The sequence below is a fragment of the Mytilus galloprovincialis genome, chromosome 2, assembly GCF_965363235.1.
Source record: "Mytilus galloprovincialis chromosome 2, xbMytGall1.hap1.1, whole genome shotgun sequence".
Taxonomy (NCBI): domain Eukaryota; kingdom Metazoa; phylum Mollusca; class Bivalvia; order Mytilida; family Mytilidae; genus Mytilus; species Mytilus galloprovincialis.
Window position 1 is genome coordinate 34,541,538 of NC_134839.1, and position 72,089 is coordinate 34,613,626.

Here is a 72,089-nt window from a genome sequence, read left to right on the forward strand (position 1 = left end):
AAGGAATGAGACACATGGAAGACTTTTAATTTCCATAAGAAATACATGGACATTTGGGTAGTGATATATATAGATTAAGGGCATACGATACAGTAACAGGGGAGGTAATGACGTTGCTAACGTAAAATGTTATTTTCGCGACGTCAAACTGTGACATATACATAAAGTAACCCTCCTCTCCTCCCCTTATGAGCCCGCTGAGAGTTGAGAAGCTCTATGAACAAAAGCCAACTCTCGTAAAACGTACGTCTTATACTACTGTTAGGGTGCATCGCATTTTGTTTCTTAAGAACGGTTAATTCGTTGGATGCATATACCAGAACGGGGTTAACTTATTTTTAAGTTCAATAATTTAAAATCGGAAATTTAAAAACCTAATAAACCTGTTTTAATGTATAATGCGGAAGTTTAAATTTACACTCTTGTGACTATGTAAGTGTGTTTTTAATGTTTGTAAACTCAATGCAGGTAAGGATTTAATTTATTCTATTTACGATAAATCAATCTATAAACTATAGCCTTTTGTACGTTGATTGGTTTTCAAATTCAGAATGAGAATCTTTATATACACGTGAAGGTATAGGAATTTTTTTTACACGTGAAGGAATGGATAAATGTGGGTTTATGTCGATTAAACACCAACCAACCTTACAACATAAAATACATAACTACTTCAAGAGGTCAATATAGGCACACTGTATTATCATCTACATTGATAAATATATTTATTTCAAAGTAATCATATTAACTGACGTATACAATACAAATAATTTTGATTGATTGATTCAAGTAAATATATTCTAACGAATCAAGCCGGTATCTTATTAATATCAGACATGCATTGTCTCTTTTTATGGCCAAATAAAAGAAGACAGAATATACAAGGATATCTAGTTTCATTGGTTCATGACTGTGTAACGTCAAGTAGGAGATGTTACATATACAAATGAACATACAATTTCGGAAGGAGATATTTAGATACATTTTTTTTTTACCTTATTGTTAGAGTTAGGTCAGTGTATATAGTCTTTATAAATACATTATAAATGACAGGGAAAGGAAACTTAGAGAAGGTCCAATTCAACATGGCTGTTCCATTTACATAAATTGTACAAGATTTCCCTTCAGCACATGTTTGTGCTTGATAAGAATAAAAGAAGTCCAATTTTGAAATCGAACTTGGATCTCTCATTTTCCGTTTTTTACCTCATCATTATGTCCAGGCAAAGTTTACTACAGAAAATCAATCAATTAATGTACAAAGGATAAGTAAAATCACAAAAATACTGAACTCCAAGGAAAATTCAAAAAGGAAAGTCCCCACTCAAATGGCAAAATCAAAAGTTCAAACACATCAAACGAACGGATAACAACTGTCATATTCCTGACTTGGTATAGGCATTTTCTAATGTAGAAAATGGTGGATTGAACCTGGTTTTAAAGCAAGCTAAACCTCTCACTTCTATGACAGTCGCATCGAATTGGGTATGATATTGCTAATCAATATTAGACATTTAAGGGACCATCATCATTACTGAATGCACATTGCCACGTTCAGTTCCAATCAAACTACTGTTCTGGAGAGATATTCTGTTGAACAATAATTGTCGAGAAAAGCTAACATTTTCCCTTTGGTCCAGTTTTGACCAACAACAAATTAAATGTACAAATATTGTTTTAATTATGAAGTTTACACCCGGCACTTGAAGCTTCAGGTGTTAAAATCTGGGACTACTAGTATTATAGTCAATATATATTGTCTAGTTTAAGTCCAAAACCATTGTCTCTTACTTTTCAAAAAATTGACATAGTTTAAGGGCAGACCTCGAAAAGTTTCTCAAAATGAACTGTTATGTCGACAAATTATCATTCGATATTTATTTTGGTTATTCATTTTTAACAAAAAATTTACTATGGGACTAATGGGAATGGAAGATAAGCAAGGATACACAAAATTCATTGCGATCTGATCCCATCTCGTGTAAAAATTCCCATTCTGCATTAGTTCTCTCGCTGATACCTGGTTATTTTGATTAAATTCGTATGAATGTATACTTGACAACTTTTCTATTCGGTGTCAATTAGTACCCTTCTTATAAACTTAAAAAACAGTTTTGTATTTTTTTATTTCATTTATTTCATATCATTTAAGATTGATGGTTCCACTGTAAATTGACCTATGTTTTTCTTACAGATTGGGTTTTCAAATATAGGACATGTCCTTTGTGGCTCAGGACGGTGTTGACCTATTTGTACTCATTTTACTCATGTAAGTGTGAAGTTTGGTGTGAATAACGTAGGTAAGTTAATATGCTTTATGATTTATTATTAAATAATATATCATAAAAAGGATATTTAAACTGTAAGAATCATGTTCGTTTTTCAATTTTTGACCCCCTCGATGTACATGCCTACTATTAACCAGCAGTTAATTTCAAATAGAAAATGGAAACTCTAAAATAGTATTTTTGATGAAAAATATACATGAAATACTTTGAAAGGAATTTGTTTACAGATCATTCATGAATTAGTGACATGTTTATAACAGAGGACATTGGCGAACCTGGCAGCGAGGATGATGGAAAACTACCTTTTATTGGAAGATTCCGGGAACGCGAGGAAATAAAGACATGCTTCAGGAAAAGAAAAAACCGTATTGTACAGATATCCGGTGCTCCATGTATTGGTAAACAGAGACTTATCCAACAGGTGCGTCATACTTAATTGGAAGTCTCCACTCACTATGACGTCATACTTAATTGGAAGTATCCACTCACTATGACATCATTATGACCTATTGTAATGTTATGTTTTCTAATGTCGTGTTTCCAGATAATTTAAAAGTTAGTAACGTGACTGGTGTCAGTGGTAAATTATTGTACGTCATACTTAAGTTGAAGTCTTGTTCTCCACTCAATATAACATCAGTATGACCTATTGCAATGTTATGTTATTTAATGTCGTGTTTTCAGATAATTTGAAAGTACGTAACGTGACTGGTGTCACTAGTGGAGATCAGCCCAAGTTATCGGTAGGATTCGTGTTAATCATTGTCTAATTGTGACTGGTGTCACTGGTGGAGATCAGCCCAAGTTATCGGTAGGATTCGTGTTACTCATGATCTAATTGTGACTGATGTCATTGGTGGAGATCGTCCCAAGTCATCGGTAGGTTTCTTGTTACTCATTATCTAATTGTGACTGGTGTCACTGGTGGAGATCAGCCCAAGTTGTCGGTAGGATTCGTGTTACTCATTATCTAATTATCGAGAAGTAAATTGTGGAGTGTACTTTTGTTTTCTGCCATTTGTCCATCATGTTGTCTGTCATACCGTGATCTAAAGGGTTTCCTTTTGCCCAATTTGTGTTTCATTATTTTCTAAATATCTGGTATTCGAAATGATACCAATTATAATCATGAATAGTGTCCTGCAAGTGTGTTATTTATCTATGACAAACACATTAAGTACTATAAATATAGGAATCACAAAAGTACTGAATTCCGTGGACCAATTTAAAAACGGAAAATCCCCAATCAAATGACAAAACCAAGCTCAAACACATCAGACGAATGGATAACAACTGTCATCTTCTTTACTAGGCAGAAAATTTTTCGTGATCAATTAAACATGGTTTCATAGCTAGCTAAAACTCTCGCGTGTAAGACAGTCGCATAAAATTCCATCAAATTGACAACGATGTGTGAACAAAACAAACAGACATATTGGTAAAAATGTTAAAAATAAAGATACAGCAGATCCATATTGTATCCCGTTAATGAATGATAAAAAGTTGAAAGCAGCAGATATATAAAATGCAGAGAAACAAATTATTGAAAAAAGAATCACAGGAAACAAATAAAATTGAGAATGGAAATGGGGAATGTGTCAAAGAGACAACAACCCGACCGTAGAGCAGACAACAAATATGTCGATGAGAAATTGAGACAGATAACACTAGCACCAAACGAAAAGAAAACACAAACAAAAGAAACAACATTTAGACAACAGTCCTAAAAACGCAACACAAATAGAATAAAAAAAATAATAACACGACACACACCCAACCAAAACATTTGTTATCCCTTCCTAGTGCATGTTCTTTGCAAAGACAGGATATCTTATTTGTTTATAAAATTGAGAATGGAAATGGGGAATGTGTCAAAGAGACAACAACCAGACCAAATAAAAAACAACAGCAGAGGGTCACCAACAGGTCTTCAATGTAGCGAGAAATTCCCGCACCCGGAGGTGTCATGTTTATTTAGCAGTACAAGTAGACCTACAAATGTGCACTTATCTTTTCTAGTCTTTTCATTTCACATAACGGATCTTCATATCAAATTCCGATCGTAATGTGTGAAGATTTAATTTAAAAAATAGCTTATTTTTAGTATTATGGCACTATACAGATAGAAATCTGAAACTAATAGCATGATGATTGAGTAGAGTAGAAAATGTTTGCATCTCAATATATTATCGAAAAAGAAAATTTCCAGGACTCTCATCTAAGAGTATTAATATCCCTGCTTTCGAGAGCATGCAGTATAGTGAATTTGGAGTGTCCGCTTTTTCGTCCATTCTGTTTTATTTTTATATCTTTTACACAATCCTACTCACATGATTTATTTTCCATCTCTTATTCATTGAAATAATTTTTGGGGGTAACCCTTGTGCAACAAGGATACGGAATTCAACATATTTGCATACTATAGTAAAAATTATATCTACATCCTTTTAATTCAATTTTAATTTTCTCAGAATCTTAACTTAACATGTTATTCTTATTTACTAATAGTTTTTCGTCCAAAAATGTTTCGGATTTACCCTAATAAAATAATGAACTTTTCAATTTCTTTACTGAGGCGTAGCTGGGTCCTTTTGAAGTGCACGCCAACCAGGGGGGGCCCCCCCCCAAGTTTTTTTTGGCTAGACGCAAAATGGTGCGTTCTGAGGGCCTAAAATTGGTTTGAATAGCAAATTATTAAGACTGTTTTTAATAATTTTTTATTGAGAAACATCAAAAATCTGCCCTTCGTTTTTTAGCTGCAACAAAAACGTTCATGGCCTTGTCTAAGTTTACCTGAAAATCACGGTGGATGTGCATTAAACCCAAAGCTGACAATCTGTCATTTCTCATTGTGGAACGGATGTACGTTTTCAAACCTTTCAGTACGCTAGACGACCTTTCAGCTGTAGCACTAGCAACGGACATTGTTAGAACACACAGTATTAATTGTATCAATAGACGGATACAATGCGGGATTAACGATATCAAGCGTTTGACACAGTGTTGTCGGCACTTTATCACTAGTTAGGATTCGACAGCGAGCTCGCCAGCGTTCAACCTCTCTCTTGAAGTCTTGAATGTGTTGACGCCTTATTTCGACAGGAAGGTGTCAAAACAGAACAATATGAAGTAGCCTTTCAAAATATCACAATAATTTAAAGAGGGAATTCAGATTACCATGATTACCGTTATCGTAATTTACGTATAAAAGAGGGGCGAAAGATACCAAAGGGACAGTCAAACTTGTATAAAGGTTACTGTAATTCATTAAATTGTTCAGGGTCGGATCCAAAGTTGCCAGATAAAAATGGAACAAAAGTCAATTGGTTATGTTTTGCCAAAATTATGTACGAAATTTACAACCCTTATATCCAAACAAAGACGTGGGTTTACAACCCCTGCAGCCCTGTTAGTTCCACGAAGCGCATTATATATATTTTTTTATTGAAATAGAGTTAATATACCTTGTCGGAAATTTGAAGGTGTGGACATCTTTCCATTTGTCGGTCAAAAGTTGTAATTTTACATCTTTTCCTAAGGATGTCGAATCTTTCAACAAAGAAATATCTGGATAAGATGGTCCCAGATTTTTTTGTACTGTCTTTGATATTGACACTGATGTGGCGCTAAAGCTAAGTTCTGACATCGTCAATTTGTGACGTTTCAGAGTCTATATTGTCCTGATTTGTTGCTGGTTGTGTTTCTGCATGACTATCACTATTGGTACTGTTAGTAGGATTTTTAGTGAAAAAATCGTCTAAAGTTTGCCATTTAGGCTTGTCACGCTTTGACCTGCTCATGTTTATGTTGCTTTTTATGCTTTTTACGTTGAGTACCAGAAAATTCACGCAAATAAATTAAAAACGATTTCAGTCAGAGTTGATTTTACATATTGAAATATAATTGTGACGTTATTAAAATAGTTATACTGTATCGTTTTCTTATTTGCTTGGTTAAGTTAAATTTTATATTTCGTTATTACTCGTTTGTATTTTTATTTTATTTTCCGGCGTAAATAATTTTTTTAGACCCCACGATGTGCACGCCATGGCGTGACAGCGTATATGGAGCTACGCCCCAGCTTTATTTAAGGGTATATATTTCATATCTCAACCGTACCCATATAATACTCATGTACACCTCTTTATTTTTTTTTTATCATAATTTACATAGGCATGGATTTTACACCATTTAATGCAATTGTACACCTTTCATTGTGATTTTGAATTCTTATTAGGTTAGGGTTTCCATTCAACACAGCGTGGATTCTTCACCATATAAAGCTATTGTACACCTCTTGTTTTGATTTAGACCAGAATTAGTTTAAGGTTTCTCTTGATCTGCCCACGAACTCGTCAACAAATAAATCACCATCTATTTTGTCTTCGCGTTTATTTAAGAATTGAATGTTTCTTTTTGTTACTTCATTGGGGTGTAAAAGCGTTGACCGAAGTACATTTTGTATGAAGCGCGGAAGCTCTTCATTCTGAAAATGTGCACACGGTCAACGCTTTTACAACCCTATGAAGTTACAAAAAGAAGCATTCAATACATATAATTACATTTTAGCTAGGATAATGAAAACACGATTTTTATCAAGTATTTATTTAATTTACATGTACACTTTATTGTGGGACCTCGTGTCATCACAAATAATAAATTTTATTGTGTAATGAAGTTGATTAAGGAATAAAGCGAGATTGCAGTGTAACCAATTAGAATAACGTATTATAACGAAACATACATCTAATGTAATTATTTCGGGTTTTCCCCTTTCCTAACCAAAGACTTCGGTACGGATGTATCATCTTGTTTGCTCTTCTCCAAGTCCTTATAATTAGTAACATATTTGGACTAATCTTTATCTGGTAAAGTCTTTGTCATTCATATAACAGATCGTGTATCTTAAATTCCGATATGTGTGGAAATTTAAGTCGAGAAAAGCTGTAATATAGTATAATGGCACATTATAAAGAGAAATCTGAATCTAAATGCATGCACATTGAGCAGATAAATATTTATCATGCTATATGACCGGATTAAGTTCGTTCAAGCACAAGCATGAACTAGGCATTCACTTTACTAATGACATATAATAAAATATCTGAATACTAAAGCAATTCAAAAAGGGGCAGTCCTTAAATTCTGACAGTATCAAACGCTATCAATCAACGGAACAATTTTAAAAACAATTGCGATATTCCTTACTTTGTACGGACATTTTTCACAGAAAAGTGCTTATGATATTTGTGGATACGAATTTGATACACATAGGGATCCCACAACTAATACTCGAACCAAAGCATGCCTATCCTGTCATACAAATGATCCTTGTTGTGGGAAAACCGATGATGACTATCTTTCCCGGCTTTTCTTTCATATATCACTTTCACAGATTAAAATATTTCTAAAGACTAAAACAAATATAAAAAAAGACGAGACATAATTTTCAGTTTTCCCTTTCACCTAATGTTAACCCCAGTTTCTGGTTAGGTTCGTATTGCTTAGTCTTTCGTTTACTTGGTTGTTGTATTGTGTACTATTGTTTGTCTCTTGGTTTTTTCTCTTCTTTGGCAATGTCGTTGTCAGTTTATATTATACTTATGAGTTACAGTGTCCCTCTTGTTTCTTTCGACTCACTTTCAGAATGAGAATTCTAACAAAGAAATGAATCCTTTGTATTTAGACTAACATTTTTATCACTTCACATCCAATAGATTCAATGTTAATACTTCATTAACAGTCAGAGAAAAGCATGACCTTGTGCACTGTCAACATGTATGTATGTAAAGGATATTATACAATTATTGTCTTTTGAAGAGGTAAATATGTAGTTTTATTGACTTTTGAAAAACTGATACTGTGGATGCATTTTTATTCGTGGAATACCAATTTTCGTGGGTTTCGTGGGTCACAGCGAACCACAAATTTAAGAATTCAACGAAAAATAATCCGAAGAAATGTGTATGGAGTCGGATGTTTATTTCCGGTTACGTTATGCAGTTCTAGATATAGGAAGATGAGGTGTGAGTGCCAATGAGACAACTCTCCATCCAAATAACAATTTTAAAAAGGTAAACCATTATAGGTCAATGTACGGCCTTCAACACGGAGCGTTGGCTCACACCCAATAACAAGCTATAAAGGGCCCCAAAATTACTAGTGAAAAACCATTCAAACGGGAAAACCAACGGCCTAATCTATATTAAATTTAAAAAAAAGAGAAACGAGAAACACATATAAATTACATAAACAAACTACTGTACATCAGATTCCTGACTTAGGACAGGTGCAAACATTTGCAGCGGGATTAAACGTTTTAATGGATCGAAACCTTTCTCATTTTTTTCTGAATCAATAGCATAACATCACAACATAGAAAAACACACGGTAAAATATCAATTGGCAGGCTTAACTCAATCAAAAAACGTACATTAATACACTTTAAACGAATAAATTTGATCTGCGAAATGCACAGTTAATAAAATATTAGGGACAAACATTCAAGGCCAAAAAGCAAACAAACAAATCCAAACAAAGCCATGTCAAGACACCACTGCGAAATATTTAACCCTTCGAAAATATTCACTTTAGAAAAAAAACGGTTTTAAAAAAATACAGCTAAATCTTGAAGTTTATACAAATGTAGTAAGAAAAAGTGATATTCCAAATAATAAAAGCTGGTATATAGACAAGATCCATATAAATATGAAATAACAAAAAAAGCATTATAAACATTATCAACAGGTCGAATTAACAAGAAATTACGATTTGAGAGTACTCGCAGTTACTGACAGCTAGTTAAAAGCAAAAAACAATTAATAATAAAAAAAAATAATTTAAGTTCTAGTATAGTGTTGACTAGCGATAAACATTGTAACATAACGCGTGTTTTTATTGAAAAAAGATACAAGTATTTTGATTTAATCTATAATAAATACATCGAATATCAGTGATAATTTACTTTTTAAAATTGATTAAAACTGTTCATGGAAAATAACTGCAAGTTGTTAATTACCGTGTCATAGTTTGGTTTACCAGTGATTAAAAATAAATATGATTAAGTACGGGGATATTGCCCGTAGGTAATATTGTTTATGACAGGAACATTTATTTTCACACCTTATACTTGTAGCATACTTATATGTTTATTATATCGTGATTTTGGAAATGAGCTTTCAATCATAAAGTTTTGAATGCCTTATAGGATTCAGACAAGAATTTATAAATTGTAAAACAAACAAATAATTAGTTGTCTCTGTCTATTATTGTAATCGAAGTTATCAATGAACACTTTAACCAAGAATGACCAAGCGAGGATTTGAAAATTCAAAACTTTTTTTAGTGAATTCCTTCTTTTTTGTTTTGTTTTATTATTGATCAAACCAAGGAGGTTATATGATCTCATAAATCAAAAAAAAAAAAAAAAAAAATCCACGAATTACGTATCTAATTTTTTGTTGTTGTAATCAGCGATCCACGAATTTACGTATACCACGAAACGTCTTTTTTCTCTATCCACGAAAATTGATACCCACGAAAATAAATGAGTCCATAGTATTCAATGAGGCCAAAGTTAATTAAACCACATATTTACCGAAACAAAAGACAGTAATTGTTTTATTCCATATTTCGAAAGAAATGTATGTAATGGCATTTATTTACCAAAACCAAATGTACATCAAACGTTTTTTTTACCAAAACTATGCACGTTACAGCACGCGACGTGATTTGCGGTGAATATACTTTATCCGCAGGTGAATATGCTTATTTATTCAAAATCCCATTCATATAGAAAAACCAACTTAAATTTTATCAATATGGAATATTAGTATTTATTGATTGTTTTATCATTAAATATATCTTTATTTTTTTTAGATTTGTGAAGAACTAGACGACGAAAATGAAAATGAAAAAAATAGTAATCTTCATATTGGACAAGTATCATGTAAAAACATACGGACATGGGATAACCTTTTAGAACATGTAATGGATTCACTGCCAGAATATGTTTTTCCTGAATCCGCAAAACTCAGTGAAAACCAAATCATCCGAGTTATCAAATCTCACACAAAATCGAATAATTATGTGCTATTGACGTTTACAAAGCTTGATAACTTTATATTTAATAAAGATATTAACGCAGCATTGGGAAAGTTTTCGGATTTGTGTTCAAAAATTTTACGGTGCTCTTCGAATATCTTTTTGTTGTTAAGTAGTGGAATACGTTTGAATATGAATGTGGGTTATAGAATACGGTATGTATCCCTTCTAAGATTATCAGAATCGGAGGCTATATCGTTATTGCGTAAATCAGCTCCAGATACCGATTTCGAAGATACAGAAAGAGAAATAGTGAATGGGTGTCACTGTACTCCTGGTTTGGTATTAGAAGTAGCCAGTATTTTAATGCACCCAGACGGCATTATCAAGCCTAAATACTTAACTAACTTACTCTGCGACCCAAAAAGCGTATTAGATTTGTTCTCATCTAATTTAGTAACTCAGAACGAACACTTGAGAGTGAAAATACAAAAGCTTCTGGAAAGACTTCCAACCAGTCTGCAATTATCAGTTAATGATTTAATATTACTCCAGGGGTCTTTTTCAACAGAGGCATTACAAGCTGTCTTTGGTCATAAACAGTCACATGAAACAACTCTTCAGATTATACCTCTGAGAGACTCATCCGTCTTAGAGTTTGATAAAGAAACTAATTTGTTTTCGCTGAATCCCTTACTTAGAGCTTGTATTGATGAAAGTCCGAATTTCTCAACGTCTGATCTTGTGAGATTGAGATTTGTAAAGTTTTTTGTTGATCTCATGGTAACTGTAGACAATAAATTGTACAAAGATTCTCATAAAAGTGTGGTAGAGTATTTCCACCATGATTATGCTAATATGAAGCAGCTATTACAGCAAGCTATACACTGTACCGAGGATATCTTTACAGTCCTGATGAAAGTAAGTAATTATCTGCAGTGAATTATGATACCATCACCATTTCCCCTCGCAATGTAAGTATTGATAATATTCAGTCTAGTATATTATAATTAATTCACGCATGCTATCATTAAGCTATAAAATCTAATTTTTTAACATAGTGTTCGAACGTGTTACCAACAATAGCTTTATGCTAAAATTGTCGAATGACTTATCAGTTTTCTGTACCTTAAATGTACATTCGAAAAATCATATCATATCTAATTATAGAAATAACAGTTTTAAGGTTTCACAATACAAAGATTGTTTTACTTCCAATCACTAACCTTTCAAATGCTGTTACTTTCCTATGAATGCATACAAAATAATAAAAGAAGTATATATCTTACGGTGTTTATATATCTCAACTTGTACGATTCGCTCGTGTATGTAACAATGTTTTAGATTTTAACGAGAGAAATTTATGTATTACTGAAAAATTATTACACCAGGGTTTTCGATATCACAAACTAGTCAAAACATTTACTAAATTTTATCATCGGTATAAAGACATCATTCGTAAATATAACTCAACATGCAGACTTCTAATACGTTCAGGTATTTCACATCCAATTTTTTATGGAAATATTCTTTATAAAGCACAAAGTTGTCAGTATTCACCTCAGAAACTTACAAAACCTTTGAATAGACTTATTAAGAAAGGATATAATTACGATACTGTTGTCAAGTCATTAAAGATTGCATATTTTGGCGTTAATATTGAGTCACTGATAAGGTCTTTGCATCGGAACTAAACACATTTATTCTAAAAACAGTTATTGGCATGACACGGGTTATGTTCTTCTCATATATGTTATGATGGTATGCTACTAAACCCCTAACGGGAAGGATTGTGCCTGATGTTCATATGATGAAATCATAATCTTTCAGTCAGTTTAATTGAAGTCTGGAGCTGGCATGTCAGTTAACTACTAGTAGTCTGTTGTTATTTATGTATTATTGTCATTTTGTTTATTTTCTTTGGTTACATCTTCTGACATCAGACTCGGACTTCTCTTGAACTGAATTTTAATGTGCGTATTGTTATGCGTTTACTTTTCTACATTGGTTAGAGGTATAGGGGGAGGGTTGAGATCTCACAAACATGTTTAACCCCGCCGCATTTTTGCGCCTGTCCCAAGTCAGGAGCCTCTGGCCTTTGTTAGTCTTGTATTATTTTAATTTTAGTTTCTTGTGTACAATTTGGAAATTAGTATGGCGTTCATTATCACTGGACTAGTATATAATTGTTTAGGGGCCAGCTGAGGGACGCCTCCGGGTGCGGGAATTTCTCGCTAAATTGAAGACCTGTTGGTGACCCTCTGCTGTTGTTTTTTATTTGGTCGGGTTGTTGTCTCTTTGACACATTCCCCATTTCCATTCTCAATTTTATAGATAGATAAAAGATTAATCTTTTATATGAATGCAATATTTTTAGTATGCAATCATTATGTAATCAGTTATTATGTAATTAGTGGCAAAATCCCTGTCAGTTCGCTTGAATGAATTTAGCTCTATCATCTCTTTAACTATACAGAAAATTTTAACGAAATCTTAATCAACACATCATGGGCTTCAAAAGAGTGTCTCATATTGTCCCTATCGGATTCCATTCTCTCATAAATCTGTAATTAGTGTTAACATCCTAACCATATAAAAGAAGATGATATTTAATAAGTTGTAAATATTGTTCTATATATTCTATCTGTGATCTGAGACACCCTTTTATTAATTTTGGTCCTCAATGCTCTTCATAGTCGTACTTTATTTGTCCATGTATTTTTTTTTGGATTCGAGCGTCACTGATGAGTCTTTTGTAGACGAAACGCGCGTCTGGCGTTTATACTAATTTTAGTCCTGGTATCTTTGATGAGTTTATTTGTAGATAATGGCAATAAAAACAATATATAATAAAATCGACCATCTAGAAATACCTATGAAGAAGCTAATTTCATTTGAAAGTTGAAATTTGGTGAAAAATATTTTAGACACAGTTAACATTATAATTGGTAACATAATTGTTACAAAATACTAACATTGCATTTGCTTGAAAGAGTAATCTGTTAGCTATTCAAAACTACCACTTTTATAAATTTTCAAGCGTTATAAAGAAAGTTACAGCATTTAAAAACATGAGAGTTGGAGTTATGAAATCTTTTTATTGTGCTACCTTAAAGACTTATTCCACGGAGTAGTGATGTATATTTATAAAAATAAAGGAAAACATATTTATGTTTTTTTCATTAGGCAGTCAGTGAAGCTGAAGAGCTTTTCATAAAATGTTTTCCTGTAGAGCAAGTCAAAGATTTTTACAATCATCTTTTAAATGCAGCAAAACAATATGGGAAACCTGAGGAAATTGCCGTACTCAAAATGTTTCTGGCCCAAGCAATGACACAGATGAAAGGTTAATATAATGTGTTGTATGTTATGGTCTACCGGGTTATTACATATTTCGACACATGAACGCAATTATTTTACTCTGCACATCATATTATCGTTCAAAAGACGTAGACATTGGTATTGCACATTTCAATGATACTGCTGTAGAGTAAAACGATACAAAAGGGATATTACAAAATCATTATTCAAAAACAAACTGACAATGCCATGGAATAAATCAATCAAAACGATCACACAACAGACAAACACAATATACAAAAAACGACATACAAAACTTAAGTCTGGGCAACACTTACCACACCAAAATAAGTTGAATTAAGTACATTTGCTTAATTACTATTTCTTATGCAGCATACAGCTTTGTCATATTGTTTACACGGTTTAATACATTTTTTGTACGTTACTATGAAAGAAGGTTTTCAAAATGTGCGTCTCACTAAAATGTCAATTCGACATTCAGTAGCATGTTTGTCAGCAAGTCAGAATCACGTGATCATAGTTAAAGGAAATGTGAATGACACAATCTTAAAAGAGCTTTAAATTCGGTAAAAGCATTTTATTTTTAACAATTTATTACCTAGAACGTTTCAGTTCATCGGTGTCATTATTTCTTGACTAATGTCGGAAATAAAGTTTTATGTCAAATCCAATAATCTTTTAAAAATGCATTTATTGTTGTAGTCCGTCCGTTGTAAAAACGCTCTCCTCTCCTTTGTATAACAGAGGGGCGAATGATACCAGAGGGACATCGAATCTTCACTTTTTGTATACATTCATATTTTGCTATAAAACAAACATTAAACTTTAGAAAATATTATAATTGTATACAAATCTTATGAATATAATATATATAAGTGAACACAACATTTCGAAACAATGAACATGTTCCTTATAAAATTAAGCGAACTTTTTTCGATAGGACGATAGATTTACAATAAACAATATGTACCAATAAAGAAAAATGGATCAACAAAAATACCAAACTGTGATGAAAATTCAAAACGGAAAGTCCCGAATATCAAAATGCCAAACACATCAAACAAATGGATACCAACTGTAATTATGAAGTTAGAATCGGTTTTCATACGATTATTTCTGTTTTTGTCACATATCTTATCAAATGAAGGACTATTGTAAAAATGCATTGATAAAGCTGAAATAGTTTTCTAGCCAAAAAATTGCAAAGGGATAGTAAAAGTGTGTGTACTGAAAGTATGGCTATAAGTATCCCCTCTCTAATGACTGTCCTTCCCAGTCGTACGACCGAGCATTTTGTTAACAAGATATACGCTTATTTTCTTTAACAGTGGATACAAATAGACAGGTAATAACCCAGTTATTTCAGGAAGCATTCAGATCTTTGTCATGGGACCATCCAGGGTATCATCACATGACCTTACTTGGATTTCTGGGAAGATTTATAATACGACAGGGAAAATATCAAAAAGGACTAAGGTAAATTATTCTGCAGAATCAACTATATAAAAACAGACAGAAATAAATTATAATGATATAACAGGCAAACATTTAATGATATTATTGCTTATACTAATATGACCAAAAAACATATAAGGAACGACATTTATAGACCCAAGAGTTTTACCTTCAAATAGTCAAACGCAAAGCAAGGTTCTTCAGGATGACACAATTTGTAAATGACATTGCGTTGAAAGCATGGGTGAATGTGTCAATGAGTATTGTGAATAATTATTGTCCATTCGTTTGATGTGTTTGAAATTGTGATTTCGCCTTTTGATTGGGGAATTGTTGTTGTTAATTTTCCTCGAAGTCCAGTATTTTTACTTTCTTCATAGTAACACAAATACTAAACAAGCTTGTTGTTCGGTGTGAGCCAAGGCACCGTGTCGAAGGCCGTACATGACCTATAATGGTTTACTTTAATAAATTGTTGTTCGGTGTGAGCCAAGGCGCCGTGTCGAAGGCCGCACATGACCTATTATGGTTTACTTTTATCAATTGTTATTTGAATGGAGAGTTGTCTCATTGGCACTCATACCACATCTTCCTATATCTTTATAGAATGCCCTTTTATAATCTTAGGAGCATATTGGTACAGTAGAGAATGTTAGGTACCTCACAGACTAATATCTGTGATTAAATTAAATGCTAACGAGAGTAAAACTTTGGGAAATTTATAAAATCAATTACTTCCCCTAAACGCAATATATGTTTATTAAACATTATTACATTAAGTCATAATTATTATTTAGACACGATGCAGGAAATAAATACTAATAAAAATCACATGTTAAATAATTTAATACATTTTTTTTTCATTTTAATCGACAAACAATTAGTACACTATTTACAAGCCAATTATATAGACACGCGACGCGAAATCTGTAAAATCACATGAGTAAAATGATTGACGCAATACTTTCAAACTTTTACAATTGAATCACTATCAAATAGAGTTAAAAAATAAATGAAATGTAAAATCTAATTTCCCCTGAATGGTTTTGCCAACATATAATGATACTATATCTTCCTTCTGTATTATGTTGAAACTTTTATTATGAGTATTGAATATTAGAAGCGTGTGTATATTTGTTATGCTAAGGATTATTAATTTTTTTGTCGTACTTGTAAGATTTAGCAATATGAATTAAGTAAAATTTGTTTAACGTCAAATGCATTTAACTTTTGTCATATTCATGTACATATTATGTCATATATAATAGGTCGTTAGCCCGCCGGCTTATCTTAGCTATTCCATAGTATCATGGTGAATGCAAAATGATATATTTAATAATCTGGAAGGAATAGCAAAATTTTTTTCTTATTTCAGGTTAAAGTAAGATATACAATCAACGTCTTTTCAGTTAAATTTACCATCATCATAGTAAAATTGTATATACTATAGTATATTTATATTTATGTATATACAATCCAATATACAAGTAGTTTGTTGATTACATTTTTTTTTAGCTGAACTGGACAATTAAGTTGTATAAGCCTTATTAAAAGTATTTACACTTCAATTAAAACGGTTTATATAATCACTTTTAAACATTTAGTTATAATTCATCTTATTATTTTAGATTTATACAGTCCGCTATAAAGATGAAGGTAGATGGGAATACGAGAGTACACAGAAGGCTTATTGAATTCCTTGTTCAGAAAGCTTTAGCAGAAGTATTTAGAGGTATGCATGTTACCCCTAAGCTAGCATTTTAATAGTTAATCACATAAATTTTGAATTAATCTCCTATTGTGACTTGCAAAAAGCAACAATGTCTGATAATGCCATATAGAAAGAATATAGTTTGCAGACCATTTGGAAAAACGATTAAGTTTTTGTTGTTTATATTGTCTCAAAATTATCAGAGAAGCTGCAGATTCAACCACCGAATTTTGAGTTACAAGACATTTCTCCCCACTCCTCAAAACGTTCGTTCCTTATAATATAACTTTTCAATTTGTTAATCAGAAAATTACGATGCTGCAGAAGAAGCATTAAATGAAGCACTGGATCTAGCTCAGAAAGAGGCTCCGTATCATTCAGCAATAGCTATCATATTTAATACATTTGGACTCATTATGGACAGATGTAAGATATTCTTATAGTAATTAAGATTATAACACAATGTTGACTGCTGTACCCCTATTTTTTTTATATTTTTACCTATTATGTCTGTTTGTTTTATTCACACATCTTTGTCAATAATATGGCATTTGATGCGACTGTCGTACACGTGAGAGGTTTAGTTAGCTTTAAAACCAGGTTTAATCAACCATTTTCTACATAAGAAAATGCCTCTTCCAAGTCAGGATTATGACAGTTGTTATCCATTTCTTTGGTGAGTTTTCAGCTTTTGATTTTGACATTTGATCAGATTAGGGACCTTCCTTTTTTAATTTTCTTCTGAGTTCAGTATTTTTGTAATTTTTCTTTTAAACACTGTTTAAATTTCATAAACTGATTCAGACGTCAAATCAAACAAAAATTGAGGGAATCGCACGTACCCCAAAAAGTAGCAAGAGAGGGGATGGGGTGAGACGGCGGTTTCTCGACAGGATAAGCACCTGTTGCTATGCAAAATCTCATAGGAATCTACACTCAGTCAAAGACAATAGCAATCAAAACCAAGGAGTAAACAAAGACTCACAAAAACAAAGGACATATACAACAACAGTTAAAAATCATCATTAAAAAACAACACGAACTCCACTAAAAACCGGGAGTGAAATCAGGTGATCCGGAAGTGTAAGCATTTCCTGCACCGTATATGGCACCCGTCGTGTTATTTCTTAGTTCAGTTCGGTAATGACGGAAGGTTATTATGACTGAGGAAGAATATCAGATATGATTTCTGACACACTTTTATCATAATGGCTAATCAGATGACACAATTTGGAAGGGAATACAATTACTAAAATAACAGATGATATAAATATTCGGTTAAATAAAGACCAAATATTTCGCAAACATATTGGTAGTGAGTTGAGACAAATAGATATTGTTTTGGTCAACATATCCTGGATGGTCAAACTTATGAATTGTTGTTTTTCTGTTGATCGTTCTTATAAAAAAAAATGACAACAGTAGTATACCTGTGTTCAAAAGTCACGAATATTGAGAGAAAACAAATCCGGGTTACAAACTAAAACTGAGAGAAACATATCAATTAGGAAATAAAGGAACAACAGAAACACTGAATTGCAACAAAAACAAACAACATACACAAAAAACGAACTATTTAATAACAGTTGCCGTATTCCTAAGTTGGTACAGGATATTTTAAGAAAAACATGGTTGCTTGAATCTGGTTTAATGGTTATATGACAATGTTAAAAAACACCATGAAATGACAACTACGTGACAGAAATACAGCACACATACACACATAAAAATCATCACAGATAAACGCACAAAAAAAATAATGTAATACATGTAGTCGAAATACGACATGCAAAAATTAACCGCAGAACAACTATGCACATATTCCATCATCGACAAACACAACAGAATATATCATAACTCTGTTAGTGCAGTTTTGTATTAAGACCACGCTATTCGACGGAGAAGAAGATATCTTACTGCTGAGAAATAGGAAGTTGACAAGCAAAAAGTTGAAATCATCCCGTTTGTCATATGTTCCAGTTTGAAGTCGTAAATATGTGTCACTATCAAGAAAAAGGTCTAGAACAGATGTAGCAGACCTTATAATCTTGGTAGTATCCCTAATCTCAAGCTCATTAGGATATATAAGATTATTATTATTGCAAAAAAGGACATCATCCATATATTTTATGGAAATATTCTTTATAAAGCACAAAGGTGTCAGTATTCACCTCAAAAACTAACAAAACCTTTGAATATACTTATTAAGAAGGGATATAGTTACGATACTGTTGTCAGGTCATTAAAGATTGCATATTTTGGCGTTAATATTGATTCACTTATAGGGTCTTTGCATCGGAACTAAACACATTTATTCAAAAACCAGTTGTTGGCATGACACGGGTTATGTTCTTCTCATATATGTTATGATGGAATCATAATCTTTCAGTCAGTTTAATTGAAGTCTGGAGCTGGCATGTCAGTTAACTGCTAGTAGTCTGTTGTTATTTATGTATTATTGTCATTTTGTTTATTTTCTTTGGTTACATCTTCTGACATCAGACTCGGATTTCTCTTGAACTGAATTTTAATGTGCGTATTGTTATGCGTTTACTTTTCTACATTGGCTAGAGGTATAAGGAGAGGGTTGAGATCTCACAAACATGTTTAACCCCGCCGCATTTTTGCGCCTGTCCCAAGTCAGGAGCCTCTGGCCTTTGTTAGTCTTGTATTATTTTAATTTTAGTTTCTTGTGTACAATTTGGAAATTAGTATGGCGTTCATTATCACTGAACTAGTATATATTTGTTTAGGGGCCAGTTGAAGGACGCCTCCGGGTGCAGAAATTTCTCGCTACATTGAAGACCTGTTGGTGACCTTCTGCTGTTTTTCTATGGTCGGGTTGTTGTCTCTTTGGCACATTCCCCATTTCCATTCTCAATTTTATCTTAAATTATAGAATTGAACAATATGTTTTTGCTTTCTTCTTGACTTGGAAAGATGTTGTTTTCATTTAAGTATGAAAAATAAGATTTCCAGTAGGGATGCACGATTAATAACAGTTAAATATCGACCGTCTGCTGAAATAGTAAACTCAACAAATATGTTGTTTATAAAAAAAAGGGTTTTGATAATAATATCATTCTTGTAATTGCTTTTTAAATCTGTGCGAAACTTTACAAAATTAGATAACTTATGACATAGATTAATGATAGTGCATACTACTCATTTAAAGTGCTCTGATGATTGACTGTTATGGACCACAAGTCTTATAAACTTATCACATCACACACATGTTTCGTCTTCGTACGACTTATTATTAGCCCCCGAATCAAATTAGTATGATGGCTAACTCAAAGTATAAGAATACCATAGAAAAACAAGAGTGATTGTTTTGTAGCTGGGCGAGATGAAGACAAGGCTCTACAGTGGTACAAATCATCTCTCGAGGAAAGACGGAAGTTTGCTGATATATCACCAGAAATACTTGTCGCACCACTTAACAATATAGCCAATCAGAGTGTCAAAAGAGGGAACAATGGTAAGTATTGTGTAAAAAATCATTTACATATAGATTATTTAATCTCATGAGTAATTGAGATCACAACATGCTGACACCAATTTTTCTGTATTCAATGAAGTACAATCAAATTAAAGCCTCATCAGAAATAACTGGTGTGGGATACACTTTGCTAAACGTTGAAAAACAAATTAAACAAAAACAACGATCAATGTGAAAAAAATCAAAAACAGGGAGTCTTCATAACTGACAAATCAAAATTAAAAATCAATGTAAATATAACGAAATTTGACGAGACTGTCATCAAAGTGAAAGGGTTAGCGCTATAAAACCAGGTTTAATCCACCATTTTCTACATTTGAAAATGCCTGTACCAAGTCAGAAATATGACAGTTCTTGTCCATTCGTTTTTGATGCGTTTTGTTATTTGATTTTGCCATGTGATTATGGACTTTCCGAATTGATTTTCCTCTAAGTTCAGTATTTTTGTAATCTTACTTTTTAAAAAAAGAGTAGAACATAATATGAAATAAAGGCAAAAGTAGTATACCGCTGTTCAAAACTCATAAATCTATGGACAAAAAACAAAATCGGGGTAACAAACTAAAACTGAGGGAAACGCATTAAATATTAGAGGAGAACAACGACACAACATTAAAATGTAACACACACAGCAACGGACTAAACATTAGACAACATCCGATGAGAATAACCAATATAACATCAAAACCAAATACATGAATTTGGGATAGAAAAGTACCGTGACACGTCTTATAGTAATGTTAATTCACACTCAAAAATAGGAGAAAACAAACGACACAACGGAGGCACAACGTAAAAATGTTACACACACAGAAACGAACTATGATATAACAATGGCCATTTTCCTGACTTGGTACAGGACATTTTTAAAGAAAAAAAGGGTGGATTGAGCCTGGTTTTGTGGCATGCCAAACCTCGCACTTTGATGGCATTGTTAAATATAACATTAAAATGACAACATAATAATACAGGACTGCAATACAAATAAATAGCAGAAGGTATATTGTGGCATACACTAAACCCCTGGTTTCCCCTTGCCATTGAACATGTCATCGTCAAAAGCAATGACTGCCTGTAACAAACGCCAATATGATTATCCGAAAGGTCAACCAAGTATGACACTTAAAATGCTTTGCTATAGAACCCAACTCTACACATTACTAATTTTAAATGTGACTTGACTTCTTATAAACTTTTTGAATCAATGTGTCATTTTTATCTCATAAATTGTTATCACCAATCAAAATTTGAGGTATATACAGTCTGACTTTAAAAACACAACACTCATTTTGTAGATTTGTTTTCACCAAATCATGTTTAATCCTCATACAAATACTATTCATGCTTATCATAATTCTTTCTCTTTCATAAAAATCAACATCTGACATACTCTGGTTATTAAACATGCCGAATTATGGGGATCGCACGAATTTCAAAAACCGAAATTTCGACCCAATTAAAAGTTTTTTCATTTTTTTCTTTGTAAAACAGTTCTTTCAATTCTTGGTCACACTTACATCAGTTTAAAATTGTTACATCTCAATACTCCGAAGACTAAGGAATAAAAAACTGAATCAATCCATTAGAATACTGCAAACAGGAAAACGTGAACCTGCTGCAACCAGACAATTTAACGTCAGAAACTCATCGTACTGTCCTTTCGACAATGATACCGGTAGAAGGGATTTAATGAAGACCATATCAACATATAGTGACAATGCAACGTCAATAGAATTTGATTACACAAGTCATTTGCGAGACAGACATACGGCCACAACGTCAACTGCTAATCAAATTGATGAATGCCATTTAGCACAGATTTATGCCATGAATGTTCCCAATTAAATGAACTGCCAAAGAATCGACTTCAGAAAACATTGAAAGCCTAAAAAGTTTCAACCGCATAATTGCCAACACCCATTTTAATGGGTGGAACAACAGGAAAATCAGAAGGTGAAAAACAGAACCTAAACGTGCCGAACAGAATTGGTTGACCTTTCGGATAATCATATTGGCGTTTGTTACAGGCAGTCATTGCTTTTGACGATGACATGTTCAATGGTAAGGGGAAACCAGGGGTTCAGTGTATGCCACAATATTTGAACGTTGAAAATGACGTAATCAATTCAACTTTCGAACTGGCACTTTTTTTCAAACTTAAAGTAATGAAAGAAGTTTCTGTTCCTAAGTTGGTTCACAAAAAAATTTAATATGTGAAAATGGGAATTACAAAGAATCATCTACTGTTGCGTATATATATTTCTTGTTAACCGAGAAACTGTTTTTAAAATACACAGACATAATTGAAAACTCTCACCGAAAACTGCCATAAATTCTGTTGATCATTCGATAAAATGTGTAAATCGTTAAGTAATAAAATAAAAAGTTTTTTTTGGTCTATCTGGTCATTGGCACTACATTTAAAGTATCACAAAATAGATTCGTACAAACCAACTATTGTATAACGGTAAACCAAATTTTATGGGGGTCGGTGAAACGTTCGATGCACATGTTTATAATTTTGCCACTTAGTACGTTTGGTTCAATAGTATCGTTTTAAACAAAAACATTAATATTTAAAGTAGACAGTTTTCGTTTTAAACAATATGATTTATTCCTCCTTAAACACATAATTATTAGTTGGCCATGTTATTTAATTGAACAACTTTAGACAAATTCTTTTAACCTGTCTTTAAGTTTAGAATGGGTGAGTCGTCGGGTAGCGAGGAGGGTACATACTCTAATGTGTCTATGGAATTTTAAGTTAAGTACAGTATTTTCATTCTAGACAATCCAAATCAGATTATACATTGTGATAATATTTTCTTCTGTGCATGTTATCAGTGTCAGATTATCATATATATTGTGCAATTAAACTATAATGCAGGTTTGTATAAATCTTTTCACAGCTTATTGAAATTTGAAATACAAGATGTTCATCATGAAATAAAAACAATTATAAGGTTGAGATCAAAATAGGAATACAGCTTATAGAATTCTAATGTAGCACCTGGCACAGTGAAACTCAAAACAACAAAGTAAAAAATCTAAATTTATAAACGAATTGGAAGATCATTTAAGTTTAAATACATCTTTACTATCAGTCCTTCAATATAATGAATAATTCTAACTCTGGGATATATTTGTGAGAATTTAAAAGAATTTTTAATGCACACAGTTATTTTTCTAAAATTGTAAGATTCATAACGCTTGTGAACTCATTCGGAACAAGTACACTATTTAAATGTATAATAAAATGACGATCTATTTGGAGTATTTTAACGGGTCTCGTTGAACAGCCTTGTCTACTAATCATGTTAACAAATCATGCAATTGTCTTTATCCAAACTTTGTTGACTTCGTGTTGTTTAATCATAAGTTTTCTGTTAAAATAGATTGTGGACTGTTCCTAGTTGTTTTGTTATATTTTGCTGTGGTCATGTTATTGTCAAGTTTTCTTGTACTTCTCTTTGGACATGTTTTTGTCCAATTTTATAGTTTTTCTCTAAAGTAATGTTGTTATCCAGTTTTTATTGTATTTTCCTGATAACCATATTACTGTCTAGTTGCCTTGTATTTTTCTGTGGCCATGGTATTGTCCTGTTTTCTTGAATTAGTCATTTTGTGGTGCAGTTGATATCTTTTCTTTTTTTATGTGATACTTTGCATCCACTTACATTGTTCACTTTACTGTAACGAATCACAGTAAATACTTGTTTAAATAAGTATACCTCGCTAAACTGACCGACCTCTGTTCGTTCCTCTGTAACATTTTCTGTTTTCTAAGCCAGTACAAATAAGATCATCTTAATGTTTCGAACCAAGCTGTATACTGAATATATAGTGTATGTTATACTTCATTATTTTTTAAAATTATACATGTTTGTTAACAATAGTGATCAACACCAGTTTATAAAAACGATTTTTTTTTTCAATTGAGAATTTTACAATTTGTGATTATTTAAGATAAATTGTTGATTTCAGGTTATGCACTTAAACTTACAGAAGAAGCGTTAAACATCAGAAGAAAATGTGGATGGAATGATTATTACACAGGTCTAACCTTACGACAGAAAGCAGAAATATTTCTAGTACAGTACGTTTATTTAACTTGTTCTTTGAAAAAAAAGAGGAAACAAAATATCAGAGATGAACATTACCTCATTTACACGCTAAGTTTTATCTCGAATGTAATACAATCATAACTAAAAAAAAACCCAAACTTATCTATAAACAGATATTGTTATGAGCTGTGAGCAACGTCCACTTTTAAAGAAAGCATACATTAAAATGGTCATTCGGAAAAGTGAATAACGTTAACGGTAAAAATAGTTACTGCACAAGATCGGCGTTCGACAATAAATTATTGTTTAATGATGCACAAACCAAACATTAATTTTTAGCAACCAAATTTGATACAAAAGTCGGGAAGCTGATTACACCAAAACAAAAGCCAATCAAAACGAGGATTCGGGGCCTTGCATGAGGAAGTTTCCTTGATTTTAAAGGAATTACACAATTTTATAAATTTCAATAAAGTAATATCTGTATTTTAAAAAACTTTCATTTTTTCTTATAAACAAAGAGTTTCTTATCCCAGGCATAGATTACCTCAGTCGTATTTGACACAACATTTTGGAAATTTAGGTCCTCAGTGCTCTTTAACTTTGTACTTGTTTGGCTTTATATCTAATTTGATCTGAGCGTCACTGATGAGTCTTATGTAGACAAAACGCACGTCCGGCGTACTAAATTATAATACAAGTACCTTTGAATAATTTTGTTTAGTCTAAATCCTCTTTCAATGCAAAACGAGAAATTAAAGATTCTAATCCACCTACTCATAATATTTTCAACAAACTTATCCTTTTACAATGCCATCATGTTATACAATACATATTTTGTTTTAGTGATTAAGGAACTTTAAAGTGAGTACCAAAACATTGCTTGCTTTGATTCAAAATATTTAAAAGTATACAATGTGAAATACATAATCAGGTTCTAAATATTTACGAGATATAAATCTATTGAAAGTTAAGTCAGAAAAGGACAGCTTTTATCCATTTGTTTGATGTTTTTGTGCTCTCGATTTTGCCATTTGATTAGGGACTTTCCGTTTGTAATGTTCATCGGAGCTCAGTATTTTTGTTACTTTAGTTTCTTTCGCGTAGTAGATATTATAATTATTCCCCAATCGGCAAGCAGTTTCGGGATTGTATAATCCTTGCGCAAATGTTAATGTTAAGCAACACGACGGGTGTCATATGTGGAGAGTATCTGCTTACCCTTCCGGAGCACCTCAGTTTTTTGTTGGGTTCGTGTTGCTTAGTCTTTAGATTTCTATGTTGTGTCTTCTTTAATATCATTTGTCGATTTGTCTTTTTAATTTTTAGCCATGGCGATGCCGGTTTATTTTCAATCTATGAATTTGACTATTACTATGGTATCTTTCATTCCTCTTTTAATACATTATGGAGATGTGATTTAATGTTTCCAATGAGAGCACTATCTAACATGGTCCATATAACAATGAGTTAAGCTATTATAGGTCACCATTCAACTTTCTTCAATAAACAAAACCCACAGTATTTAGTTTCTTTTCTAAAGGTGTCGACACGAACAAATTGTGCAAGTCAAACAAAATAACAAACAACCACTGCAGATCTATGACAAAACAATAAACTAAAACATGTTCAAAAATGCAGTCATTAGTCAGGTCTATCTGATCTGTGTTGTCAAAGGAAAGAGTTTTATATGGCCTAATATTATACTAAAATTTGAAATGTAGATTTAAGATTTCAAATCATGTCAGGGTTTGAGTTAAGAAAATGTCAACTAAAATTGAGTAGTTCTTTACCCATTGAGTCAAAATAAATTCAATTGAGACATTTTGCAATATACCCATCTAGTTGTTTTCATTTTATTTTACCCACATGTTCAAGTACCCTTGAAATAATGAAGATTTTTTTATAGAATGAAACTTTATGCGACTGTTATTCAAGTGAGAGGTTTAGAATATATAAAAAAAAAGAAGACGTGGTATGATTGCCAATGAGACAACTATCCACAAAAGACCAAAATGACAGACATTAACAACTATAGGTCACCGTACGGTCTTCAACAATGAGCAAAGCCCATACCGCATAGTCAACTATAAAAAGCCCCGATAAGACGATGTAAAACAATTCAAACGAGTAGGTAAAGTAAGTAAGTAAATTATTTATTATAGTGCCCTGTGTAAATATGTATAGATTATAAACATAAATTATATGATAAATATTAATACAACCGGCCCAATGGACCTATAAGTCACCTCAAATGAAATTAAGTAGTTATAAAACAATATATCACTTTTCTGGAAATAACAAATTATTCATGAAATTATCTTTTGATGACGAAAGTTAATTTTAAAATAAAAATACATAGATATTAAGCTATTTGTAAACAGACTTGCGTCTTTTGGAATTTGCCTGTACAATGTATTTGGCTAGTTTTCGAGTCTGGCTAATATTTAAAAAAATAAGTTTTTGATTATTGTCAATAGATATAAAGAAAGTAGTTAATAATTACAAGTATAATATGAAATTTTCATTCATTTGTTTGACGTGAAGTGTTTGAACTTTTGGTTTAGGATTTTCCTCGGTTTTCGTTATTTTTGTCATTTTACTTTTTACCACATGTTTTAAATCGTCATTCATTGCCGTTAATAATCATACTTTTTAAAAGATTTTACATTTTAAACTCTGCACATTCGAATTAGTTTTATTTAAAATCATCTAGTTTTTGAAGTATTAATTTGTGTAGGCAGTAGGCAAACAATACTTCAGCGGACTTCCCCATTACCTTTATGTACATACAAATAATCTGAGAAACACGTGTATCTTATCATGCATTTGCATTGTAAAATAAGTTGTTTGTCAAAATTAGATAATAATAGCTAGTGGGTAGTGATCATTACAAAATGAAACGACGGTGACAAATGTGATACTATATGTAAATTGATGCAAAAGTTTCGTCTATGTAGACGAAACGCGCGTCTGGCGTACTAAATTATAATCCTGGTACCTTTGATAACTATAATCATATTCAAAAACGGATTTCGTTACTAATTAATAAACAACAATATTCGATAATCCTCTCATTATTGGTAATCATCATACACAAGAAGTTCAGAAAACATTTATCAGGTGAAACATGTGATAGTTGTAAGAACACGATTCCACTTGTACATTTACCAAAACTATTGGAAATCTAAGAGCAGAAATAATCGACATTGAACGACAGAAAAGAATTCCTATTGGACTTGCATGAGATAATCGTTGATACGATCCATGCGTGTAAAGCATTTCTCGTGATTGATCTTCAATAGGAACACTCAAACCCAAACAATAGAAAGCCAAGTATTTAAGTTATGAGCTTTATTACCAAAACACAAAAGCTATAATTAAACTGGATCAAAGGTTGACTTTGCAACTTTAATTATTTTATCGAGCTACAATTAAATATTCTAGTACCAGGTAGAAAAAAAACCAGATGTTACATTTACGTTGAATTTAGAAATAATGAATTGCACTGTAATATGTATTAATGTTAATTTAAATCTGAAATATATAGTCGTCTAAATACGCGTTGTGTAAAACATATCAAATAGTTTAAATAATTTATCACTTAAATGCACACGATGAGAATCGAAGGCAGGTTTGTTTGATCGGCAGTTTCAAATTTACTGTTATATTAAAAAATAAAAGTTTAAAGCAAAACGTGTGTTTGATGACGCATTTGTATTATTGAATTAGGTAATATGAACTGGTGGGTAAAAACTTTAAACTGACTTTTTTGTACTTATGGAATTATCGAGGCAGAATCTATCGAATGACCAATTATAATTTATCTATGATAAGCCCTCCTGTTAGCAACTAATTATCAAGATCTATCCTGAAAATGCATGTTAAACGAAGATGACTCAAGTTAAACTTGTATTTTATAAGGTATGACCTTGTTATGACCTTGGAAATGAATTGTAGGTCGAAATATTTTCTTCTATGAGACTTCAGTATGTTTTTCGTTTCAAAATAAGGTTTGAATAACTTACGAAACAATGCTATACGATCGTTGATTATTGAATACACTGTACAAATGGTACTTATATAAGTCATATGCAAGGATTTTCTCGTAATTGTAATTTTTCGAAATTATTCTACTGATGCACGCTTATATACTAAGTTAATAAAATTATACACGTTGTTGTATGTCTATATTTTATATTTATTTACGAATGTATGACAGGAATCGACAAAAAATGTGTCCTTCAGTGATTGTCGATCTTATATATAAGCTTTTGCGTTCATGCGGACGTTTACCGGCTCGTGGCATTGATAAATCCAAACCGAGTAAGTGAGGCACATGTAAAAATAGTGAATAGATATACCCATGATATTTTTGTCAATTTACCATGTGTTGCCATTTGTTATTTTTGGTTTGCCTAAAAAGACATTCAATGAATTGTTGTATACAATTTGTTCTTTGAAAATTAGTTATTATCATTTACCTTCAAGGGCATGGGTGTTTATATTTCTTTCATTACGGGTCCTCCCCCCTCAAATTTGCCGAATGGTTATAGAATGACCTAGTAGTTAAGGTTACTGCATACGGGGAAATATAGGCTAATTACTGAACGAAAAGATCATCATATAATCGTAGTACATTAATGAACATCGTCACATTATAAAGAATTGTCTTTTACAAGAAAGTTCACGTACACTTAAATACACTTGTTTGATAGTAAAACTAAGTAATTGAAGTATTTAAAATCTGAAGTTGAATACGACTTTAGGTATATATCAAATGGAAACCATGGCGTACTTCAGTCCAAAAAGGTTATTTGTTTCATGAAAATCCATTATGAGAGCTAGAATAGAAATACGATGCGTCATAGCAGAAATATTAGAAAACACACGTTTTATGATTTTGACGTAAATCTTCTAATGATTCCACAACTAAGTTACTGTCCTTCAATAATGATCTTTCTAATCAAGTATGTTATCTGATAAGTCAAATATTGAATTTATTGATTAAACTTAGTATACCAGACTTACTAAATTTTAAACTCTTGGTTTTCACATCAGTTCCGTAGTCAGTGCTTATGTTATGTAATGATTCGTGATAAATTATTTCTAAATTGCTTGAATATACAATATTAATCGCCTCTACATAACGTTTATGAATATAGAAATTATTAAACAATTTCTTCAAGAAAAATTGAATTTAGCTGTTTGTATGTATCATCTTTGACGTTCAAATGTTCATTTTTTGGGTTAATGATGATAATAAATAAAGATAAACGTTTTAATTACATTACATTTGATTAATATTTTTTCTTATCTATGTGTTTATCTATCTAATACTACCCGATATCAGTATTCAACCCTCTATAACGAAACATACGTGGTTTGATATATATATATATATATATATATATATATATATATATATATATATATATATATATATATATAAAAGTCTATAAAAACGACCAACCAGCAAATTTACTATGTACCGGATCGTCTAGAATAGGCGATACTATGCAGATAAGGAAAAAATTATATCAGTCTAAAGATTTGCACAACGGTACTGATATAAGATGTTATAATACGAAAATGTTGTTATTAAATCGTGCTGACAAATATTTCGGCTCAACAAATGGCCTTCTTCAAGTGTCACAAGTTTTAACAAATTTTAAAAATTTGTTAAAACTTGTGACACTTGAAGAAGGCCATTTGTTGAGCCGAAATATTTGTCAGCACGATTTAATAACAACATTTTCGTATTATAACATCTTATATCAGTACCGTTGTGCAAATCTTTAGACTGATATATATATATATATATATATATATATACCGTGTTTGGAAATTTTAAAATTGTACCAGCGTTTGTGGTGTCCGCTTAAATTGTACAAACGTTCAAGATTTTGATAGTGTCTAAATTTGAATGTATTGATATGATTCATTTCACATCGTGCTATTACCGAAGAAGGATATCTGTTATCCGAAATATCTAATATTTGTTCCATTTATAGTTATTTAATGGTGATGTTGTACCCTTTTTGACTTGTTATATATATATATACATATATGTAAATACACTTATGTAATCAACAGTTCGTAAATAAACTAAAAAAAAATCAAGAATACAATTAAAAAAGGATAAACAATATAAAATAATAAATCATGATTGATAACAATGACATCCGGTTTCTTTTGTTTTAAATAAAATTCACAACACTAAATAACTTGTTAATGAAAAAGAAAGTAATTTGTAAATATGAACACAAATTAAAGATAAAATTAGAAAGTTAATAAACATCTTAAATATTTAAATCAATTGAGTTAATATTTTTTGTAATAAAACACATAACAAATGCATAGCAGATAGGGCTGTCCAAAACTGTTTTAGAGATGGATCTGTCAGACCTTGTTCTAGGTTAGAACTGTCCGAATCAATTGTGAAGTAGAAGTGTCCGAAACTGTTGTGGAGTACAACTGTCAGTTGTGTTCTAATTAAGAACTATCCAAAAAATGTTTAAATTTGAACTAATCAAACTGTTCTATGGTAAAAAAAACCCTGTAGTTAACAATGGTTAAGTTGTCTTGAGAACTGGTCTCGTTTTTGCTTTTGTTGATTTCTTTAATTCATTCATATATATTCCTAAATATAATCAGTATAATGTTACACCTATCATTTCAGAGGAAAGCAGACATCAGCCATTCAATTATGTGACGAAGCCTTTAAGATATGTGTTGAATGTACACCGAGACATTTCTTTTTAAATGAGATTATATTTCTCCGATTCCATTGTCATTTACCTTCTAAAGACTTGAAAGCCGCTACAGACGATTTCAAGAGAATGATGATAGATAGGAAACGTTATAGTCAGAACACAGAACGTGGTGAGCAGACGATGCATATCTTATTTCACGGGCTGTTCTTATATGACGACGATGAATGGGACAATGCGTATAACGAGTTGCAGGTTGAAGTGCGTCGACTCAGAGACTTGGCATTTGAATGTAGCGATTTCGACAAATATTTGCATTTGTGTAAGAAGATAAATGAAATATCTCATCTTTTTACTAGTAAGAGGGTAAATACAATCGATATACACAAAATTAAATGTCAAGAACTTGTAAGAAAAAACTGTAAAATATGTCCCCTGATCAATGTTAATTTGCTGTCATGACCCTTGGACAGGTTTGCATGATACAGCTTAATCAATCATACAGACTGTGAAGGCTTATGATACAAGAAGGAATGAAGTATAAAAACCGGAGGATGACTCTGTACACTTAGTGCTATTACTTTATTGTTCTGTTTAAGAAACAATTATAATGGTATTCAGAAGTTTGACACATAAAACTGGAAAAGGGGAGAATTATATGAATATGCACTGAATAGTTTGTCGAACCTGTCGTTTTACGATTAAAAGCATGATACAAAATGATTATGTTTAACACAACTATCCAGATCCCATTTCATGTTATTATTCCACCACGAATCTAACTTCCGAAAAACTACTAAATCGGAAAAGACAATTAGTTTTTCAAAATCATCTATTTCTATGATAATACTAAATACTTCAAGCAGATGAACATTTTCGTATGAATGTTAAAAAAAATATTTTTTGATCAAACTAATGCTTCTATTAGAAAAATCTGAAGTTGTAGTAAATTTGTTCTGCTGTTTTTCAATATGTTTGAAGGTTAATCCTACCATGCCAGTTTGTTTTCTAGTATTATCTATATATAAAAGCAAATGCTTATGTGAAATACAATGGAAAAGTTATAATTTGCAGTTGCCATTACACGTAGGTAGATATTTATATAGATATAAATATAAATTCTTACAGTCTGTATGCTAAAAGTGGTATATAGTAATTTTATTAAAGAGATGAGTAGATGATAATTCTTGTACATTTAAACATTTCGTGTATTGTGATCACGAGTTCTTGTTTAATATCTATGAGAAGGTACCACGTCTCGAAACTAGATCTGATTCACGAAAGCGAAGGGGATAATGCAGCTGCAAATTGATTATAATACTTCGTGTTCATAGTATTTGCAAATAATAGTAAATCATTGATTGCAAGACAAATATATTTTTTTTCACTAAAATGTCGGTTATCAAAATAGATTTGAGATTACGGATTAATATAAGATTAAATTAGATTTGAGATTACGGATTGATATAATATTAAAGTTGTAAAAGAATCATCAAATCAGTCTATTCTAAGCATAATGTCAGGTAAACTTTACAGACAGTAATTGCTTTGTATTTCAAATCTGCAGTTCATGTCACATTACTGGTCAGATAAACTAAAAAGGTTGGGATCCTCCCTTGCAACATACAGGCGAATTGTGTAAAAATGTAAAATCCCAAAAAATGCTGAACTTGGAGGAAAATACAAAACGGAAAATCCCGAATCAAATGACATATTCAAAGGATAAAACACATCAAATGACCTTGACAATAATTGTCATACTCCTGATTTGGCACAGGCATTTTCAAATGTAGAAAATATTGGACTGAAAGACAGTGTACCAGTCGGCAGAAAAATGTATAATCTGGTGAAGTTTATAGATATAGTGTTGTCAGTTTATTTAGTACTTTGAATAGGGTTTGAATGGTATCTTTCGCCTCACTTTTCTTAACTAAACGCATGACAAAACTTCATTTCGATAGGGTGTGATTTTTTTCTTTGTTAGACCAATCTTATTGCTTGTGTTTAACCTGTGTGTCCTATATAAATACAGGTCTATGTTTTTTTACTGTGTAGATGAAATATTTGATAATCAATTTCTGTTACTTTATCTGAAAAAATATGAAAGTATGTAATTACAAACTGTTAACACAATTATATCTGTTATATATTATGTACATAACATAAACGAGTCTATATTTGGTTGTAATGTCGCATGTTCAATAAAGTTTTAACCTGCTCTTACAATTAATACGTTTGTGGATATGGATATTTTGAATGATGTAAATATGAGGCATTCTAATGCAATTATGTTTGTAACGTTCATTTCGATTTGATAACGTCACCAATTTTCATGGAATCAATACACAGTTGATGTTTCGAAAATAACGCACAGACACAGACTACGCCTGACAAATGTTTAAATCAATAGTATTCACAAGACCTTAAAATTAAGCTGTTTTGGCAGATTGTACTATAAGAAAGAAGTTTGAAGTTTTATTGAAAATATGTAACGCAAACTTTGAAATAACGATAATTACTGATATATGTCAGACTTTTGCCTTTCGAACACCTGAAAAATGTTAGATGGTAGATTTCTAATACACTCTGATTTTCTAATTAGAAGGGCTTACTAAGAAATCTGATCACACCTTGTCACATATTCAAAGTTGTCCTGAATACTTAACAGGGTGAATTTAGAATTGTTTCTTATATTCTTCTTTGTATCGGAAAGACTAATAAAAAGGTTTTTTTTTTCTGTAACGTTTATACTGTAGATCGCCGCTGTTGCAAATGTTTGTAAAACGTTGTCGGGGTTGTACTTACAAATATGTTGAGTGAAGGATATTTGTTTCCCGATATATATGAACAAATCATACCGCGGGTTTTCTCTATTGAATTCCCACACATTTTGTCGTTCTAGAACTTTCATAGCTTTTCATTACAACTTTCCATATGCAAAAACAAATAATCAACCTTGGCTTTATATACAGTATGTTTTTTTTCATTGTCAAAGGCCATATGATGACATAAAGTTGTTATCATTTGTGTACTTTTGGAAAGTTGTATCATTTGCAATCATATCGAATCCCCTCATTTCTATATTAATACACATGCTGTAATTGAAAATGGTATCAATGATGATATCTATATGTTCACCGTCAATTTAAAAATGAGAAGATTTGGTGTGATTGCTAATGAGACAACTATCTTTCAGATTTCAAATTACATGAATATAAGCAGTTATAGGTCATCAAACTGACATCAACAAATTAGACAAATCCAAACGGTAAGTCAACACAGCACAAAAATCCAAACGGTAAGTCAGCACTAAAATCCAAACGGTAAGTCAGCACAAAAATCCAAACGGTAAGTCAGCACAAAATTCCAAACGGTAAGTTAAGTTAGCACTTAAATACAAGACATGATAGACATGAAATCATTCAAACGGGAAAACTAAAGACTCGGTCACACCTTAACGGATAGCTCGAACGGATGCCTAACAGATAACTTTTTTTCAATACGTTCATGTCCGTTAGACGTCAATTTTTAAGACGTCCGTCCATATCCGTTTCATGTCCGTTTAGCGTACGTTTTATCCGTCGACATCTGTTCTGTCCAGTAGAAAATTTTTAGCATGTTCAAAACTTTGAACGGACGTCCAACGGATGATGTGTCCATTGAAATTCCGGTAGTCGTCCATTTTGTACGGTACTCGTCCATTTCATTTCCGTTTTGTATCTGTTACTTGTCCGTTATACATCCGTTGGAGGTCTGGCAGAAAAATGCCAAAACGGACTTCAACCGGACGTTTAACGGATACAAAGGACGTTGAACGAATGTGAAACGGACTTCTACCGGACTTATAACGGATAAGAACGAACGGATCTGAAACGTGAAAATTTCGCGTCAGGAATGCCAATTATTGGTATATCAGATTTCTTGAGGTTCATGAATTCTTATTATTCATAATCGATTTTATGCGGTACTCGTCCGTTAGGTGTACGTTCGACATTCGGTCTGTCTGGTACATTTCCTTTTCTCGTACGTTTCATATCCGGTTTGCGTCCGTTTTATTTGGTCAATACATCAACGGACTCTCAACGGATAACAATTTTGTCAACATATAACTTTTATTTTCGTCCGTTAGTCGTCTCTTTGTGCTATCCAGTAATGTGTGACCGAGGCTTAAAGGACTAATTTATATTAAATCAAAATATACGAACACAAAATATGACAGACATGAACAAAAGACAACCAATGAACAACATGTTTCGAAGTCAAACATAAAGAATATTTAGGATTAAACATTGTTGTGATCGCGCAACTGGAGCAGTGGAACAGTTTAAGAACTAGTTACAATTGGCTTAACTCAAGTGATCGGTATGACGCACAAACAATTATAATAAAAACAAATAAGTCACACAAGGAACCGATTTCAGAGTTCTCACACAATAAACTCTTTTGTGTGTATTGTCATCGTGAACGTTTGTAGCTTTAGAGTTTATAGTAAATTACATGAATATCAATTATGTGGTCATTTTTATAAATGAACTTTTCGAAAAACTGAGGATTTTCTTATCCCAGGCATTGATTACCTGAGCCGTATTTGGCACAACTTTTTGGAATTTTGGATCCTAATGCTCTTCAACTTTGTACTTGTTTGGCTTTATAAATATTTTGATATGAGCGTCACTGATGAGTCTTATGTAGACGAAACGCGCGTCTGGCGTACTAAATTATAATCCTGGTACCTTTGATAACTATTTACATTGAGTTGGTGTCATTGTACAAAAGGTTAACGACATTAATTGATATTTTTCTCTGCGCATAATGCGAATGTCAGTAATTGGTTTGGGTGACAAAACATGGACACACAAACAAATTTGTATCAGAGGATTGTGAATTTGTAGCGAATCGTAATATGTTTGTTGATATAAAATTAAGAAGATGTGGTATGACTGCTCTTTCCACAAGAGATCAAATAATACAGAAATAAACAACTATTGAGTGTACAGTAATTAGGGATTGTTTGCCTTAAACGTTTGAAAATGTATATATATTGAAATCCGTTAATCATGTCAAATGACCATAATAATTACATTTTTTTAATTACTCACATTGTATCCAATTGTGGCTGTTATATAGGTAACAACGCCTTATATATTGTTTTACAGAGCAAACTGAACAAATATAACCTGGTATATTCGATAGTATTTGACAATAAGGTTGGCTTCGCATGCGTTCCTACATTCATGAAACATATGGTTTCATAAATTTTGAGAAGTCGTATCAGTTTATATACATCAAATAATAATTATTCAGTAATATTTACACAATTGGGTATACACCATGTCTAACATTACTGTTTTCTTCCTTTGCAGAAAACTCTAAAACTGAAATAAACACCCATGGTCATAGGTCATTTTTTTAATTTAGACGAATCTTGCACTCTATCATAATACAGGAATAAATCTATTATAAATTGGACAATTGGTTCCCACAGGAATGCCTGAAACTTGTCGCTAACTCACATAGATGTTGTCTAGGAGTAAATTTACAGCTGTCATCATTTCATCACAGTAATGTTCATTTAGCATCATTACAAAAGAAAGAATCGAAAAAAAATATTGAAAACTAAAACAGAGAGAAACACATCACCTACAAGAGGAAAAAGACGACACAGCAGAAACACCGCAGTGCAACAAAAACAAATGACAAAACCAACCTTAAGAGAACAACTGCCGTTTTCCAGGCTTGATACAGGACATTTTTTTAAAAATGTAATGATGAATTATTTTCCTTAACCTATGATATACATGCACAATAATGAATGAAACTTGACGAGGTGTTTATTTCTAAGTCGTCAATATCTTCATATTCCAATTATGCTACATTACTTGGTATAATTGATTTCACGTGAAACAACACGAGTTGAGCGCAAGTGACCATCACATTTTGTACGAATGCAAAACCAGCTGCATTATGTAATAATATGCTTTTCGCTTTGACTTATTTTATTTGTAGGTTCATGTTTGAAAAGAGTCGGTTTTTGTGTGATATTCTTTAATGTTTTTGTGATTACTGTTATCCTTTTCATGTATTTCATTCAATTTCATAACACAGCAACACATTCGAACTATTTCATATATATATCTTGTTTGACACCTAATTGGTTAATAAAGGCAACAGATGTATACCGCTGTTCGAATGTCATATATCAATTGCGGGAAAAAAAATTCGGGTTTCAAACTTAAACCGAGGAAAACACATCCAACTATGAAAAAACGAAACAACACAAACACAGAAGGGGATCAAAAACCAAACGACAATGCAACACATATAGAAACGTACTATAAGATAACATTTTACATAATTCTTATATCAATTTCACTACCTCTAATCCCTTCCTGTCATTATTCAAATTAAAAGAAATGGTGAAATAACTTTCCGTTTTGCCGGGAATGGATTTTGCTATAATATGGAAACAAGGAGATGTCAGTGGTATAATGTATTCCAATTCGATGATCTATACTTCTGCTGGGAAGTAAAAAAAAATCGAATATAAATGCACAATCCATGGTTAGATGGAAAAAAATCTAAGGCTACCATGATTTTTTCTCTTAAATAATCAAATCGAAGATGACGCATTAATCCATCATATTGTTAGTTGAAGTCATTTTTGATGTTTGATATTAAATAGGTTCAGGAAATATTTACCATACGTTTCTCTTCTACATATATAAGGCTTTCATTCACTAATTTAAAGATTTTCGACTTCGTTAAACGCATTTCTTCCATCGAACTGGAAAATAAGGATAAAACAGATACAGTTAATTCTTCTCATATCTTGCATTGCATTTAGAAGTTGACCTTCAATCCATATGTGTCCTGTTGTTATCGTGATATGTTGCCTTTATTAACCAATTAGGTGCCTGATATTCATATGATGAAGTCATAATTTTTCAATCAGTTTAATTGAGGTCCGGAGCTGGCATGTCAGTTAATTGCTAGTAGTCTGATGTTATTTATGTATTATTGTCATTTTGTTTATTTTCTTTGGTTACAACTTTTGACATCAGACTCGGACTTCTCTTGAACTGAATTTTAATGTACGTATTGTTATGCGTTTACTTTTTTGCATTGGCTAGAGGTGTAGGGGGAGGGTTGAGATCTCACAAACATGTTTAACCCCGCCGCAGTTTTGCGCCTGTCCCAAGTCAGGAGCCTCTAGCCTTTGTTAGTCTTGTATCATTTTAACTTTTAGTTTCTTGTGTACAATTTGGAGTTTAGTATGGTGTTCATTATCACTGAACCAGTATATATTTGTTTAGGGGCCAGCTGACGGACGCCTCCGGGTACGAGAATTTCTCGTTGCATTGAAGACCTGTTGGTGACCTTCTGCTGTTGTCTGCTCTATGGTCGGGTTGTTGTCTCTTTGGCACATTTCCCATTTCCATTCTCAATTTTATTTAGGATTAGAATAAAACATTGATAAAACAGAGAAAATGTTTGCTTTCCATTTATGAACTTATCATTTCAATGTAGCAGCATTTAAACAGTTTACCGTTAATCCGCGAATTATATCTAGCATATATACCATTAGTTCGTTTTATTGTTACCGTGAACTACATGTAGAATGTATAGTGTTTACCTTTAATTTATTTTGTCTTCTTGTCGACGGGAACTATAAAATATACCGTTAGAATTAGAAGTAGCATGTATACCTTTAGTCCATTTGCGTCGTATTGTCATCCTGAACTTGAAGGTATAGTGTTTACCTTCAATCCATATGTGTCCTGTTGTTATCGTGATATGTGAATGTTTTAATTAGTACTTGAAAAAGAAGTATTATGTTGACCTTTAGAAGTATTATGCTGACCTTTAACCCATCTGTTACTTATTGTCACCGTGAAATATAAATGTTTACCATTAATTCGCGAAATACACAGGATTATGTATAACGTAAGTCCATTTGTGTCTCATTGCCAACGTCAACTAAAAAGTATGGTGTTAACCTTTAATCCATTTGTGTCTTCTTGTCAATGTGAAATATAAAGTTTATCGTTGAAATTGGAAGTAGTATGTATACCGTTAGTCCATCTTCGTCTTACGATACAACTTTAAAATTTTGATGGATTCAGTCCAGGATTATGACAGGCAATGGGCTAAGCGTGCAAAAGGAAGAAGTAGACACTCTTTCCGAATGGACTAAGGCAGTGAGGTCGTTGATACAAATCAGAATTAAGAAACTGAATGGGTCTGTCAATGTCCATGCTACGTCAATCTTTAAAGACCCTAATGTTGCAAAACACTTATCCTACCTGAGTCCTCCATGACAAATATGTTGTTGTCCCCGCAGATAAAGTCCCAAACAACATCGTTTTTGTGTGTAAAACTCATTACATAAAATGCTTGATAAATGAATTAGGAATTGACAATTCACTTGGAAACTCAACATAAACCCTCACGACACTTACCAAAGAGGAAATCCTGGATAATCATAGGTCTGTTCTATGTTCCTTTGGAATGTCAACCAAAGATGATGAACTGGATCTTCCATCACTGTATTGGATATCTAAGCTGCACAAGTGTCCTTACAAACAACGATATATTGCTGGGTCTTCCAAGTGCTCCACGAAACCTCTTTCTAAATTATTAACATCTATTTTATCAGCAATCAAAAACGGGCTTCAAATTTATTGTGAAACTGCCTATTCTAGAGGTGGCGTGAATCAGATGTGGATACCTAAAAATTCCAAAGATCTTTTAGAGTACATACAATCTAACTATCTTTCATCTTGTAATAGTATTAAAACACTTGACTTTACTACACATTAAACAAGTATTCCATATTCAAAACTAAAAGACAAATTGGAGTTGGTATTGCTTTGTTTCATAAAAAAGAATGGCCAAAGAAGATACAAGTGTCTTGTTTTAGGAAAGGATAAATTCTTCTTTGTAAAGGATCACTCTGATTCAAACAAAATATTCTCTAAAACTGACCTTATCAAGATGTTTGATTTCTTGATTGACAACATATTTGTTACGTTCGGAGGACGTGTTTTTCAACAGACTATCGGCATTCTAATGGGAATGAATTGCGCCCTCTTCTTGCCGATTTGTTTCTTTTTTATTATGAGGCTTACTTCATACAGGAACTTATAAAAAAGATGAGAAGTTAGCAACATCCTTTATCTCTACTTTCCGCTATATAGATGATGTTTTTTCACTATATAATTCAAAATTTGGTGGCTATGTCAAATCTATCCCATTAAATTAGAGATAAAGATACAATAGATACAGTTAAGTCGGCCTCATATCTTGACTTACATCTAGAAATTGACAATGAGGGTCGATTGAAAACAAAACTTTACGACAAAAGAGATTATTTCAGCTTTCCAATTATGAACTTTCCATTTCTAAGTAGCAACATGCCAACAGCACCTGCATACGGGGTATATATCTCCCAATTGATACGATATTCCAGTGCGTGCATTTCCTATGATGCTTTTCTTGATAGAGGGTTGTTGCTCACAAAGAAGCTATTAAATCAAGAGTTCCAAATGTGAAGATAAAATCATCTCTTCGCAAATTTAACGGACGCCATCACGAGTTGGTTCGCCGTTATGGAATAACCGTTTCACAAATGATATCTAATATGTTCCTTACGTCGTAACTACAGTCCCCTTCCCTTACATAAATGTGACCTACCGAATTAGACTATTTACCTAGTTTGTTATCTCATAAGCAACAGTTTATTTTCGATTTATGAGTTTGACTGTCCCTCTGGTGTCTTTCGTCCCTCTTTTATTGTCGCCGTGAATTAGAAATTACAGTGTTTAGTCAATCTGTGTCTCCTTGTGACCGTGAAATATAAGGTTTACTATAAATTCGTGAAAAACAAGTATTATGTATGTATACCGTCAGTTGATCTATATATTATTATCACTAGAACACACCCGCGGAATCGCGGGCATAAACAGCTTGTAAACTGTTGTAGGATGATTTTTTGTAAAAGATATTATGACTGGAGAATTTCATATAAGGTATCAAAAGCCCTCTCCCTTTTTTCCAAAGTCTGTTATGTGTTTGCTTTCTGTTAAATTCATTTTTTTTTGTGTGTTTCTGGCCTTATACCACAATTAGTCTTCCCCTTTGCTACAATGCATTTTTTTGGTAAAAGTCAAGTCAAATTAAATATTTACACCTCTTGAACATGAAATAAATGAAACTACTTATAGACCATTATTATTCTAATAAAATGTGCTTCTAGGACAATCCATCAGCGCTTTTCCTTTTGAGAGCCCTATTAACATGCCAATGGTAGGATTTGAATCTCGTATAAATGACTAAGGTTCATTTTAGGGGTGGTCTGAGGGGCCCTGATCCCGAAATCCCGGGCTTAAAAACATGATATCCCGAGGTGCGTATTTTAACGAAATTCATTGCCCGACATTACGAAATTAAAAAAAAAATATTCCCGCATCCCGTAGAGATCAATCCCGAAATCCCGAGCTAAAAAAACACCCGATCCCGACGTCCCGAATAAGTCCTGCCTCCCTCTAATATCTACCCTACTTTTATTTTGGCCAATTCAGTACTTTCACTTTCAACAATAAATTTTTATGCCCAATTTATGGGAATTATGTTTTCAAGTCTGTTCGTCCGTGTGTTCGTTCGTTCGTCCATTAGTTCTTTCGTCCGTCTTTCTGTCCGGCTTCAGGTTAAAGTTTTCACTTTCAACATTAAATTTTTATGCCCCATTTATGGGAATTATGTTTTCTGTTCGTTGGTTCGTCCGTCCGACTGTCCCGCTTCAGGTTAAAGTTTTTGTCGAGGTAGTTTTTTATGAAGTTGATTAAGTCCAACCAACTCGAAACTTAGTAAATATGTTCCCTATGATATGATCTTTCTAATTTTAATGCCAAGTTAGAAATTTTACCCCATTTCACGGTCCACCAAACATAGTAAATGATAGTCCCGATGTGGCATCCGTATACTAATGGACACATTCTTGTTTCCACATGTTTTACTTATTTCAATATATATGCAACTGATATGGCCCTTAGATAGTAAGTATTTCAGAAAAAAATTAGACAGAATACAGAGAGTCTCTGTATATTATAGTAGTATAATCGTAGTTTACAGGTGGATAAACGCGAAAACATAATTGTCTCTAAGGAGGTATAATAGTTGTGGTTCTTGCGATCTAAAAACCATGATATGGAGAACGCTCTGATTGGCTTATTTATTTTTTATTTTTGTAGTCTATCATACGATTGGTTGTTCTTGTGCATGTTTAAAACCGGAAGTCTTATCTATGACTAAAAGTCAGTCTGATAACGGAAACAATATCCGGACACCTATTTTGTCGTTTTTCTCCCAAAATAACTCAATCTGAATAATCATAAGAATGGATGACAAATGCGACTATGCGTGTTAACTAAAGAACACAGAGACATGATGATTGATTTATTGTGGAAGGAAGAGAAGCGACACACAAAATGAGGTCTTCTCGTTTAATAGTATAGATATGTACCGATAGTCCGTGAAAAAAAATATGTAATAATCACCGTGAAATGGAAAGTAATGTATTAACTGTAAATCTATCTGCGGCTTATTGTCACCTAAATATGTTCTATTTTATGCATTTCGTAGTGAATAGCAGTGGGTTTGTTTTACTGAATATGCGAAAAGGTAAAGACATTAATAGGACAGTAACATTTTCTCCTCCATGTATAAAAAGGATAGCAGTAATTGGCCTGGATGACACTTACTAAGTAACGGTTGTGTATAAATAACGACAGTAATCTTTTACCTTTTTTTTATTACTTCACTCAAGATATTTAGGTTATCATTCACTCAAACATGAGTATAGGATAGAGAAAACAATAAATGGAAAATTGTTGTAAATCGTAATATATATTTTGCGTGTCCAGAAATTATAGATGTATTTCTTAAACAAAAACAAAAAATATTTTGTAGGCAAAACGCACAACTGCCACACAATTTTGTTTTAAGCCTGGTATCTATGATTGGTTATTTCTCTCATTGATGTTGCATAGAGTTAGCTCTAATATCTCTACTTGTTTTTTTCAAACATTGTTGTCTATATAATATATTGAAATTTTATGCGACTGTCATACAAGTGAGAGTTATAGCTAGCAAAGTTCAAGTTACAATTTTTAGATAAGGAAAAGCCTTATCCAGTCAGAAATATGACAGCTGTTTTCCTTTCGTTTGATGTGTTTGAGCTTTTTATTTTTGACATTTAAAAGTGGACTCTCTGTTCTTGAATGTTTCTGGAGTTCGGTAATTTGGTTATTTTACTTATTCTAAAATTGAAAAGAAATTGATTAAAAATAAACTATCATTACCTGTACCGATTAAACATCATGACAAAACCCAATTTTTGTTATCGTACTTGGTGCTGTTTAATCCAGAATAGCGTTTAGGATCATATTTTGAAATGGTTATTTTATTTGCCATGTCCAATCTAATTGATTCATTAGTACACTATTTGTCGTTTTCGTACATTACCGGTGAACAAAAAGAAATGGTCGCTGGCAACCACTCAGCCAAAGGCGTGAATATTTAACATCTAAAGTATTTTTTGCTTTAGATTTTAATAGTGTAATGAACCCGCCATATTATGTATGTATATGCCTGTCCCAAGTCAGGAGCCAGTAATTCAGTGGTTGTCGTTTGTTTATGTGTCACATATTTGTTTTTCGTTCATTTTTTTTACAAGAATAAGACAATAAGTTTTCTCGTTTGAATTGTTTTACAACTTATCGCTGACTATGCGGTATGGGCTTTGCTCATTTTTGAAGGCCGTACGGTGACCCATAGTTGTTAATTTTTGTGTCATTTTGGTCTCTTGCTGAGAGTTGTCTCATTGACAATCTTCTTTTTTATATTTAGTTGGTGTTAAATAGACTATATTCTACTCTGTAACTAGAGGTGTGCCTTTAAACAAGAGACAATAGCAGCAACATTTTATATTCTGTTACAATAAGTGATTGGATTATGTTTGTATGAATGAGATGCGGAAAACAAATAAAGGTGTACCTAGTAAGGATGTTTATTAGATATAATCAGAAACGAAAGCTCATTGAATACAACACTACTGAAAGATTTAGTCACTTTATTCTTAACATCATTTAAAATGTATAAAAAAATCATTTATGCAATCGTGTTCTGTCTTCCGGTCAACTTCTAATCTTTTGCCATTAATTTAGTTCTGTGTAGACGATGGGCTGCCTGTTAATTCAGTATTGTGAAGACAATAAGCATGCAGTAAAACCAGTACTGTTCAGACAATATACGTGCAGTAAATTTAGTATTTAAAAGACAATGAGCATGCAGTAAAATCAGTACTGCTCAGACAATATACGTGCAGTAAATTCAGTATTGTGAAGACAATGAGCATGCAGTAAAATCAGTACTGCTCAGACAATATACGTGCAGTAAACTCAGTATTGATAACACAATGAGCATGCAGTAAAATAAGTACTGCTCAGACAATATACGTGCAGTAAATTCAGTATTGAGAATACAATAAATATGCAGTAAAATAAGTACTGCTCAGACAATATACGTGCAGTAAACTCAGTATTGAGAATACAATGAGCATGCAGTAAAATAAGTACTGCTCAGACAATATACGTGCAGTAAACTCAGTATTGAGAATACAATGAGCATGCAGTAAAATCAGTACTGCTCAGACAATATACGTGCAGTAAACTCAGTATTGAGAATACAATGAGCATGCAGTAAAATAAGTACTGCTCAGACAATATACGTGCAGTAAATTCAGTATTGAGAATACAATGAGCATGCAGTAAAATAAGTACTGCTCAGACAATATATGTGCAGTAAATTCAGTATTGTGAAGACAATGAGGATGCAGTAAAATCAGTACTGCTCAGACAATATACGTGCAGTAAACTCAGTATTGTGAAGACAATGAGCGTGCAGTAAAATCAGTACTCCTCAGACAATATACGTGTAGTAAATTCAGTATTGTGAAGACAATGAGCATGCAGTAAAATAAGTACTGCTCAGACAATATACGTGCATTAAATTCAGTATTGTGAAGACAATGAGCATGCAGTAAAATCAGTACTGCTCAGACAATATACGTGCAGTAAAATCAGTACTGTGAAGACAATGAGCATGCAGTAAAATCAGTACTGCTCAGACAATATACGTGCAGGAAATTCAGTACTGTGAAGACAATGAGCATGCAGTAAAATCAGTACTGCTCAGACAATATACGTGCAGTAAACTCAGTATTGAGAAGACAATGAGCGTGCAGTAAAATAAGTACTGCTCAGACAATATACGTGCAGTAAATTCAGTACTGTGAAGACAATGAGCATGCAGTAAAATCAGTTCTGCTCAGACAATATACGTGCAGTAAATTCAGTACTGTGAAGACAATGAGCATGCAGTAAAATCAGTACTGCTCAGACAATATACGTGCAGTAAACTCAGTATTGAGAAGACAATGAGCGTGCAGTAAAATCAGTACTGCTCAGACAATATACGTGCAGTAAATTCAGTACTGAGAATACAATGAGCATGCAGTAAAATCAGTACTGATCAGACAATATACGTGCAGTAAACTCAGTATTGAGAAGACAATGAGCGTGCAGTAAAATCAGTACTGCTCAGACAATATACGTGCAGTAAATTCAGTACTGTGAAGACAATGAGCATGCAGTAAAATCAGTACTGATCAGACAATATACGTGCTGTAAATTCAGTACTGTGAAGACAATGAGCATGCAGTAAAACTAGTACTGCTCAGACAATATACGTGCAGTAAATTCAGTACTGGGAGGCAATGAGCATGCAGTAAAATCAGTACAGATCAGACATAATACGTGCAGTAAATTCAGTATTAAGAAGACAATGAGGATGCAGTAAAATCAGTACTGATCAGACAATATACGTGCAGTAAATTCAGTATTGAGAAGACAATGAGCATGCAGTAAAATCAGTACTGCTCAGACAACATACGTGTAGTAAAGTCAGTATTGTGAAAACAATGAGCATGCAGTAAAATCAGTACTGCTCAGACAACATACGTGTAGTAAACTCAGTATTGTGCAGACAATAAGCGTGCAGTAAAATCAGTACTCCTCAGACAATATACGTGCAGTAAATTCAGTAGTGGGAGGCAATGAGCATGCAGTAAAATCAGTACTGCTAAGACAATATACGTGCAGTAAATTCAGCATTGAGAATACAATGAGCATGCAGTAAAATAAGTACTGCTCAGACAATATACGTGCAGTAAATTCAGTATTGTGAAGACAATGAACATGCAGTAAAATCAGTACTGCTCAGACAATTTACGTGCAGTAAACTCAGTATTGTGAAGACAATGAGCGTGCAGTAAAAACAGTACTCTTCAGACAATATACGTGTAGTAAATTCAGTATTGTGAAGACAATGAGCATGCAGTAAAATCAGTACTGCTCAGACAATATACGTGCATTAAATTCAGTATTGTGAAGACAATGACCATGCAGTAAAATCAGTACTGCTCAGACAATATACGTGCAGTAAATTCAGTACTGTGAAGACAATGAGCATGCAGTAAAATGAGTACTGCTCAGACAATATACGTGTAGTAAACTCAGTATTGAGAAGACAATGAGCGTGCAGTAAAATCAGTACTGCTCAGACAATATACGTGCAGTAAATTCAGTACTGGGAGGCAATGAGCATGCAGTAAAATCAGTACTGAGAAGACAATATACGTGCAGTAAATTCAGTATTGAGAAGACAATGAGCATGCAGTAAAATCAGTACTGCTCAGACAACATACGTGTAGTAAAGTCAGTATTGTGAAAACAATGAGCATGCAGTAAAATCAGTACTGCTCAGACAATATACGTGCAGTAAACTCAGTATTGAGAAGACAATGAGCGTGCAGTAAAATCAGTACAGATCAGACATAATACGTGCAGTAAATTCAGTATTAAGAAGACAATGAGGATGCAGTAAAATCAGTACTGATCAGACAATATACGTGCAGTAAATTCAGTATTGAGAAGACAATGAGCATGCAGTAAAATCAGTACTGCTCAGACAACATACGTGTAGTAAAGTCAGTATTGTGAAAACAATGAGCATGCAGTAAAATCAGTACTGCTCAGACTATACACGTGTAGTAAACTCAGTATTGAGAAGACAATGAGCGTGCAGTAAAATCAGTACTGCTCAGACAATATACGTGCAGTAAATTCAGTACTGTGAAGACAATGAGCATGCAGTAAAATCAGTACTGCTCAGACAATATACGTGCAGTAAACTCAGTATTGAGAAGACAATGAGCGTGCAGTAAAATCAGTACTGCTCAGACAATATACGTGCAGTAAATTCAGTACTGGGAGGCAATGAGCATGCAGTAAAATCAGTAGAGATCAGACATAATACGTGCAGTAAATTCAGTATTAAGAAAACAATGAGGATGCAGTAAAATCAGTACTGATCAGACAATATACGTGCAGTAAATTCAGTATTGTGAAGACAATGAGCATGCAGTAAAAATCAGTACTGATCAGACAATATACATGCATTAAATTCAGTATTGTGAAGACAATGAGCATGCAGTAAAATCAGTACTGCTCAGACAATATACGTGCATTAAATTCAGTATTGTGAAGACAATGAGCGTGCAGTAAAATCAGTACTGCTAAGACAATATACGTGCGGTAAATTCAGTATTGAGAATACAATGAGCATGCAGTAAAATAAGTACTGCTCAGACAATATACGTGCAGTAAATTCAGTATTGTGAAGACAATGAGCATGCAGTAAAATTAGTACTGCTCAGACAATATACGTGCAGTAAATTCAGTATTGTGAAGACAATGAGCGTGCAGTAAAATCAGTACTGATCAGACAATATACATGCATTAAATTCAGTATTGTGAAGACAATGAGCATGCAGTAAAATCAGTACTGCTCAGACAATATACGTGCATTAAATTCAGTATTGTGAAGACAATGAGCGTGCAGTAAAATAAGTACTGCTCAGACAATATACGTGCATTAAATTCAGTACTGTGAAGACAATGAGCATGCAGTAAAATCAGTACTGCTCAGACAATATACGTGCAGTAAATTCAGTACTGTGAAGGCAATGAACATGCAGTAAAATCAGTACTGATCAGACAATATACGTGCAGTAAATTCAGTATTGAGAAAACAATGAGCATGCAGTAAAATCAGTACTGCTCAGACAACATACGTGTAGTAAAGTCAGTATTGTGAAAACAATGAGCATGCAGTAAAATCAGTACTGCTCAGACAACATATGTGTAGTAAACTCAGTATTGTGCAGACAATAAGCGTGCAGTAAAATCAGTACTCCTCAGACAATATACGTGCAGTAAATTCAGTAGTGGGAGGCAATGAGCATGCAGTAAAATCAGTACAGATCAGACATAATACGTGCAGTAAATTCAGTATTAAGAAGACAATGAGGATGCAGTAAAATCAGTACTGATCAGACAATATACGTGCAGTAAATTCAGTATTGAGAAGACAATGAGCATGCAGTAAAATCAGTACTGCTCAGACAACATACGTGTAGTAAAGTCAGTATTGTGAAAACAATGAGCATGCAGTAAAATCAGTACTGCTCAGACAATATACGTGTAGTAAATTTAGTATTGTGAAGACAATGAGCATGCAGTAAAAATCAGTACTGATCAGACAATATACATGCATTAAATTCAGTATTGTGAAGACAATGAGCATGCAGTAAAAATCAGTACTGCTCAGACAATATACGTGCATTAAATTCAGTATTGTGAAGACAATGAACATGCAGTAAAATAAGTACTGCTCAGACAATATACGTGCAGTAAATTCAGTATTGTGAAGACAATGAGCATGCAGTAAAATAAGTACTGCTCAGACAATATACGTGCAGTAAATTCAGTATTGTGAAGACAATGAGCATGCAGTAAAATCAGTACTGCTCAGACAATATACGTGCAGTAAATTCAGTATTGTGAAGACAATGAGCATGCAGTAAAATTAGTACTGCTCAGACAATATACGTGCAGTAAATTCAGTATTGAGAAGACAATGACCATGCAGTAAAATCAGTACTGCTAAGACAATATACGTGCAGTAAATTCAGTATTGAGAAGACAATGACCATGCAGTAAAATCAGTACTGCTAAGACAATATACGTGCAGTAAATTCAGCATTGAGAATACAATGAGCATGCAGTAAAATAAGTACTGCTCAGACAATATACGTGCAGTAAATTCAGTATTGTGAAGACAATGAGCATGCAGTAAAATCAGTACTGCTCAGACAATTTACGTGCAGTAAACTCAGTATTGTGAAGACAATGAGCGTGCAGTAAAATCAGTACTCTTCAGACAATATACGTGTAGTAAATTCAGTATTGTGAAGACAATGAGCATGCAGTAAAATCAGTACTGCTCAGACAATATACGTGCATTAAATTCAGTATTGTGAAGACAATGAGCATGCAGTAAAATCAGTACTGCTCAGACAATATACGTGCAGTAAATTCAGTACTGTGAAGACAATGAGCATGCAGTAAAATCAGTACTGCTCAGACAATATACGTGCAGTAAATTCAGTACTGTGAAGACAATGGAGATGCAGTAAAATCAGTACTGCTCAGACAATATACGTGCAGTAAACTCAGTATTGAGAATACAATGAGCATGCAGTAAAATAAGTACTGCTCAGACAATATACGTGCAGTAAATTCAGTATTGAGAATACAATGAGCATGCAGTAAAATAAGTACTGCTCAGACAATATACGTGCAGTAAATTCAGTATTGTGAAGACAATGAGGATGCAGTAAAATCAGTACTGCTCAGACAATATACGTGCAGTAAACTCAGTATTGTGAAGACAATGAGCGTGCAGTAAAATCAGTACTCCTCAGACAATATACGTGTAGTAAATTCAGTATTGTGAAGACAATGAGCATGCAGTAAAATAATTACTGCTCAGACAATATACGTGCATTAAATTCAGTATTGTTAAGACAATGAGCATGCAGTAAAATCAGTACTGCTCAGACAATATACGTGCAGTAAATTCAGTACTGTGAAGACAATGAGCATGCAGTAAAATCAGTACTGCTCAGACAATATACGTGCAGGAAATTCAGTACTGTGAAGACAATGAGCATGCAGTAAAATCAGTACTGCTCAGACAATATACGTGCAGTAAACTCAGTATTGAGAAGACAATGAGCGTGCAGTAAAATAAGTACTGCTCAGACAATATACGTGCAGTAAATTCAGTACTGTGAAGACAATGAGCATGCAGTAAAATCAGTACTGCTCAGACAATATACGTGCAGTAAATTCAGTACTGTGAAGACAATGAGCATGCAGTAAAATCAGTACTGCTCAGACAATATACGTGCAGTAAACTCAGTATTGAGAAGACAATGAGCGTGCAGTAAAATCAGTACTGCTCAGACAATATACGTGCAGTAAATTCAGTACTGAGAATACAATGAGCATGCAGTAAAATCAGTACTGCTCAGACAATATACGTGCAGTAAATTCAGTACTGTGAAGACAATGAGCATGCAGTAAAATCAGTACTGATCAGACAATATACGTGCTGTAAATTCAGTACTGTGAAGACAATGAGCATGCACTAAAACTAGTACTGCTCAGACAATATACGTGCAGTAAATTCAGTACTGGGAGGCAATGAGCATGTAGTAAAATCAGTACAGATCAGACATAATACGTGCAGTAAATTCAGTATTGAGAAGACAATGAGGATGCAGTAAAATCAGTACTGATCAGACAATATACGTGCAGTAAATTCAGTATTGAGAAGACAATGAGCATGCAGTAAAATCAGTACTGCTCAGACAACATACGTGTAGTAAAGTCAGTATTGTGAAAACAATGAGCATGCAGTAAAATCAGTACTGCTCAGACAACATACGTGTAGTAAACTCAGTATTGTGCAGACAATAAGCGTGCAGTAAAATCAGTACTCCTCAGACAATATACGTGCAGTAAATTCAGTAGTGGGAGGCAATGAGCATGCAGTAAAATCAGTACAGATCAGACATAATAGGTGCAGTAAATTCAGTATTAAGAAGACAATGAGGATGCAGTAAAATCAGTACTGATCAGACAATATACGTGCAGTAAATTCAGTATTGAGAAGACAATGAGCATGCAGTAAAATCAGTACTGCTCAGACAACATACGTGTAGTAAATTCAGTATTGTGAAGACAATGAGCATGCAGTAAAAGCAGTACTGTTGAAACAATATACGTTCAGTAAATTCAGTATTGTGAAGACAATGAGCATGCAGTAAAATCAGTACTGCTCAGACAATATACGTGCAGTAAATTCAGTATTGTGAAGACAATGAGCATGCAGTAAAATCAGTACTGCTCAGACAATATACGTGCAGTAAATTCAGTATTGTGAAGACAATGAGCATGCAGTAAAATCAGTACTGCTCAGACAATATACGTGCAGTAAATTCAGTATTGTGAAGACAATGAGCATGCAGTAAATTAAGTACTGCTCTGACAATATACGTGCAGTTAATTCAGTATTGTGAAGACAATGAGCATGCAGTAAAATAAGTACTGCTCAGACAATATACGTGCAGTAAATTCAGTATTGTGAAGACAATGAGCATGCAGTAAAATCAGTACTGCTCAGACAATATACGTGCAGTAAATTCAGTATTGTGAAGACAATGAGCATGCAGTAAAATCAGTACTGCTCAGACAATATACGTGCAGTAAATTCAGTATTGTGAAGACAATGAGCATGCAGTAAAATAAGTACTGCTCAGACAATATACGTGCAGTAAATTCAGTATTGAGAAGACAATGACCATGCAGTAAAATCAGTACTGCTAAGACAATATACGTGCAGTAAATTCAGTATTAAGAATACAATGAGCATGCAGTAAAATCAGTAATGCTCAAACAATATACGTGCAGTAAATTCAGTATTGAGAAGACAATGAGCTTGCAGTAAAATCAGTACTGCTCAGATAGTAAACGTGCAGTAAATTCAGTATTGAGAAGACAATGAGCATGCAGTAAAATCAGTACTGATCAGACAATATACGTGCAGTAAATTCAGTATTGAGAAGACAATGAGCATGCAGTAAAATCAGTACTGCTCAGACAACATACGTGTAGTAAACTCAGTATTGTGCAGACAATAAGCGTGCAGTAAAATCAGTACTCCTCAGACAATATACGTGCAGTAAATTCAGTAGTGGGAGGCAATGAGCATGCAGTAAAATCAGTACAGATCAGACATAATAGGTGCAGTAAATTCAGTATTAAGAAGACAATGAGGATGCAGTAAAATCAGTACTGATCAGACAATATACGTGCAGTAAATTCAGTATTGAGAAGACAATGAGCATGCAGTAAAATCAGTACTGCTCAGACAACATACGTGTAGTAAATTCAGTATTGTGAAGACAATGAGCATGCAGTAAAAGCAGTACTGTTGAAACAATATACGTTCAGTAAATTCAGTATTGTGAAGACAATGAGCATGCAGTAAAATCAGTACTGCTCAGACAATATACGTGCAGTAAATTCAGTATTGTGAAGACAATGAGCATGCAGTAAAATCAGTACTGCTCAGACAATATACGTGCAGTAAATTCAGTATTGTGAAGACAATGAGCATGCAGTAAAATCAGTACTGCTCAGACAATATACGTGCAGTAAATTCAGTATTGTGAAGACAATGAGCATGCAGTAAATTAAGTACTGCTCTGACAATATACGTGCAGTTAATTCAGTATTGTGAAGACAATGAGCATGCAGTAAAATAAGTACTGCTCAGACAATATACGTGCAGTAAATTCAGTATTGTGAAGACAATGAGCATGCAGTAAAATCAGTACTGCTCAGACAATATACGTGCAGTAAATTCAGTATTGTGAAGACAATGAGCATGCAGTAAAATCAGTACTGCTCAGACAATATACGTGCAGTAAATTCAGTATTGTGAAGACAATGAGCATGCAGTAAAATAAGTACTGCTCAGACAATATACGTGCAGTAAATTCAGTATTGAGAAGACAATGACCATGCAGTAAAATCAGTACTGCTAAGACAATATACGTGCAGTAAATTCAGTATTAAGAATACAATGAGCATGCAGTAAAATCAGTAATGCTCAAACAATATACGTGCAGTAAATTCAGTATTGAGAAGACAATGAGCTTGCAGTAAAATCAGTACTGCTCAGATAGTAAACGTGCAGTAAATTCAGTATTGAGAAGACAATGAGCATGCAGTAAAATCAGTACTGATCAGACAATATACGTGCAGTAAATTCAGTATTGAGAAGACAATGAGCATGCAGTAAAATCAGTACTGCTCAGACAACATACGTGTAGTAAAGTCAGTATTGTGAAAACAATGAGCATGCAGTAAAATCAGTACTGCTCAGACAACATACGTGTAGTAAACTCAGTATTGTGAAGACAATGAGCGTGCAGTAAAATCAGTACTCCTCAGACAATATACGTGCAGTAAATTCAGTACTGGGAGGCAATGAGCATGCAGTAAAATCAGTACAGATCAGACATGATACGTGCAGTAAATTCAGTATTAAGAAGACAATGAGGATGCAGTAAAATCAGTACTGATCAGACAATATACGTGCAGTAAATTCAGTATTGAGAAGACAATGAGCATGCAGTAAAATCAGTACTGCTCAGTTAACATACGTGTAGTAAAGTCAGTATTGTGAAAACAATGAGCATGCAGTAAAATCAGTACTGCTAAGACAATATACGTGTAGTAAATTCAGTATTGTGAAGACAATGAGCATGCAGTAAAAATCAGTACTGCTCAGACAATATACGTGCATTAAATTCAGTATTGAGAAGACAATGAGCATGCAGTAAAATTAGTACTGCTCAGACAATATACAAGCAGTAAATTCAGTATTGTGAAGACAATGAGCATGCAGTAAAAGCAGTACTGTTGAAACAATATACGTTCAGTAAATTCAGTATTGTGAAGACAATGGGCATGCAGTAAAATCAGTACTGCTCAGACAATATACGTGCATTAAATTCAGTATTGTGAAGACAATGAGCATGCAGTAAAATCAGTACTGCTAAGACAATATACGTGCAGTAAATTCAGTATTGAGAAGACAATGAGCATGCAGTAAAATCAGTACTGATCAGACAATATACGTGCAGTAAATTCAGAATTGTGAAGACAATGAGCATGCAGTAAAATCAGTACTGATCAGACAATATGCATGCAGTAAATTCAGTATTGTGAAGACAATGAGCATGCAGTAAAATCAGTACTGCTCAGACAATATACGTGCATTAAATTCAGTATTTTGAAGACAATGAGCATGCAGTAAAATCAGTACTGCTCAGACAATAAACGTGCAGTAAATTCAGTACTGTTTAGACAATACGCTTGCAGTAAACTTAGTACTATTCAGATAGTACGCTTGCAGTAAATTTATTACTGTTCTAACAATACGATTGCCGTTAATTTAGTACTATTCAGACTCTAATTTTGCATTGAATTCAGTATTGTTCAGCAACTTTTCGAACATTTCTGTATATTGGTGATATGTACATATGAATTAAATGATTACTATGGTATCACATGATTACTATGGTATCACATGATTACTATGGTATCACATGATTACTATGGTATCACATGATTACTATGGTATCACAGTTTTAAAGAAATGTAAGACAATATCATATTGAACATGATTTAATAAACAATTTACTTAAATATAATTATTTACAATATACTTTTGACTAACAACAGTATTGCTATCAGCTAGACACCATTATACCATTGACAAAATATTATTACATCATTGACTAAATCATGCAGATGACAAGCTTTAAAGAAATATAATGAGTTTAATTTCATTTGAAAAGAACTATACAACTGTGTTTTTAACATGTTTTAAAGAGGTAACACTGTGTTACATGTGGCTTTAGGTAACTAAACATTCATGTTTGTATTTTAACCGGCAATTTTTAATCTGATTGAATCCTATATACTGTGTCCATAATTGATCCTGTATCTCGATCAGATTCATTAACTTGTTTATATGAATAATGTATGTCATTACGTAATGCATGTATGTAAGTGACTGTATGGAATTGCTACTTCTGATGTACACAAAGTTTTTGGGTTGTAAGACGGAACTTTTGTAGACTCTGACAATGAAAGATCAGTACACAATGCAGTGATGTAGTTTTATATAAATGTCCGAAAAGTATAACTTGTTTGTAGATTCATTGGTTTTCCCTTTTCTCCTTCTTTTTTATAACATTAACGTTTTACAAAAACACAAAAAAAAAAATAAACACTCATATGGCACAGTGAAAATTTGTTTATGGGAATCTTTTTACAGAAGAAAGAAAAAGTTCGAAAGGATAAAAAGGGATCAGAAAAAAAAAAACATCACATATAAACAAAAACGTTACAGTAAAAATGCAACTTTACATCAGATTTGATCTAGCATTAGCACAGATCAGCAATATTGTTAAACTGCTTTCTATCTGTGAGTGTTTTTCACCTGTAAGTAAGCATATGAATTTAATGTCTGTGTTCGAACCCGAAAAAGCATGATGTAACGTTTATCATCCGTTGACGATAAACATATCATCATCTATTAATCACGTTGCTATTTTGTTGGTTTTTTTTTGTGTGGTAGAATTGCACAAAAAAATTGTTTTGTAGTATTAAAGTCCAAGTTTGTTTTCACGTAGATTATTTATCTTCGACCAAGACCAAATCTCATCCCATGAGACTTGGTACCGCACATCTTTCCAGTCATCAGATATTCAATCAATGTTTTCACAGAAGACAAGTCACATCTACCCCCTCGTCTGGACATTGGTGGCATAAACATACTAGATAATCCCATATCACCCATCATGTCCATCATATCAGACATTAAATCAGGATCTATTCTCTGTTTCCTGGGAGGAGGTCTTCGGTCAATTCTTGAAGGTGTGCGTCGTGAATTGTAATTATTATATTTATTGTTTGTAGGTAGAAGTTCATTCTTCGACAAAGCACTGTTTGCAGTGTCTTTAAACTGTTGACGATTTGACGAACTCAAAACTTGTGACAATCTAAGTCTGTTTGCTTCCTGTTGTGGTAACAATCCGGAACTCCATTTAGAGACCGGAGTCGGTTTTATGGATTTAGCTTGAGTTGGGGATTGTTTAAAAACCCATTTTGTAGGGGTGGAAGAATTTTTATTGTTTCCAGAAGACATATTTCCAACGTTTTGCTTCAGTCCCAATAAGGAACTTTGCTCTGTAGCAATTGTCTGACCTGATCTTTCTTGAAAATAAGGATTTTGATTGGCTTCTATTCGGCGTTGTGGAATTTGATTGGTTTCTAATCGACGTTGTGGATATGGATCCGACTGACGCATTGGTTGTCGTTGAACATATAGATCGGACGGATATCCTAATTGATTACCATTATTTCTATTCAGCCTGTTTATGGGGTTTTTATTTCCTGATTTTCCTTCTCTTGTTGCAATTGGTTCTTGCTGACCTTGCATTGCCTCTCTTCTAGCTGCTCTTGCGTCTGCCCTTGACGACATTTGATCTGCATAATCAATATCTGCCATCATAAATGGTAACATTCCCATTAGGGGATGACCTTGCCCAAATCCACCGGAATAAGGTTCCATATAAGGGGATGAAGTTGGACCCATGTATGAGTCAACAGCTGTAATAAAATACAAAAATAAGACACGGAACAAAGTTAAGCCTATAAAATACAAATATAAGACACTACACAATGGTTTGTCCATTAAATTCGATGTTTAATAAAAGAAATGTAATATGAATTATATTATTTTTTCATATACCCATATACTAGATGAATAGCAAACCAACGATATATTGAAAAAGGTGTTATTGTTCTTATAGGTCATATGTAACAGCATCAAACAATAAATTATTAAATGTTTCTGCGTGCCGTTTACAAAATACTAGTAGTTCAATTTAACCCGTATGTAAAAATACCTATGATTCCTCTTGAATATCAGTTACTTGAAGGAGAATATAATTCAATGATTAGAATCATGACCATACTAAAAACATGTCTTCAACAACAAAAATGGTTGGATAACCAGGAGGAAACGAATTTTAGGATAATCACTTCACTATTTCAAAATTACAAGACTTTATTTTCAAAAGACTGTTATAAATCAATTATATATATAATTAATGAATAAAAAAAAGTAAAAAGCAGAAAAAAATGAAGGATCCATGTCCCTGTTTTCGAGATATAAGCCAATGAAATTTGGTATGACATTATTTTCTCTAGATGTTTCATACATTTAGCATTGATAACATTTTCTTTTAAAAAAAAAAAAAATGAAAAAATAACAAGGATCTTATAAGATTTTTTTTTTACATACGGGTTTTTAAACTATATGTAATATAATTATGAAAAGTACAGGTTAACGGACATATTTTTCTGTTGGCATATGGATAAAACCAGAGGTTCCGAAATAAATAAATTCAAAAACATAATACACGATTTCATGGTATAAGTCGATTGTTTCAGATACAGGGAACCTCTGTCTCATTTTCTGTTATATTTGGCGTTATTTTAATAACATTGTTAGATAAAAATTGAGAATGTGTTAATTTCTATCGCGCCTATGACAGCAAACATTTTATACAAAAACAAAAACAAAACAAAAAATCAATGGACCCCACTCAGTCCTCTATTCGACGCTGTGGTCTTAAAAATTGTACCTCAGGAATAAGTATACAATAAAAAAAATAGTATGCTTTTTTATGGACAGACATCTCAAAGGTGGACTATAACCCACTCCGATGATATATTATTGCATCAAATGACTAATTAAGCAAACAGTCCTAAAAATAACCGGATTGTTTAATGGGAGAATAAATAATTCTGAATGATTAATATGATGTATGAAATTTTATGTCATTTGCTATTTGTTTTGAAACAGAGATGCGTAATTATTATATGTGTGACGTATAATGTTTATAGACTTAAATCTCATGTATTTATATCGGACTGATAGAGTCATTAACTTGCTATTTTGACATAATTTTACGATCAAAACATTAAATATAGTTTTTTTTTACAATCAAGCCAAAACAATAACACTCTGATAATTACTATAGTTAAAAGTTATAACTGAAACAAAAACATCTTTTTTTATGTCATTAGCCCCATGCCAAGTTTTAATCAATGCCACTAAAAAAAGAGATGATTTTCCTTGTGGTTATTATACAGTTCATCAAGATTAAGTTTTAATTGTTCAGTTTTAAATCATAATAGAGTACCATCAGTCCTATATTATGTGAAATTTTTAGTATAGTATGATCACTGTTACATTCAAGATCTAAATAAAGGTATACGTCATGTATTCCAATTTACAGAGACGATTTAGATGTTTACTATACAAAGGTATAGGAAGATGTGATATGAGTGCCAATGACACAACTCTCCATCCAAGTAACAATCTATAAAAGTAAACCATTATAAGTCAAGGTACAGCCTTCAACACGGAGCCTTGGCTCACACAGAACAACAATCTATAAAGGGCCCTTTACATGTAATACACAGTGGCTTCTGAAAAAGGTGAATGTAAGTTTACGTCCTAAATGTGTTGAACATGTCAACTCATGTTTGTTTGGAGATTGGTTCACAGTCCTCAAAGATTTGAAGAATCTTACTCACGTTTGTCTAGCAAGTGTCGAACAATACACAGCATAGGTCTTTAAATAGTGTAATTGCTCATTATTGATAATAAAAGCTCGTCCTGAATATGCTTAAAATATTAGCCACTGGACTTTAAGTAATCCTTAATCAATCAATCATTAGTGGCTTAGAGCTAATCTATTTAATTCTATATGATTGTAAAATCGTATTGTTGTAAATTACTTTCATTTACTAGTATATATAAGTGGTCTTTGATAAAATGAATATATTTTGTTTTCTAATTCTTCCATACCTATCAATCCGTCAAATCATTCAAATTTTAATTTGATATAGGAAGATTAATTTAGCTGGGTACATTCATCTATTGTATAACACTCATGTTTACCAGCAGAAAATAATTTCCCCGTGTTCGTGACTGTACCTATTCAATTTTTAGAGAAACGTGAACACGTTTTTTAACACCATCAAACATGACGATATACATTAATGTTGTAATAGTGTGAAGCAGAGGCTTGGTGACATCATTCTTCACACGACACGGCATGACAATCTAATCTTTTGAATGAGATAATGGTCAATAACATTGACTACCCATGGGGGTCTCGCACGGACTGCTTATGAGATAACAAACAAGCAGTAATTCATAGTAGTTATAGTATAATCTATGTACAACCTACCAGTAAGTGAACTTTGCACAAAAAAACACAGATATTTTAATTCTTTTTTTTTTTTAATGAATTTTGAAATACTTGACTTCTTTAAAATTAATATAACAACAATTGTTTTCCCAAGAAGTCAAAATCCCAATAATATTTTTAATCCCGCCACATTCTCAATGTCCCAAGTCATGATCCTATAATTCAGTGGTTGTCCTTTGTTGCTGTGTTGCATATTTGATTTTTGTACATTAATTAGGCCATTAGTTTTCTCGTTTGAATTGTTATACACTTGCGATTTCGGGGCCTTTTACAGCTGACTTTGCGGTATGGGCTTTGTTCATTGTTGAAGGCCATAATATGACCTATAGTTGTTAATTTCTGTGTTATTTGTTCTGTTGTGGAGAGTTGTCTCATTCGCAATCATAAAACATCTTATTTATTTTTTTTATGTTAGACTGAAAGTAAACTTTTTTGTTTATCTAATAGTTTGATTGATTACCATCTGCTCATCGGCGTCTCATCCTATCAAATACTAGTAACCTATATATATATGGAACAAAGTCTCAACCAACTCAGCTAGTAGAGACAACAAAAATCCCTAAATTACTTTTCGGTAAAATTAAAGAGGGAAAAGAGAGACAACTCCCTTTTACAATATTTTTATAAATACTAACCTCCTGTTCTCGTGTTTTGTTGATTCTGTTGTAATAATGAGTTGATAAAGTCACACTGTACCAACAGTATAAAACAGATGTAAACCTTCATTCTGTAAGAAAATAAATAGTCTATTAATGGCTATCAATGGTCACAGACTGATTTAGATTTATAAAAAAGGGGGATTTTCACGTATTTTTATATATTTTTGTATTATTCGTTAAGGTTTCATTGTCGCACCAGCATGACTTCATTTCGTTTCACCCAAATAAACAGAGAATTGAAGTGACAATCATCGACACGAATCTTTGTTGATGGCAGAAACACCGCGAACAATAACTTTTATGATGATGAAAATTCTAAATATCAACTTACTCTCATAAAATAGCCATTTGCTGAAAATAACATTTATTGAAAATTAACGGTCGTCATTATTTTTATAAAAGAAGCATGTATTGTGAAAATAATTTAAGGAAGGTAATACAATCTAACCAAGGGGACTCGGTGTGTACTTTATAATCAATCTGATTTTATGCCTAAAACCTAAATTAAATCGTCATTGTTGCTTCGTGTTACATATAATTTATCACTGAGCACCCACACATATGCTATAACAGGGGGTACTTTATTAAAGATTTGATTTCTTCGGGGGAGGGTGTTAACGTACTAATATCGTATAATTTTATTTCAATTCCCCAACTGGAAGTGATGATATTGATTATACGAATAATCATCCGATGGATTTGTATTCGTCCATTTTTAACCACTAAAGCAAAATTAGATGTGATTCCAAAGCAGTTAAGCCATTCAGCTAGATTTCAGCTGCCTCAAGCAAGTTTTCCTATTTTTTTAAATTTATAGTGGACAACGGTCGGCGATTATCGTAAACATAATGCCCCCAACTATCGTTTGAAGGGCTTAAATCAAATTCAAAGACAGGAGTGAGGATCTTATCTTAACCAAGCTTGGTATCATATTGAAACCCAAACAAGAAACTATAATTAAACAAAAGTGGCGATTTCCTGTTTCACATTACTATTGTATTTGTCAATTTTTAAGGAATGCTCTTTGTGGCATTTTGAATGGCAAGGTTGACATTTTCCTCACATCTTGTTATTTATAATACTTATAACAACATTTTTGTTCGGCCACAAAAGTCATTTTGAGTGAGTGACGAGTGGATTCATCCGTTACCCTCGTTTTCGGACTCATGAAATGACAGAATGCTGGCTATCTTGTTTAACTTTTCACAACTATATTTGGACATTTATTAATGACTGGTCCTATCGTGTCAGACTGTTTCTATTTTCTGTAACATTTTCTGAACACGTACTATGAATCATTTTGTACATTGTTTTTTTAGTACATATTTTTAGAAATATTTATACAATATTAATATTTATGATGCTGTAAACTGACGGGCCTTGCCGTTTTATTGTATTTTTATGTACTGTGTATTGACGCTTCATCCCTCACTGTAAAACAAAAACATTGTGTTCAAATGCATGACAAAAGGTCATTAATCATGCATTATAAACATATATGTTAAAACAATAAATATTTATTCTTTTTTTGTGTATATGAACCATAAAGTCAGGATAGCGGCCTACTAATGAATAAGGACACGATTAACAGTACGTCAAAGAATAAAACTGGACAACGGTTTCTCGAAGCTTTGCATTATTCAACTTGTCTGAAATTAAAACTTAAATCCAAATTCATTAAAATCAATTAACTTCAAAGGTTAATCTCTCGGTGACCTCAGATTTTGTTAAAAAAAAACTGAATGTAGGATTGTCTTTCATGTTTGATATACGTTTAGAAAAACTTGTATTACAGACCTGAGACTACTATAACACATGTGTAGTATAGTAGTCTCAGTACAGACACATTACCACTTTTTGTTTTAATTCGAGAGTTAAGAGTCGTTTGCGCATTTTCAAAGGACATTTGAACTTTTTTATGGACATTTGCGTTTAATGTGGTATAATTACCAATGAGACAAATATACAGCAAAGTCAAACTATGATGTGTATGTGTTGTATTAAAATTTTGGTTTTGGCAATTTATAATTTGTTGTTATAGTAAAATTATGAATTGCCAAAGACAAAATTTTAATTTAACATATGTAAGCAACTGAAGGTTACTGTAGTGTATGGCCTTCAGCAATAAGCAAAACCAATCCTGTATTTTCAGCGTTAATACAAGCTATAGAGTGTAGTAACTTGTACAATTTTGTGTTAAGATGAAAATTATGCAAAAATTACTTAAACCATTTATTTGGAAAACATAACTCAAATACACCGCTTGGACTGTAAAATATAGCGGTATACATTAAAGGGAGATAACTTTTCTGGTCATTTTTTAATGCAGTGATAGTGGAAATCATTATTATTTACTGGTAGCAAGATAGTGACACTATTTCTTTCTTTTTATTTTGCGTTAAAGCCGGTTATAAAATTGATCTTCTTATATTTTATTGAAAGTTCGAACTCTATCTTATAGCCGGATTTCTTTTTATTCCGAAAAAAATCCAGGCAAAAGTGGACAATTTTGCACGACTTGTAGCTATGAAAAGTACACGGTTAGGGACAACATCAAAAGTTCAATGTAGGATAAAAAACTTAATTCACATAGTTTTTTTCACTGACCCCCCCCCCCCCACCCCCCACCACCACCCCCCCCTCTTAACTTAATTTGGGAAAAATTGATTTACCAGTAGGGATATATGTAAAAATCGATTTTAGATATACAAAACTTGCAGAATTTTAACCCCTCCCCCCCCCAAATTATTTGATTTAAGTTTTTTTTATCCTACATCGATCTTTTGATGTCGTCCCTTAGTTATACATTTCATTGTATTTTTGAATAGCACAGTAAAATCTTCATTTTGAAAAAGTATAAGACAATTCTTCTGAGAAAATTATATTTAATATATATACCGATAATCCACCTTTAACGACTAGCCTTATTTTGCGTTTATATTATTATCTTTGAAAATAGTATTTTGTTTTTTGCGTAATATACCGATCATGCTAGATTCATAGAAAATAAGTCTCATTAAATTAACATCGTTAAGATAAATACATCATTATTATTTAGACATTAGTGAAAAATAGATAAAAACTAGAATGAATAAAATATAATGTATGTTTTTTATGATAATTAATATAAAAAAAATTGGGTAAAAATTACAATGAATGAAATATAATGTATGTTTATATTATGAAAATTATTTAAAAAAAAATGAAAAAAATAAATACGCGAAAATATATTCGTCTTACCTGACTGTGTGGTATTCAAGCATTGAATATACCTGACTGAAGACGACTGCTTTATTAAATGACCTGAGATACCTGATCCGTGTTGACAGAATAGCCGTAGGTGTAGTTGTTTATCCAATCCTCGAGCTTTTCTAATTGACTTTACCCGTACCGTTAGTGCATAATTAGCGGGCCAATTAATACCTTGTATAGTTTACATGTACATATAGGTAGGTTTATGGCAGTGGATGCATTGTTTTAATTGATATCAATACAGGATGGCGTAAATACATGTACCATATTAATTGATATTTGGCATTTAGATGTTGTCCGTTATCCATTTAGAATTAGGAAATAAACGAATTATTTCAACCTCAGTAGGGAAATAAATGCAATAGGCGAAATAGAGATTACAATTACATACCACGAAAGAGGACCGAAATAGGCATTAAATATTACACGGAACCCAAATTAACACATTATTTGATGACTTGTTTAGATCCTTTCCCCGAACAATTCACTTTGTCTGGGTTTACATTTTATTAAATACTTTAATGCATGAAATATGGTTTATGGTAATATATACTACCAGGCTCAAGCTAGCAGCCACTCGCTAGCAGCCACTTCGCTAGCAGCCAGTTTTCAGATATGTCTATAAACCCAAAAGTTGCAAAAGATTCAAACGTACTTTAAATGTTTTTATCAATCATATAATCACAAAATAATCTGTTTTTACATATGAGTGAGCAGCCGAAGACACTATTTAATGTTTTTTTTTTTCAAATTAACATGTAATTTCCTGTTCATTACTTTATTCGCTTTTCATATACCAAACAGCGTGCTGCGCGCAATTCTAAATAGTGTATGAAGAATAGTAAATAGCTATGCAATTATTTAAATGCTGGCAAAATTGTTGGTACATGACATCGACTTTTCCATAAGAAATCAATTTTGTGATATTGTAAGAAATAGCTTTCTATAGTCTCGGCATCCTGTCAAGTAGTTCCTAAATAGTATCAATAGTTTTGCATTACAAGAGTAGAAAATTGCACTCGTGCTTTGCTATTTTTTTGTCAGACAAATTCGTTTTGACAAAAGATTCTACTTCTGAACAAGCGGAATGCGCTCACATTTGATTATACGAAAGGTTTATTTGTTGTACTTAATGTATGGTGTGCACAGAAAATATAAATTAGCAATTTATAAAAGAAACCTACCTTTGGACCTATGGTGAAATTTTCCCATCTTGGCCATTTGGCCCATTGGACCTTAGACCATTACCTATCATTTGCACCTAGTGGGTAAAAAAGTATTGCCGTAGGGAATTTTTGAAAGACTTTTTAAAAGTTGGGGTAGGCATGTTTGACCCTTAAGACCTAAGTTCGGACCTATGGTGAAGACAAACTATGAGTTGTCCCACCTGGACCTTTTGGACCATTGGAACCTAGCCCATTACCTACCATTTCCATCTAGTGGCTAAAAAAGAATTGCCGTAGGGAAGTTTTTACACTCTTTTAAAAATTGGGGTAAGGCATTATTGAAATCTAACTTTGGACCCATGATGAGGACAAACCATGAGTTTTCCCACCTGGACCTTTTGACCTATTGGACCTTAGACCATTACCTATCATTTGCCACTAGTGGGTAAAAAAGTATTGCCGTAGGGAATTTTTGACAGACTTTTGAAAAGTTGGGGTAGGCATGTTTGACCCTTAAGACCTAAGTTCGGACCTTTGGTGAAGACAAACTATGAGTTGTCCCACCTGGACCTTTTGGCCCATTAGAACCTAGCCCATTACCTACCATTTCCACCTAGTGGCTAAAAAAGTATTGCCGTAGGGAATTTTTTACACTCCTTTAAAAATTGGGGTAAGGCATTTTTTTGAAATCTAACTTTGGACCCATGGTGAGAACAAACCATGAGTTGTCCCACCTGGACCTTTTGAACCATTGGACCTTAGACCATTACCTATCATTTGCACCTAGTGGGTAAAAAAGTATTGCCGTAGGGAATTTTTGACAGACTTTTGAAAAGTTTGGGGAGGCATGTTTGACCCTTGAGACCTAAGTTCAGACCTATGGTGAAGACAAACTATGAGTTGTCCCACCTGGACCTTTTGGCCCATTGGACCCTAGCCCATTACCTACCATTTCCACCTAGTGGGTAAAAAAGTGTTGCCGTAGGGAAGTTTTTACACTCTTTTGAAAAGTTGGGGTAGGCATGTTTGACCCTTAAGACCTAAGTTCGGACCTATGGTGAAGACAAACTATGAGTTGTCCCACCTGGATCTTTTGGCCCATTAAACCCTAGCCCATTACCTAACATTTCCACCTAGTGGCTAAAAAAGTATTGCCGTAGGGAATTTTTTACACTCTTTTTAAAAATTGGGGTAAGGCATTTTTTTGAAATCTAACTTTGGACCCATGGTGAGGACAAACCATGAGTTGTCCCACCTGGACCTTTTGACCCATTAGACCTTAGAACATTACCTATCATTTGCACCTAGTGGGTAAAAAAGTATTGCCGTAGGGATTTTTTGACAGACTTTTGAAAAGTCGGGGGAGGCATGTTTGACCTTTAAGACCTAAGTTCAGAGCTATGGTGAAGACAAACTATGAGTTGTGCCACCTGGACCTTTTGGCCCATTGGAACCTAGCCCATTACCTAACATTTCCACCTAGTGGCTAAAAAAGTATTGCCGTAGGGAATTTTTTACACTCTTTTTAAAAATTGGGGTAAGGCATTTTTTTGAAATCTAACTTTGGACCCATGATGAGGACAAACCATGAGTTGTCCCACCTGGACCTTTTGACCCATTAGACCTTAGAACATTACCTATCATTTGCACCTAGTGGGTAAAAAAGTATTGCCGTAGGGAATTTTTGACAGACTTTTTAAAAGTTGGGGTAGGCATGTTTGACCCTTAAGACCTAAGTTCGGACCTATGGTGAAGACAAACTATGAGTTGTCCCACCTGGACCTTTTGGACCATTGGAACCTAGCCCATTACCTACCATTTCCATCTAGTGGCTAAAAAAGAATTGCCGTAGGGAAATTTTTACACTCTTTTAAAAATTGGGGTAAGGCATTATTGAAATCTAACTTTGGACCCATGATGAGGACAAACCATGAGTTGTCCCACCTGGACCTTTTGACCTATTGGACCTTAGACCATTACCTATCATTTGCCACTAGTGGGTAAAAAAGTATTGCCGTAGGGTATTTTTGACAGACTTTTGAAAAGTTGGGGTAGGCATGTTTGACCCTTAAGACCTAAGTTCGGACCTTTGGTGAAGACAAACTATGAGTTGTCCCACCTGGACCTTTTGGCCCATTAGAACCTAGCCCATTACCTACCATTTCCACCTAGTGGCTAAAAAAGTATTGCCGTAGGGAATTTTTTACACTCCTTTAAAAATTGGGGTAAGGCATTTTTTTGAAATCTAACTTTGGACCCATGGTGAGAACAAACCATGAGTTGTCCCACCTGGACCTTTTGAACCATTGGACCTTAGACCATTACCTATCATTTGCACCTAGTGGGTAAAAAAGTATTGCCGTAGGGAATTTTTGACAGACTTTTGAAAAGTTGGGGGAGGCATGTTTGACCCTTGAGACCTAAGTTCAGACCTATGGTGAAGACAAACTATGAGTTGTCCCACCTGGACCTTTTGGCCCATTGGACCCTAGCCCATTACCTACCATTTCCACCTAGTGGGTAAAAAAGTGTTGCCGTAGGGAAGTTTTTACACTCTTTTGAAAAGTTGGGGTAGGCATGTTTGACCCTTAAGACCTAAGTTCGGACCTATGGTGAAGACAAACTATGAGTTGTCCCACCTGGATCTTTTGGCCCATTGAACCCTAGCCCATTACCTAACATTTCCACCTAGTGGCTAAAAAAGTATTGCCGTAGGGAATTTTTTACACTCTTTTTAAAAATTGGGGTAAGGCATTTTTTTGAAATCTAACTTTGGACCCATGGTGAGGACAAACCATGAGTTGTCCCACCTGGACCTTTTGACCCATTAGACCTTAGAACATTACCTATCATTTGCACCTAGTGGGTAAAAAAGTATTGCCGTAGGGATTTTTTGACAGACTTTTGAAAAGTCGGGGGAGGCATGTTTGACCTTTAAGACCTAAGTTCAGAGCTATGGTGAAGACAAACTATGAGTTGTCCCACCTGGACCTTTTGGCCCATTGGAACCTAGCCCATTACCTAACATTTCCACCTAGTGGCTAAAAAATTATTGCCGTAGGGAATTTTTTACACTGTTTTAAAAATTGGGGTAAGGCATTTTTTTGAAATCTAAATTTGGACCCATGATGAGGACAAACCATGAGTTGTCCCACCTGGACCTTTTGACTCATTGGACCTTAGACCATTACCTATCATTTGCACCTAGTGGGTAAAAAAGTATTGCCGTAGGGAATTTTTGACAGACTTTTGAAAAGTTGGGGTAGGCATGTTTGACCCTTAAGACCTAAGTTCGGACATATCGTAAAGACAAACTATGAGTTGTCCCACCTGGATCTTTTGGCCCATTGGACCCTAGCCCATTACCTACCATTTCCATCTAGTGGCTAAAAAAGAATTGCCGTAGGGAAGTTTTTACACTCTTTTAAAAATTGGGGTAAGGCATTATTGAAATCTAACTTTGGACCCATGATGAGGACAAACCATGAGTTGTCCCACCTGGACCTTTTGACCTATTGGACCTTAGACCATTACCTATCATTTGCCACTAGTGGGTAAAAAAGTATTGCCGTAGGGAATTTTTGACAGACTTTTGAAAAGTTGGGGTAGGCATGTTTGACCCTTAAGACCTAAGTTCGGACCTTTGGTGAAGACAAACTATGAGTTGTCCCACCTGGACCTTTTGGCCCATTAGAACCTAGCCCATTACCTACCATTTCCACCTAGTGGCTAAAAAAGTATTGCCGTAGGGAATTTTTACACTCCTTTAAAAATTGGGGTAAGGCATTTTTTTGAAATCTAACTTTGGACCCATGGTGAGAACAAACCATGAGTTGTCCCACCTGGACCTTTTGAACCATTGGACCTTAGACCATTACCTATCATTTGCACCTAGTGGGTAAAAAAGTATTGCCGTAGGGAATTTTTGACAGACTTTTGAAAAGTTGGGGGAGGCATGTTTGACCCTTGAGACCTAAGTTCAGACCTATGGTGAAGACAAACTATGAGTTGTCCCACCTGGACCTTTTGGCCCATTGGACCCTAGCCCATTACCTACCATTTCCACCTAGTGGGTAAAAAAGTGTTGCCGTAGGGAAGTTTTTACACTCTTTTGAAAAGTTGGGGTAGGCATGTTTGACCCTTAAGACCTAAGTTCGGACCTATGGTGAAGACAAACTATGAGTTGTCCCACCTGGATCTTTTGGCCCATTGAACCCTAGCCCATTACCTAACATTTCCACCTAGTGGCTAAAAAAGTATTGCCGTAGGGAATTTTTTACACTCTTTTTAAAAATTGCGGTAAGGCATTTTTTTGAAATCTAACTTTGGACCCATGGTGAGGACAAACCATGAGTTGTCCCACCTGGACCTATTGACCCATTAGACCTTAGAACATTACCTATCATTTGCACCTAGTGGGTAAAAAAGTATTGCCGTAGGGATTTTTTGACAGACTTTTGAAAAGTCGGGGGAGGCATGTTTGACCTTTAAGACCTAAGTTCAGAGCTATGGTGAAGACAAACTATGAGTTGTCCCACCTGGACCTTTTGGCCCATTGGAACCTAGCCCATTACCTAACATTTCCACCTAGTGGCTAAAAAATTATTGCCGTAGGGAATTTTTTACACTGTTTTAAAAATTGGGGTAAGGCATTTTTTTGAAATCTAAATTTGGACCCATGATGAGGACAAACCATGAGTTGTCCCACCTGGACCTTTTGACTCATTGGACCTTAGACCATTACCTATCATTTGCACCTAGTGGGTAAAAAAGTATTGCCGTAGGGAATTTTTGACAGACTTTTGAAAAGTTGGGGTAGGCATGTTTGACCCTTAAGACCTAAGTTCGGACATATCGTAAAGACAAACTATGAGTTGTCCCACCTGGATCTTTTGGCCCATTGGACCCTAGCCCATTACCTACCATTTCCATCTAGTGGCTAAAAAAGAATTGCCGTAGGGAAGTTTTTACACTCTTTTAAAAATTGGGGTAAGGCATTATTGAAATCTAACTTTGGACCCATGATGAGGACAAACCATGAGTTGTCCCACCTGGACCTTTTGACCTATTGGACCTTAGACCATTACCTATCATTTGCCACTAGTGGGTAAAAAAGTATTGCCGTAGGGAATTTTTGACAGACTTTTGAAAAGTTGGGGTAGGCATGTTTGACCCTTAAGACCTAAGTTCGGACCTTTGGTGAAGACAAACTATGAGTTGTCCCACCTGGACCTTTTGGCCCATTAGAACCTAGCCCATTACCTACCATTTCCACCTAGTGGCTAAAAAAGTATTGCCGTAGGGAATTTTTACACTCCTTTAAAAATTGGGGTAAGGCATTTTTTTGAAATCTAACTTTGGACCCATGGTGAGAACAAACCATGAGTTGTCCCACCTGGACCTTTTGAACCATTGGACCTTAGACCATTACCTATCATTTGCACCTAGTGGGTAAAAAAGTATTGCCGTAGGGAATTTTTGACAGACTTTTGAAAAGTTGGGGGAGGCATGTTTGACCCTTGAGACCTAAGTTCAGACCTATGGTGAAGACAAACTATGAGTTGTCCCACCTGGACCTTTTGGCCCATTGGACCCTAGCCCATTACCTACCATTTCCACCTAGTGGGTAAAAAAGTGTTGCCGTAGGGAAGTTTTTACACTCTTTTGAAAAGTTGGGGTAGGCATGTTTGACCCTTAAGACCTAAGTTCGGACCTATGGTGAAGACAAACTATGAGTTGTCCCACCTGGATCTTTTGGCCCATTGAACCCTAGCCCATTACCTAACATTTCCACCTAGTGGCTAAAAAAGTATTGCCGTAGGGAATTTTTTACACTCTTTTTAAAAATTGCGGTAAGGCATTTTTTTGAAATCTAACTTTGGACCCATGGTGAGGACAAACCATGAGTTGTCCCACCTGGACCTATTGACCCATTAGACCTTAGAACATTACCTATCATTTGCACCTAGTGGGTAAAAAAGTATTGCCGTAGGGATTTTTTGACAGACTTTTGAAAAGTCGGGGGAGGCATGTTTGACCTTTAAGACCTAAGTTCAGAGCTATGGTGAAGACAAACTATGAGTTGTCCCACCTGGACCTTTTGGCCCATTGGAACCTAGCCCATTACCTAACATTTCCACCTAGTGGCTAAAAAATTATTGCCGTAGGGAATTTTTTACACTGTTTTAAAAATTGGGGTAAGGCATTTTTTTGAAATCTAAATTTGGACCCATGATGAGGACAAACCATGAGTTGTCCCACCTGGACCTTTTGACTCATTGGACCTTAGACCATTACCTATCATTTGCACCTAGTGGGTAAAAAAGTATTGCCGTAGGGAATTTTTGACAGACTTTTGAAAAGTTGGGGTAGGCATGTTTGACCCTTAAGACCTAAGTTCGGACATATCGTAAAGACAAACTATGAGTTGTCCCACCTGGATCTTTTGGCCCATTGGACCCTAGCCCATTACCTACCATTTCCATCTAGTGGCTAAAAAAGAATTGCCGTAGGGAAGTTTTTACACTCTTTTAAAAATTGGGGTAAGGCATTATTGAAATCTAACTTTGGACCCATGATGAGGACAAACCATGAGTTGTCCCACCTGGACCTTTTGACCTATTGGACCTTAGACCATTACCTATCATTTGCCACTAGTGGGTAAAAAAGTATTGCCGTAGGGAATTTTTGACAGACTTTTGAAAAGTTGGGGTAGGCATGTTTGACCCTTAAGACCTAAGTTCGGACCTTTGGTGAAGACAAACTATGAGTTGTCCCACCTGGACCTTTTGGCCCATTAGAACCTAGCCCATTACCTACCATTTCCACCTAGTGGCTAAAAAAGTATTGCCGTAGGGAATTTTTACACTCCTTTAAAAATTGGGGTAAGGCATTTTTTTGAAATCTAACTTTGGACCCATGGTGAGAACAAACCATGAGTTGTCCCACCTGGACCTTTTGAACCATTGGACCTTAGACCATTACCTATCATTTGCACCTAGTGGGTAAAAAAGTATTGCCGTAGGGAATTTTTGACAGACTTTTGAAAAGTTGGGGGAGGCATGTTTGACCCTTGAGACCTAAGTTCAGACCTATGGTGAAGACAAACTATGAGTTGTCCCACCTGGACCTTTTGGCCCATTGGACCCTAGCCCATTACCTACCATTTCCACCTAGTGGGTAAAAAAGTGTTGCCGTAGGGAAGTTTTTACACTCTTTTGAAAAGTTGGGGTAGGCATGTTTGACCCTTAAGACCTAAGTTCGGACCTATGGTGAAGACAAACTATGAGTTGTCCCACCTGGATCTTTTGGCCCATTGAACCCTAGCCCATTACCTAACATTTCCACCTAGTGGCTAAAAAAGTATTGCCGTAGGGAATTTTTTACACTCTTTTTAAAAATTGGGGTAAGGCATTTTTTTGAAATCTAACTTTGGACCCATGGTGAGGACAAACCATGAGTT

The 72,089-nt window shown here is 33.8% G+C and overlaps 2 protein-coding genes across 7 annotated transcripts; one reads left to right on the forward strand and one right to left on the reverse strand.

Annotated features, from left to right (window-relative positions):
- The first annotated feature begins 363 nt into the window (after positions 1-363).
- On the forward strand, positions 364-31,817 carry LOC143063448 (uncharacterized). Of its 6 annotated transcripts, none has more exons than XM_076235605.1 (11): positions 364-468; positions 2,195-2,300; positions 2,516-2,709; positions 10,167-11,252; positions 13,518-13,677; positions 14,981-15,128; positions 16,736-16,839; positions 17,125-17,244; positions 20,159-20,299; positions 24,305-24,416; positions 31,067-31,817. In XM_076235605.1, exons 3-11 carry the CDS (start codon positions 2,536-2,538, stop codon positions 31,557-31,559), a joined length of 2,538 nt encoding a protein of 845 aa, XP_076091720.1. In that variant the 5' UTR covers positions 364-468; positions 2,195-2,300; positions 2,516-2,535; the 3' UTR covers positions 31,560-31,817. The 6 variants fall into 6 exon arrangements, with proteins under 6 accessions (XP_076091720.1, XP_076091722.1, XP_076091724.1 ...); XM_076235607.1 differs by having other exon boundaries at positions 2,195-2,269; XM_076235609.1 differs by having other exon boundaries at positions 366-468; positions 2,549-2,709.
- Positions 31,818-54,864: 23,047 nt separating this feature from the next.
- LOC143063449 (uncharacterized) lies at positions 54,865-63,577 on the reverse strand. Its single transcript, XM_076235611.1, has 3 exons — positions 63,450-63,577; positions 60,186-60,277; positions 54,865-56,872 (listed from the first exon to the last, which is right to left on the reverse strand). The coding sequence occupies exons 1-3, from the start codon at positions 63,470-63,472 to the stop codon at positions 55,899-55,901; spliced, it is 1,089 nt and encodes a 362-aa protein (XP_076091726.1). The 5' UTR covers positions 63,473-63,577; the 3' UTR covers positions 54,865-55,898.
- Positions 63,578-72,089: the final 8,512 nt, after the last annotated feature.

Bases quoted from the DNA above. Each gene is read 5' to 3' on its own strand.
- LOC143063449 (XM_076235611.1), bottom strand. From the start codon at position 63,472: ATGCTTGAATACCACACAGTCAG. The intron at 60,278-63,449 runs GTAAGACGAATA...ATTTTCTTACAG, and splicing joins CTTGAATACCACACAGTCAG to AATGAAGGTTTACATCTGTT. The intron at 56,873-60,185 runs GTTAGTATTTAT...ATTTTATTACAG, and splicing joins ACAAAACACGAGAACAGGAG to CTGTTGACTCATACATGGGT.
- LOC143063448 (XM_076235605.1), top strand. From the start codon at position 2,536: ATGTTTATAACAGAGGACATTGGCGAACCTGGCAGCGAGGATGATGGA. The intron at 16,840-17,124 runs GTATGCATGTTA...TTTGTTAATCAG, and splicing joins TTTAGCAGAAGTATTTAGAG to AAAATTACGATGCTGCAGAA. The intron at 20,300-24,304 runs GTAAGTATTGTG...TGTTGATTTCAG, and splicing joins TGTCAAAAGAGGGAACAATG to GTTATGCACTTAAACTTACA.